This window comes from Podarcis gaigeae (assembly GCF_964106915.1).
Source record: "Podarcis gaigeae genome assembly, chromosome: 5".
Taxonomy (NCBI): Eukaryota; Metazoa; Chordata; class Lepidosauria; order Squamata; family Lacertidae; genus Podarcis; species Podarcis gaigeae.
Genome location: NC_139681.1, coordinates 22,748,784 through 22,820,872, shown reverse-complemented (window position 1 = coordinate 22,820,872; position 72,089 = coordinate 22,748,784). Strand labels below are relative to the sequence as shown.

At 42.6% G+C, this 72,089-nt stretch overlaps 1 long non-coding RNA gene across 4 annotated transcripts; it reads left to right on the top strand.

Annotated features, from left to right (window-relative positions):
• Positions 1-11,951: 11,951 nt before the first annotated feature.
• Positions 11,952-44,544, top strand: LOC310845425. Of its 4 annotated transcripts, XR_014564701.1 has the most exons (6): positions 11,952-12,085; positions 21,127-21,222; positions 24,195-24,326; positions 25,402-25,533; positions 31,100-31,246; positions 44,317-44,544. It is a non-coding gene; the product is annotated as an uncharacterized lncRNA (long non-coding RNA). The 4 variants fall into 4 exon arrangements; XR_014564702.1 differs by lacking the exon at positions 31,100-31,246 and having other exon boundaries at positions 25,399-25,533; XR_014564704.1 differs by lacking the exon at positions 31,100-31,246 and having other exon boundaries at positions 44,317-44,538.
• Positions 44,545-72,089: the final 27,545 nt, after the last annotated feature.

The window sequence follows — 72,089 nt, the reverse complement described above, 5'->3', positions numbered from 1 at the left end:
GGCTTGCCTGAAATGGACAACAGCAGGGATGGGGAACCTGTGACCCTCCATGGGTTATTGGACTGCTAGAATGGTCAATGGTCAAGGATTCTGGGAGTGTCAGTCCAACATGTTCTCCATCCGTGGCCTAGGGTGTTCATCACATCAGTGAGATTATTAATGGGTCACAGCTCCATGTGTTAGACAGCAATCCTATACACACTTAGCTGGGGAGAAGTCCCATTGGTGACAATGAGACTTATGTCTGAGACATGTGTACGGTTAGCCACTGCATTATTGCTGTATGGTTGTCTATCACCTACCACATGCAGAGATCAACTTTAGTTTACAGGTGATTTAGAGGTACTCTAAGCCTATTCAGGTGTGTGAAGCTTTACTTTGGGAGAAGAAAAAGCTGGGGGGTAAACCCTACACATATCCAGAGTGGAGTCCCTAAGACGGTTGGATGGCGCCTCCATCTGGTAACTCCTGCAGTCAAGCTGTTGCGAAATGTATCACTTGCTCTGCTTTCCTTCGGACCACATCAGTCTTGTCATCTGGGCAGACCAGCACCTTTGAACATAATGCCCAAACTTGCCAACTCCTAGGGGCTGTGGTCCCTTTGGCTCCCCCAGGGCCCTCCAAAAGTTGATGGGCATTGCCATTCTAATGGTGTATGTGCACCATCTTGTGATCAATTATGTGGGGCAGGGCTTACCTGCCCCCCCCATATTGTATCCGAGTTGGCACCCCTGCCTGACCCCAGAGAGATGCTGCTAACACAGTGGTTTGACTTGACCCCCAGAGGCACACTCCGTTGTTTCTCAGGACAGACAGATGCCAGCAACAATTCAGGTCTTCCAAGCCTCTCATGTGATGAGAGAGAACAAGGATGAGTATACTGTCTATGCTGCCCATCACCTTCCCTGTCACTCACAGAACTAGGCTTCTTCTGGGTTTGGGCTCCCTGCTTTTCCAGGGTTCTAAATCAAGGGTTGAACCTACATGAGGAGAGCAGGGTTCACATGGCTGAAATTTCCTTAGAAGCATGTGGAAGGTGACACAGACAGCAGTATGCCAAGATGGATCTATCCTCACTCTCCCATAATCTCCTTCAATGCTTGAGGAATTTAGAATGCCTAAAAGGGGATTCTGTATTCCATTAACTGCTACCCCCATTTTGTTTTTATAGCGGTGGTGTTGATGGGCGAGATCTGTTAACACTGACTAGGCAGTTATTGTTCTAATCAATAAATAGTTCATTACCATATTTCTTTGGCAACTTTTTCTTGACCTAAGAGACTCTACAACCAGAGGCATCCGTAGCTTCCAGTCATTTTCATGACACAGAGACTGGAGAAATCAAATATCTCATGTAAATATTGCAATTTTTAAACCCTGCTGCTGGGAAGGAATATATTCTGAGAGTTGTTACTCCACGTAATATCAAATTTGCTGTTTATGCTATACAATGACTATGTAAAAAACCAAAATGAAACAAACTAGCAACTTTATAGAGGGCAAACAATCAGATATCTAATGTTCAGGAATGGAAAACCCATAGGGAATATTAGAATGAAGCACATGAGAGCACCGCTTGTACAACATTGAGTACACAAATCCTATAGTTGAATTATGCCTCCTAGAAATATATGATATGGGCGACTCCTAAGTCCCCCAGTGGACCACAGAGATACAATGGCAGCAGGGGAGGTGATTGCAAACCAGGTGATGCCTTTGCACTCTCGGGAAGATAGCAGCAGTAGAACTTTGATCATGTTAGGATGACATCAGATGGAGAGAGAAAACTCGATATATCTGGGTCTTGGAGTAAGAGGAGCAGCGCTTAGTTGGAATCTTGACTCACTCAAGAGTTGTTCAGCCCTACATCCTGTAGCAAAATATAATTACACCTCTCTATCTATCTATAGAATTTTTATTATAGTGTTTGGGGGGGGGGGTAAGCTGTATGCCTGAGTTCCTTCTAATTCCTGGATCCAACAAGGTTCCGAGTGCTGGAATAGCCAGGGAAGTTTCTTGCTAATGGTCTAATCATGGGTTGTTAAGGTAACAAAGGAAGTGGCTCTGCGCCAGAGAACAAATAGATGGACCGCTCTCCTTCAACTGTCTGGTAGTTAAGACAAATGGCAGAGTTGCGGTGTGTGAGCTGAAATCTGGCAGAAACCAGAGAGAGAGAGAGATGTTTGACTTCTGCTTGAATCCGAGGCAGCTGCTTATGGGAGAAGCAAGACCTTCTTAGAGTGTTAATGCTGTGAGCCCCTCCATCATGGGCTCAGGTTGTATATCTGTGTAAATAAACCGTATATCCTAAAGACATCACAGTCTTTGCTGTCCATCACTCTAAAGAAACTGAAGCCTGGAACCCCTAGAATCTCACACCGCTCAGAGATTTGGGTGGCATGTGAGGCTGTTATAAATTGTTTTGGGATGCTTTATGAGAAGCAATTCCTAAAATAAATAACCATGATGTTCTAAGGCCCTGTTCAGGAATTTGCTAACTGTGCCTGTGAATGGGCTGCAGGACAGTGCTCTACCCTGACCTTCCTTCACTGAGTGGGCATCCTGCACAATCAGGCTTCCTGATCGTAAAGGTAAAGGTAAAGGTACCCCTGACCATTAGGTTCAGTCACGGACGACTCTAGGGTTGTGCGCTCATCTTGCTCTATAGGCTGAGGGAGCCGGCGTTTGTCCGCAGACGGCTTCCGGGTCATGTGACCAGCATGACTAAATCACTTCTGGCGAACCATAGCAGCACATGGAAATGCCATTTACTTTCCCGCCAGAGTGGTACCTATTTATCTACTTGCACTTTGATGTGCTTTTGAACTGCTAGGTGGGCCGGAGCTGGGACCGAACAACGAGAGCTCACCCCGTCGCAGGGATTCAAACTTCCAGCCTTCCGATCGGCAAGCCCCAGGCTCTGTGGTTTAGACCACAGCACCACCAGCATTCTTGAGCATGGGGGTGACTAAATACATCTTGCAAAATGCAAGTCCCTGTTCAGACCTCCCTACTCAATGCTGTAAGACTGGAGATGGAGGAGACTAGGTCGACACATGCTGTTGCTCCTTAGATACAATGAACGAATGCCTGCCAAGGGCATAACTCTACAGATCATGACACACTAGCAGGAGTATGTGAGTCTCTGCCAGGGGTCACTGATCTCATGCCTGCAGAAGCATGCATGGGGCTACATCACTTTGTCTCAGTATCTACAGAGGTTATATTCAAGAAATGGGAACCTATAAATGTTAAGAGTTGAGACATGAGAACAGGCAGCGAAGAGACAATAGCTAAGACTAATAACAACAGCAAAAAGAGAGATAATTAACATTTATCGCCTCAGAATCCTTTCTGCTGTTTTGCCTTGCGTTGCCAGGCACAAACACCCAAACTGGGCTGTAGGATGAAGTTGCTCACTTGATAAATCCTTGGCTTCCACTAAACTTTGTGGGCTGTGATTGGGGGCACAGAGGAGACAAAACCTGCCCCAGAGATTGGGGTCACCAAAGCAGTAGAACAGATTTTTGCCCCCTCCCCTAAAGGCTGCTCATTTTACATACACACGTATACTCACAGTCATAATTATGAGTGGCTTATATATTTTGACTAGCTGCCAGCCAATAATAGATTTTTCTGCTACACAATTATTATTATTATTATTATTTTAAAATGACATCCACAAGCTCTTTTCTGCCCCCATCCCACCCAAGCAGTTTTAATTCAATCACCATTATTCAAACCTCAGCTTGGTAATTAAGCAAATTACTTCAAATGCGGTAATCTGATCTAAAATCTTTTTCTGCTAATCTGCAATGAAGTAAAATTTGATAAAAAACAAAGAGACTGGCAGGTCTCAGAACTCCGCACTGAGTACAGAAATTAACATCTTGGCACCTTTCAATGTAATGATGTTCCCGACTTCTTGAAAAGCCTACATTCATTTCCTCATAATGCAATATTTTTTCTCTGTGTTTCAGCTTAATTACTCCTTTGAAGGATCAAAGGCACATTTTATTAGTTTCATTTGGTGCCTACAATGTGTAAATGCAAAGAAGGATGATAAAACATGCAGCTACGTGAGGATGAAAACTTTAGGGCTTCGTATGATGTTGGCAGAGGCATATTCCAATACCCGCTTTTGTTTCTTGATTTTCAGCAGAGTATGCTACTAAATGGAGTTTTCTTTTGGATAGACATATGTAGGATTCTGCTGCAAGTAACGCCCCCCCCCGGGGGGGGGGTGAGGGCAGGAAGGAGCCATTTGATAACCTGCACTGATTATTGTCTATAATCATAGACTGTTGTTTATTCCAGGCAGAAACAATACCTGGCCTTTGGGTGAACATTTTCTACAACTGCCAAATAGAGGTGGATTTAGGGGAGCAGGACTGTTTTGGTGGCACTAGGTGTGGAGCCTTGGGGGAGCCAGAAGGGAACATCATAAATAGGATTTAGAATGGAATGTGAGAGGCAGAGGTGCCAAATTTTAGCAACACACAGGGTGCTGCTGAAATTTGAGATCCAGACACTAGCTCTCTAGACCTGACAACCTGGACAGGCTGACACAGGGAGGAGTGTGTCCACTGTCCACCACCCTCAATAGCTGGGTTCCAAGTAATTTAAGTGCTGCTTTGAAGGCAGTCTTTAGCAGAAGAAAGGGCTAAGCAGTAAACTCTACACGAATCTGGAGTGGAGTCTGGTTAAATGGTGTCTTGTACACCTCTTTTCAGCAACTCCTGCAGCCAAGCTGGTGCCAAATGTTTTGCTCCACTTTCCTTTGGACCACATCAGTAAGGCCAAGAGATCACATCAGTAAGGCCTTGTCATCTGGGCAGCCCAGGACCTCCAGATACACTGCTCAGGCTTACACCCCTGGGAAGTCACTTTGGAACTGCTAAAGCAGGAAAAACAACACAGGAAGCAGCCACAGCAGGTGCTGTGATTCTCCAGTGGTTTAACTTCACACACACACCCCCGAGGTGTACTCCATTGTCTCTTGAGACAGACGGATGCCAACAAATTCAGAAATTAGCAGCTTATATTTAGCCCAGAAGCAAATAGGTAGCCAATGCAGATTTTAAAACCATTTTTGAGTTATATATATAATAATGTAATAATAATTTATTATTTATATCCTGCCCATCTGGCTGCGTTTCCCTAGCCACTCTGGGCAGCTCCCAATCAAATATTAAAAACAAATACAGTGGTACATCTGGTTATGAACTTAATTTGTTCTGGAGGTCCATTCTTAACCTGAAACCGTTCTTAACCTGAGGTACCACTTTAGCTAATGGGGCCTCCCGCTGCCGCTGCGCAGCACAGCTGCGCAATTTCTGTTCCCATCCTGGGGCAAAGTTCTTAACCCGAGGTACTACTTCCAGGTTAGCAGAGTCTGTAACCTGAGGTGTTTGTAACCCAAGGTGTTTGTAACCCGAGGTACCACTGTACAGCACTAAACATTAAAAAAATTCCCTAAACAGGGCTGCCTTCAGATGTCTTTTAAAAGTAGGATAGTTACTTATTTCCTTGACATCTGATGGGAGGGCATTGACTTACTGCCCCAGTCAACATGCAATATCAACAGTCTATATGCAGCTGCAGTCTGCAATAATTATAGCTTTGGACCCTCCATTTGTAACTCTACATTGCCTTTCTTAAGTGAAATAATCACATAGCCAAATCAGGCTGGCTACATGGAATCATGTTCATTACATCATTACTAGCTGGGTGAAGCTATGGATGAGATTATTCCAGAAAGGAAAAGGGAAAATGGTGCTAAATCAGTAATCAGGGGAAATTGTGGTGCTGCATTTGGGTGGAAAAGAGGAAAGAGTTGTTGTACCTTTATTAGTGGTGTGGAAGAGGGAATTTCAGGAGGTGAACCAGTATGCAAACTGAAATGCAGCTATTCTTCAAAACTTGCCTATGAATTTTGTAATACAGCTGTCTACCAATAAACATGTCAAAAAATATGTACATTAGCAGGAGATTCAAAGAAAAATGTACAGTATTACAGAGATATGCAACACTCACAAGATTCCCTTTGTATCTGTAGCATTTAGAAGCAGCCTGATCTGTTTTGGATGCATTCTGTGTCACTCTAATTAGATTCGCTATTCAGGAACGAATCTGACAATGCTAAATCGAAAAATCTTTTTTTTGCCCCGACTGACAATAATGGTACATTCCTTATATCTGGGATGGTCCTCCTCTTCCATGGAGCACTCAACTTTGAGAGGGATGCACATGGAAAGGTGAGGGAGGAAGAGTACACCCGCCTAGCCAGCCAGATCAAAAATTGGCTATAATTCCCCCCCCCCTTTGCACATAAGTGGAGGAAATATGTAAGCAAATGAGCCCCTCAATAATGAAATTAAACTTCCCAAATTTTATATACGAGCATGGCAGCTTCCAAAGCAATCCTTGAAATTATTGTTTTAACTTGATGAGGTTGATGAGCATTGTCCATTATAAATTCCTAACCACAAAGAACTAGTTTCTTGGGTTCTCTTGGGTGAAGAAATGTCCATTAATCCACTTTTGCTTCACAGTGTAAACATCTTTAGTCATTACATAACAGCTCTTGAAAAACATTCTATGATCCATGTAGGATTGAGATTACACATAAAAGTATGCTCAGTATGCTCAGCTATTTAATTTGCCACTTTACAAAATGTAGGACAAAATATATTAGTGAGTTTATGAGTTAATTTCATCTTTCTTTCAATTCCATACCCAGAAATTAAAATTCTGTAAATTTTCAACCCATAGCTTTAGAGAGGTTGTCCACCCATTCCAAAATGTACTAGCATTGCTGTTATTCCATATCTAGCACATTGCATATTATAAATTTCTTTTATCAATGTGTTCCTTTGATGTATAATGAAGCTTTGAGCATATTCCTCCACCGGAAAAGCTGAATTAATGAATCACAAAATGACATAACCTGGTCTGGAACCCCCCCCCCCTTAATATCTTCAGTAAAACATGCAAAATATCCCACAGTTCTACATTTGCATTAAAATTTATTTTAGGCAATCTGTAAATCAGTGGCAACTATACACGCAATATTGTAAATGGATGTTAACACACACACACACACACACACACACACACATTATTGACATATAACTAGCTAGTACAATGCAATACAGAAAGCATTTGTGCTGCATTTAAGATGCATCTTAATCGTGATGTTACAGTTAGGGAAATCTACTTGATTTGGTGGGAACATGATTACTGAAAGAAAAATTGTTTTACCCCTCACCATCACAAAATTACTGATCATATGTCTGCTGCTCTAGAACAGCGTGCATGAATTGGGGGGTGAATCAGTCTCCTACAAAAGCATTTCTGTTGGCTTTCTGTCTTAATTATTGTTGCTGGCACCGCTCAACCCTGCAGGAAGCAGGATTTAACCCCAGCTGATCAGCCGATGTGGGGTGGGTCCAATCCTCCTTGGTTTGACTGTGTGTGAGAAAATCCTGCAGGGAGCTCCCAAATTGAGCTCAACCAATCAGAAAGCAGGATTTAACTCTGATAGGTGGGAGTGTGTGCGTGTTCAAACCTGCTTGGTGGACTGAGTGCCCATGTTCCTCTGCTCAACCTTGCAATATAAAGGAGGTGCCCAAACAATTTTTAAAAACAACCTCATCAATTGTGCACTGTTTTCCAGCTTTTATACAGCACCGCTGTGAGCCCAATTGCTCAGTTGAGTCACGTTCCTGATCATAGATGAACACAAGAACTACAGCAATTTCTGCTTCTGCGTCCATTTGCAGGGGAATTCCCTGACACAGCTTGTTGCGTGTCGAGGTCCCCAGGTCCACCCCAATAACTCACACATCACACAGAATTTTTGTTTAAGGTTTTTGGCATAATTTTGGCCACAACTTTATTAAAATACAAATTTGTGAGTGGTTGCTTAGGCATTGGTTGCGACTATCTGCCCCCACCATGGGGGACAGACTGACATTCCGCACGATGCGAAAGTCAGAATGGGGGAATACACTTGGGGGTTACGCGGAGCAGGGAACCTGCCCTCACCCCAAATGCAACCAGGAGCTCATTGCTATGGCCCGAGCCCCCTTGACAGAGTGGACAAGCAATAGTTAGCCCCCAATTCCTTTAATGGAATCCCTTGCAGCAGCAGCATTAGAGGGGCAGGCACAGCCAATCCATGCCCCTCAACCAACCAAACCATAAACCAATGCCTAACCGCAACCTTACAAGTTGTGACGATTTGCTACGCAGTAGGCAAAAACCAAATGGCCCCAGCCAATCAGCCAGATGGACAAAATTCCTACCAGGCCCCCGCTCCAAAGCAGACGACCCCATGACAGGCATAGCAAGGTCAAAGCTTCTAGGGAGGGAGGGACGGGCAATCCGCTGCACGGCGAAAAGAGGAAGCCCTAGCCTCGTGCAAGGAGTTTTAGCATTTCTGGATGTCAATCAATAAATGGCAACATTAATTTCTTCCCAACAACAAGGGAAGCCCCAATCGCATCAGTGGCCAACGATCAGTTAGCCCGCCCCCAACTTTGGAGTGTCCTGGTGGCCCCCACCGCAGCACGTGCTCTCCATGAAGGAGAACACGCTTTCTCAGATCACAAATAGATATTTAAAGGGGGTGGAATTCCTCAAGACTCCTTTGATTGTAAGAACATTCACATTTTCCAAACCTCTTCAGTGCCGCAGTTTCCTTCAGCTGCTACAGTGCTGCCATCCTCCTGCACAACCTGGGTTCTTACTCTTTTGATTTCTTTCCAGAATTAGTCAGATTGAAGGGGGTGGGATCCCAACCAAACAGGGATCAAGTGGTGAATGGGATCGCATCACTGTAATGCACAGCTAATCAAATTTGACTGCTTAATTGAGTTCTTTTCACCTCCATGACACTAAGTGAGAGACAGAAAAAATGGCTATGCAAGTAAATATATTTTCAGAGGTATTTTTTTTTTTAGAAAAATGTCAAACTTTTTACCAAACTTTGGTAAAAATGTTTCAAAAAGCAAAACAAAACAATGATTACTTCTTGAGTCAGTTGTACAAGCTAAGAGCTGCTTTTACCTCTTCTAAAAAAGAAAAAGTAAAAGTGAAAGCTTCCTTCCTTTACTCTGGAGATGAAGCTATGAGGAGACTCAGAACAACAAAGGAAAAGTATGTTTAATAAAGATAAGCCAAGTCAAAGAATCTGCAAAGTTGAGTACAGAAAGTAATATCAGCTAATGGAGGCATGTTGAACTGTCCTTTAATAAAACATGGAATCTGTCATTGAGAAAGTCTTGACTTGCGTTGCCCGAGCCTGTCTTTCATTCCATGGAAAATTGATGGATAAGGAGGGAATATTTTAACTATGTATTTCAGATCTTCAAAGACAACGCATGACATAACATTGCATTGTAAAATCCCTGGAACTATAGAATGGATTGCATTTTAGAATTTTCAAAATGAAATTTAATCCGTTTGAAGAGGAGAAAACTTCAGGGCATATGGACTGTGCAGGAACTCACAGAGCATGTGATATCCTATGTTATCTGGGCCATTTGCATGTACATCCATATATCTGTCCATTATTATTATTTGTTAAATTTGTTAGTTGCTTGATTTTGCCCAGGGCAACCCAAAGTGACTTACAAACCAGACAGACAATAAACCACACAGATGCATGAAAACCAAGAGGAAAGAGAAATACATGAAAAAGGCCAAATATAGTTAAAGGCTAAAGGCCTGGTTATGGAGGAAGGTCTTTGCCTGACGCCTAAAGATGTGTAGTGAAGGTGAGCATTCAACAAATGGAGAACCACCATAGAAAAGGCCCATTCTGGTGTTGCCTACAGCTGTGACTGCCTCTTATCCAAGGGCAAAGCAGCATAGGGATTGAATGTTGTATAATGGCCAGAGGGCATTCCTCACCACTTCTACAAAAATCCAGGCTGCTTGAAAGGCCGGATTCCACTAAATAATTGCTCTAGCGGAAGCCAGCTCAATGATTCCCACTTGTGCAATGGGGTTTCCACTTTCTTCTTCCCTCACAGCCCCCCTGTGTCCCCTAAAGCCAGCTGGGGCAGGGAGAACCCCCAAAACAGCTAACAGGGAGAGGGGAGATTGTTCCACCTGGCAAGCAATGGTTACGCTGATGGAATGGTTGTATTAGCTTTATGTTGAATTCCACCCTTTGTTACCATCTGTGACCCAAATACAACAAGCGTCCTAGCTGTGGTTTCTGAGCTGCATTCCTGGGAGTTCCTCTGTGAAATGATCAGCAGTGACAGACAGCTTCCTTAAAATATAGCTTGCTACTAGGGGTGCAGAGTTAGTATTGCAAGAAAGAACTCACCCAGGCAAGCTTGGAAAAAAGATTTTAATACAAACAAACTTGGACAACAGCTTGGTTTATTCCAAATCTGATTCTGAGCCCAATTTCAATCTCTGATGATGTCATAAGGAATGTAACAGGATCTGTTTTGTCCCTGAACACACCCACACCCACATATGAGCTCACAGACAGTCAGAATTATACTAACATTGCTTTGACAGTCATTGGTTCTCTTGACACTTGCCCGTCTTGGCATAAAAGAGCAAGCCGGGAAGGGCTGGCCAGGAGAGTGCAGACAGTCAAGACTGCCTCATTGGGGGAAGTTATAATCTCCTATAATCAATCTAAAAGTGGTGGAGGGGGTACATATCCTCTTTAAGGGGACCTACCTGGATTCTGAGGTTTTAGATAACTACCACCCATTATTGACTCTCTGCACTTGCCCAGCCAATCATCCCTTGAATTGCTCTTTTTTATATAAGCAAATATTTTCCATTATCTTCCACCCTGAGCCTTATGATCTGTGGAGGAGACCCTACTCATGCTCATGCCTATGGCTGTGGTTTGCAATTCAGTGACTAGGGATAGGACCTTATTTTCTGTGGCACCCTGGTTGTAGAACCCTCTTCTGTTCAAAAGACCGTCCTCGTGTTACCAGGCATTCATCATCAGGGGATGATGTTACTGCTCCTTCAGAAAGTGAGCTGAGAATGTTCTGCTTTGTCTTGATTTTTAGTTGTGTGCGTGTACACACACACACACATATACACACACACTAATGTAAGGAATACACACAATTGTGTGTATTCCTTACAATTTGCTGAACTGGGATCTCCTTGGGATGAAGGGTGGTTTAAAAACATAACAGAGGGATAGAACGTATTAGAATATATGCTAATTCACCATGAATACATTGTGCATAGGTATTCTGAAGGCTGCTTATCTCTCATCCATAATGCACACGATTTCCCTCCTGTCTGTAATAGATAAGAATCTGCAGAGCTCCCTTGAGAAATGTCACTTACTGAAACTATTTTTGCTTCCCTTTAAATTCCTTGGAAGTCCCTTCATGAAGAATGAGGCTTTGAGGCTGCAGGAATTTGTTGCTCAGAAGATGAATGGGACTCACCTTCTCTGTATCAGAACCCACTTCTTTGCAGTGAAGCTGTTCCAGTGTCAGAATTGCTGCTGCTGCGAGGAAATCTCATAGAAGAGGTGGGACAGGGAGGAATAAATTGAGCACAAAGAAAGGACATTCACCTTGCGGATACAAAAACTTTGAATGGGTGGCGTTCTGACATCATCAAGTGTTAGGGGAAGAAGTATTCTGAGATGCCTGGTCCTTGACTCTCAGCTTGCAAGTAAGGGCTTCAGCCAACCTGAGATTTATACATGTGCACACAGAAGATCCCATGTCCAATCCTTAATATTTGCAGTTAAAGAAGATCTGATTGCAGGACTGGGGTAGATCTCTGCCTGAAACCTTTGAGAGCTGCTTCCAAAGTAGGCAATATTGAATCAGATGGACCAGTATTTTGACTCAGGGTGAGACAGTTTCATATGCTTGTTTCATTAGCCTTTTGTGACCTCACACACGGGTGGGTAGAGATGTGGTTGCCTAGGTAATATTTGTGTACCTTACTTATGGAGGTTTTCACAGAAAAGGATTGAGCTGTTTGGTCCTCAGAGAATTCTGCTAAGTTACATTTTTCAAGAAGTTAAAGTGTTTTCTATGTTTTGATCAGAAGCATCAAACATATCACCGTAAGTAAGGTTAAGTGTATTAACACAATAGTTGCATGGAAAACTTGCCTTTGTAACTGCATGTGAAGACTCACAAATGTCACTGGATCTGTAGCTTGGGCTAAGATGATGATGATGATGATAATTTTGTACCCTGCCCCATTCCGGGTGGCTTCCAACAGAATATAAGAAAACATGATGATGGTGGTGGTGGTGGTGATGATGATGATGATGATGTTGTTGTTGATGATGATGTTGTTGTTGTTGTCAATACCCTGCTCATCTGATTGGGTTGCCCCAGCCACTCTGGGCAGTTTCCAGCATATATAAAAACATAGTAAAACATTAAACCTTAAAAAGCTTCCCTATACAGGACTGCCTTCAGATCATAGCTGTCGACTTTTCCCTTTTCTTGCAAGGAATCCTATTCAGAATAAGGGGATTTCCCTTTAAAAAGGGAAAACGTTGACAGCTATGTTTCAGATGTCTCCTAAAGGTTATATAATTACTCATCTCCTTGACATCTGATGGGAGGACATTCCACAGCGTGGGCACAGCTACGAAGGCCCTATGCCTGGTTCACTTCTTGCAATGAGGGAACCACCAAATGTTATCTGAAAGGTAACTGCATTCTGATCCATCCACATCTAGGAGGTGTGAATCGCACCAGTTTTGTATGAGAATTTGCTAGGGACAAATCCCTCGATGATCCCTAGTTCCCAAGCAGTCTCCCATCTGACTGGCCCGTACCCCTACCCATGATTGCCTATACTAGCTATGAGAACTAAAGCTCACTATTAGCTGAGAGTCTTCATTGCACCTATCCTTCCATAGGAGGACTGCAAGTGAATCACTAATGGCCTGAGAGGTCACCAACTGTGTTTGTTGTGTGCTTAGCTGGACAGAGAACAGTGTCTTGGGCAATTTATTTGCATTGTATATTTGCAGGCTCTGGGGCACACCCATCAGTAGTTTAATTGGAAATGGACTTGACTCATTGTCTATCTTATGGCAGGCACATGGCTTTATAGAAACGCCTCGGCCAGTAACAATACAAATAAAGTCAAAGGTAATTCTTATCAGTTACCCTGTTCAATAGTTTGTGACTGCCATTAGTTTTTATTACACAGAGAAGTCACTTTGGAAGACTGCCTATATATCTTGTAAATGTGAGGCAGCTCCCTGCCTTGCATGTTGATTTGGTGGCCTTGGTTGCTGTCTATTCTCATTGTTTCTTTCTTTCTTGGTCACTATGGTGTGTTACACAAATCAAGGGCCGGGTGCCTTTTGATTTTGTTTTCCGACTCCCCACTGCTCTGCTGGAAACCAAGGACTAAAATTCTAAATTAAAATTCTAAACCAAGCCTTATGAGGAACAGTTGAAGGAACTGGATATGTTTAGCCTGGAAAGGAGGAGACTGAGAAGAGATATGATAGCCATCTTCAAATATATCAAGGGCTGTCACAGGGAGGAGGGAACAAGCTTGTTTTCTTTTGTTCTGGAGGGTAGGGCTTTGACTTACAATAAAGTAGATTCCGAATGAGCATCGAGAAGAACTTTCTGACAACAAGAGCTGTTTGGCAGTGGAACAGACTCCCTCAGGAGTTGTGGACTCTTCTTTCTTGGAGGTTAGTAAGCAGAGGTTGGGTAGCAATCTGTCATGGATGCTGTAGCTGAGATACCTGCATTGCAGCCGGTTGGACAAGATGACCCTCGGGATCCCTTCCAACTCGACAATTTATGATTCTATGATTCTATGAAATCTCCTGACTGATGAGGAAAGAATGTGTTTTTAAGATCTAAACCTTGATACATGGGGCATTTCCATTCACCAATCCTTTGGATTTGGCATGGGGCAGTGGCTGTCAAACCTTGGCTTTCAGGGAACACCTCTCATATTGACGTTGGCCAAGGAGCTCCTGTGCATCCATCACAGAAATGTGGGTTCTGGGAGATGCTTCAGGGCACATTGCCATACATTGTTGAGTGGGCCTTCCTGGGACCACAGGTGGACTAAAAGTATGCTCTCAACAATTGTACATTGGGGAAGATAAGAATTGGCATGGCAAGCTGGCACGAAGCTTGTCCTCCTTTATTAATTTATTGCAAATTACAAATGACTTCCCCTCAAGAATTGCAAGATGATATAACAACAAAAACATACCGTATTGGCCTGAATATAAGCCTCACCCCCCCCCCTCAATTCTGACCATGAAAGGTTAAAGTGTGGCTTAAATTTGTGACCTTACAAAAATGGGCTTTTACAATATCGCTGCTGCAACAGATATACGGTAAAACGGAACGGGTGTGAGTGCCTGTGGAATTTCAAGGGAGTGGCTTATATTCGGGTATTGTCTTTTCTCTCTCTCCCCCCCCCCCCAAATTTTAAAGGTGCAGCTTATATTTAGGTGCAGCTTATATTCGGGGCAATACGGTATACAGTGGTACCTCGGGTTACATATGCTTCAGGTTACAGATGTTTCAGGTTACAGACTCCACTAACACAGAAATAGTACCTCAGGTTAAGAACTTTGCTTCAGGATGAGAACAGAAATCATGCGGTGGCAGCAGGAGGCCACACTAGCTAAAGTGGTACCTCAGGTTAATAACAGTTTCAGGTTAAGAAGGGACCTCCAGAACGAATTAAGTTCTTAACCCGAGGTACAACTGTATAAAGCGATTTAATTTCTAAAACAAAGTGATTCCTTTTTTAAAAAGTCAAATCCGATACATGCAGAGTGGGATAAAGAAACCTGCAGTTAAAAGGCTTGTTGAAAAAGTAAGGTCATCAATGGGTGTTGCAAAGACAACAGAAACAGCAACTGACTGATATGCGGTAAGTTCCAAAGGCAGGTGTCACAATCTTGACTGTGAAATCTAGAAGACATGTTCTCTGCCTTGCAGGCCTTTTCCCACATGGCCTGGGAGGGTGGGGCCCTGACTGACTCCAGCTACAGAAGCTGAGGCTGCTGAACTGACTCTTGTGTTGGGGTATTGCTTACAGGGGATAGGGTTTTTGGGGAGGTTGTTGCTGTTATTGTAATAATAATAATAATAATAATAATAATAATAATAATAATAATAATAATACTACTACTACTAATAATAATAATAATAATTTATACCCGCCCATCTGGCTGGGTTTCCCCAGCCACTCTGGGTGGCTCCCAACTGAATATTAAAAACATGATACAGCATTAAACATTAAACATATACTTTTTTGTATCTTTAGTTTAGATCCTATTATGATTTATGTGGAAATTGTTCGGTTTGTGTATTTTTTGATGCTTTACTTATTGCATATGACTACTTTCATTAGGCTGTAATTATGTACTTTTTCATGTTGTAAGCCGCCTTCAGCATGGATTGAACTATGGAAAAGCAGCATACATATGTATGCCGCCACATGAAAGGTCAAATTTTTCATGGAAGATACCACTTGGTGAGATAGTATCTGCAAGAGGCCTTATGCTGCAAAGTGCAGGGTTTGGTTGAATGTTTAAGGGGTGAGGCAGTATTTTAGGTATCCTGGTCCCAAGCTGATGACAAAAATGTCCCGATGAGTAGGCAAGGCACAGCATTTTTTCTTACTAATCTTCTCATCCAGAAGCACAAAACATTTCTGAGGAACACCAGGAACCCATAAAATACTAGGACTATTTTCAGTGGCTTTCCTATTGCACTTTCCCTCTTAATTAGTGATCTTCTTGTATGGTTAGGTGGGATTTCTTTCAAAGAAAGAAAGAAAGAAAGAAAGAAAGAAAGAAAGAACCCCATAAGCCATTGCATTAGACTTGGCAATCTCAGTCCACAAGGGAATGAGAGACAAGAGCTTCATAATTCAGTTGACTCACATTTCCTGCCTATAAATGGCTTGGGCAGACGATGGGAAATGGATAAGGACAGGATTGTGGAGGGTGGGGCTTGTCATGGGCCTGTCATTTCTTATCTGCTAAATGTAACATTGTTTAGCTCTGAGTTGATACAGCTGATTCTGGGGAGCATACTGTAATATGTTGTCTGTAATAAGCATGGTTCTGATTCCCCTGGTCACCCAAACTAAATGGTGTTTCTCCTGTAAAAGCACACCTTGTCTTTTAAGCAGGTTGTACATGCCACAATATAAATCAGATTCAAGAATATGTCACTCCAACAAGGTATCCTTGTCTGCACCACTATCACCTCTTTGTAGCATTTTCAGTTCATGAAAACTCTTGCTTGACACACTTCCAAAACCTGTATTCAAAATGAAAAGTTAATGCATTCTTAAAAGGTGGTGCTTCATATTTGGTTTCAGGCAGAACTCTCACTTATGGTGCATCTTTCTGCTTAGTGTCTTCCCTCTCCCCCCTGCAAAAGATGCAGTTATTATCTTCCTTATTCAGTGAAAGATGGGAGGGGGGCTTTGTTTTTAAAGCTGGATTACCTTAAAGCTTCGAGGCATTATGAGGTAGCCATCAATTGTGTTTGCATGTGTCCCTGCTTAAAATATGGCTGCCTTCTAGACCTCATAGCTTCCTGAAAGCCCCTGAGAGGAGAGGACCTCAAAGTGCAGACAGCCCTGGAGGCTGTCTGTGGAGTGCCTTATATCTGGTGACAGAAGTTAAAACCAAATTGAAAGGAATTCCTTTTACCTTTTTTATTTTTTAAAAAATGTGTTGCTCTTAGGCTCCTCCACAGGCAGCCTCCTGGGCTGTCTACACTTTGTGGCCCTCTCAAATGCTTGCGGGAAATGCTGGCAGCCAGGAAGGCTGCAGAATACAGCAGAAGAATTGTTTTAAAAATTCAGACAAGAATGCAGACACACAAAATTTAGTTACATCATAATGTTATGGAGACTTAAGGTAAATGTGAAATCTGTGCACCCCCTGAAATTTCCTCCACAATAGCAATGGTAATTTCATTTTGCCCCTCCTCCCTCATAAATGGTCTAAAAGTGAAACGTATTGGCACAGGCTTAGCTTTGCTCATGAAAATCTAGTAGCTGCATGAGCAATATACTCAGGGCTGCATGTCTGGCACCCAATTCTCCAAGCTTGCTACTTGCCACAAAATCCCATTCCCTAAGAATCCCAGGTGTTTGTGCTTGTTTATTGCTTTTTAAATATTCAGATTTTTGAAGATCTGTGAAGATATCCATGAAAGTGTAGGGACAGCACTTGCTGAATCTCAAATCTCATTTGAATTGATGAATAAAATTTCCTGTGGCCTGAAGGCAGGGCTTCACCGCCTTGTATAAGTCCATGTTCCCTTTCCACATGCCTATCAGCAAAATAGTAAAAATAACAAAATAAGTTGCACAAATTGAGAATAAAGCATTTCCTTGATTTACACAACGTGCATGCATCAAATAATTCACCTTTTGAATTGTTATAGTGCAGAGCACTCACAACTTGGGTATAAGCTATTTCTTGTTTTGGTCATCCCCTGGGCTTTCAAAACTGATGACAACATGCACATGACCTTAAGGGCACTTACTTGGAAGAAAGGTCCAATGAGAGCAGGGTATACAATATCATCTTCATGTTTCTTAAAGACACAATAAAAGAAGCATATCAGAAACCTCTCAAGATACGCATCAGATACTGTCAAATTCTAATAGCTACTGTCTGTGTCAGCTATCAAGTAGTGTCAAATGGTTGAACACTACATAGGAGATATTGTTGAATACTGACTGCTGCTGTCTGTCAGTTATCAGATACTGTCAGATGTTGGCTGCTAAATGTTGGGGACTGTTCAATACTATCTGTTGGCTCCATTATGATTCTTCAGGTTCCTTTCAGTGTTGACTGCTATAGCAAAGTACTGATGTAGAATATATCAATTATCTACCCACTATTCTGACATCCGTAGGACATTTGTGTGTCCCCCCCCCCCCTAATTTTATTTATACTTTTCAGATACATACATTTCATTGATTTTACAGTCATTTTGACATTTTAAAACTTAGACTTCCTTCCCCCTCTTTCTGCGGTTCCTTAAATTAATTTTGAATATCTTCTGCATCTCCAAATTAACTTAACTTACTCATTTATTTATCTTCTTTAAATATATACTCTCATGTAACTGCAGGTTATTACAACAATCCTGCCAGTGTTTTTTGCAATTTGTCTGTAAATATTCAATAAAGCATTTCCATTCTTTTATAAAAAGTTTGTTATCTTGATTTCTTATGCTTCTGGTAAGTTTTGCCATTTCTGCATATTCCATAATTTTTTGTATCCATTCTTCCTTTGCTGGGACGACTTCTTCTTTCCATGTTTGGGCAAGTAACATTCTTGTCTCTGTGGTCGCATAGATGAATAAATTTCTATAGAGTTTTGGGAGTTCTATCCTTATAATTCCCATGAGAAAGGCTTGTTTTCTGTTTTCTGTTTTCGTTTTACAAACGTTATTTTAAGCATCCATAGAACATTTGGATAACATTTCTTATCAAAATTTTCAAGGTAGAATTTTGAAGAAATGTTTGGAGGGGCTTTAGCATTGATGGTTTTTTGTTATGCTACAAGAGGCCTTACTCCACAACAATACAGCTTTCAAGGAGGACAGTGTTTCTTATGTTTGCACCTCTGCACCATTGTAGCATGTGTTATAGAATGTGACTCCATCCCATTGAAAATGCATTGTGTGGCAACAAGCTTTCCACGTGGAGGCCTATACACCCAATTATTTCCGCTCCCTTCCAATAAAGGGTGGGTGGTACGAACTTTCCCATCCTATGGGATATTTGTGTTACTTTGTACTGGCAGAGTACAGGAGATGAGTGCATTGGCTGCTTAAGAGAAATGCTTCCCTACTCTTAATTTGAGATTTGAGAGACAGGGTGTGGGAGGAGTGGGGAATGACTGAGAATCACCTACCCACTCTTCCACTCATGCAAACTTCTCCTGGATCAAAGAGCCTTCTGCCAGCAGATGGACACAGTTGGATACAACCTTTACATTGTGCTACATTTGAGTTTCATTCTTCAATCTGAAATACTCTCCTCTGGGTGTATTCTGGGTGAGTTTCCAGGCATTGTGTAAGATGCTTTCATTCAGAGCTGGGTCAGTTGCTAGGGATGGGAAAGGATAATTAGCATGCTATTTCTCATCCTGAGTCCTATGCTCATCTATCAGGGGAATGGCTGATTTCCTATTTATTGTGTCTCTCTGTATGGCATTGATTCCTTCTCCAGAGGTTCCGCTGACCCTTCTGAGTGTCTTTTCAGTGGCTATGAGGGACTGCAACAGATAGAATCACTGGAAAAATCCCTTTGCATACTTGAATTACTGCATGCAGCCCATTCTATATCCTTTGCATATGAATTTACTGTGCACAGTCCAAGTGTCAGGGACTGTGCTGAGGAGGACTGCACTGAGGAGGAATGGTGGGAGCCACCCCTCCCCCTGCTCCTGCTCCTGGTCCTGAATCCTCCCAGGAGCTGGAGGACAGTATAGATTTGGAACAGTGGTTTGCAGAGGGGCATAGTTCAGGAGGCAGAATCTGGGAAATATTGGATGGGGAACAGCTAGGAGAAGTGACACTGGAAGAGAGAGGGTTAACAGACTCATAGTCACTGGAGAGCATTCCTCCGATCTCCCCAAGGTCACAAAGAGCTCAGAAAATTTCAGAACAGAAAGCACAGAGGGTACAAGCTCAGATTAAAAAATGTAGGAGTGAGTAGATTAATAAGGACGGAGTGGGTGTAAGCTTAATTGGAAGCACTGCCATTCTGGGTGGACACTTTATTTTGTCCTTTGCTGTGTTTATTAAAGAAACTAACTGGTAAGAATTCCTTTCATTTGATCTGCTCATTTATGACCACGGGGGAGGAGCCGATTCCCCAAAGCCTGACACCAAGTAGGTAGGCAAGTAGATTTGTGAACCACATTGGGCAATGTAGACATTCTTAAAATAAATACATTTGTATTTATTTGTGGGATCACAGATTGCATTTGAATGTCCATCCAGATGCACATCTGCACCTCAAAGAACATCTGGATCTAAGTCACCTATTGCCAGCCTCACTTTCTTGGCAGAGTGCTGATACAGAGGAGGCCTGTTACTTCAGCTGCCGACATTTTACCCTGCATGGCATTCTGCAAAGAGGCCAATTCAGTTGCTGCCTCAAGGACATTCCTGCATCCTCTAATCTCTGCTTATTACATACAGTCCAATGGCAGCACACATTAGCCTCCATGTTAAAAACACCCTAACATGATTGAGTTCCTGCAGGCAAGTGCAAGTTGTCACTTTGGATTGTCGGTTCTTTCAGCAACAACTCTTCTGCGGTTTGCTCCGGACGCATGGCAAACTGTTTCAAGGGACAGGAAGTTTACACTTGCCATGGTGTTTTGGCAAGGAGAGACTTGATCTAGTAGCAGGGGAAGGGTACAAAAGAAAAGCGAGATGTACCCTTAAAAATAAAAAATAAAAGCACAGAGTTCTGTTTTCTAATAGACATATGACCTTCCTCAAAGGTAAAATCCATCTACAACTGTCTCCGGAGGACAGAAGCAAAAAATATTCTGAAGCACTTAAGTAGTGAGAATTAGAACTTTGGCAGCCTGCTATTGCAGGTGAGCTAAGTAATTTATGAAGACTATGTCACCCTGTTATTTTAGGCTGAATAATTACTCTGACATTCCAACATCACTTCTTTTTTTTTTAACAGAAAGCAGCCCTTTTAAAATTATATCTGCAGCTCTCCATCAATCTCCAAAAAGCCTAGTGGGATGAGAACCGATTGCTGAATTAAAGCATGTTCCTATTTAAAATGATTTTCATTCAAATGTTTTTGGCACATCATTAAGGATAACCCTTCTCATGGTAGTGCAAGAGAGTTTCCACCCTCTGTGATATTCTATATCAAGTACATTATGATTAGTGCCATATTGAAATCTCTCCTCCAGTTTCTCAAAAGTTTTCTTCCCCTGCGAAAGAGGCTTCATTTTTTCCCCTGCCCATGTCCTTTATAATTTATTTAGGGTTGGGAGAGTTTGAGCTTCCTTTATTGTTGTGAGGTGGTTGCAGAGAAGCCTAAACAGGTCATTTAATTATTTCATATATTTTTTGATAGACTTGAGACCAGAACGATGGAAAAATGTCCCCCAGAGCCCACAACCCCATTAGCAATTCTGTTCTGACTGTGATGTGACATGAGACATCTGCCCAGGTATACGATGCCATCTATGCAGAATTCTGAGGGAAAATTATCTCACATGTGATGAAACAGATTTGTCAGGCTTAGCTGACCACATAGTGATTTCCCCTGAGATTCCTCTCCCAAGAAGATTTAAGGCCCATGAAGGGACCAGTCTGTAAATAATAGAGACCAGTTCTTTGCCTTTGTGATGCAATGGACTCAAATTAATCAGAAATCCATTAGCCTGTGCTTTAAGTAACTTAGCTGCCAATATGTGACAAAGTTGATAGTTGATTGTAGTCAATTTATGACCAAGTGGGAATAATGGTGAGCCAGTTGGGGAAAGGCATTCTTGCCAATTCTTCCAAACCTTAAATGTGTTTGTTTGATAATTTTTGAATGCAATTTCTTTTCTCATTAATTGAGGGGTATGCATTGTTGTTTTTCTTGTTGTTGTGTGTTTTTTAAAAATTATTAAAACATACAGGATGCAACATTTACACAATTACAAAAAAGCAGTAAAAAACTGTGGTTAAAAAAAATACAGGAGATGTGTGGGGGTTTGGGGCAGCACTATTTAGGGCAGGCAATGTATTCACAGGGGCTTATGCAACCAAATAAGGTAAAATGAAGTACATGGTCTGCTGCCGCTTTACACACAGGAAACATTGTGGTATATTAGTGAGCTTTAGCACATCACATGGACTGATTGACGGCAAATGACATTCTTTGTTTTTTGTCATACATCATTTTGTCATACACTGAGAGAAGTGAGGTTATAGGGAACCAGGAAGAGTGCCTTCTCAGTAATCATGCCCACCCTGTGGAACACCCTCCCATCATATGTCAAGGAGATAAGTAACTATGCAGCCTTTAGAAGGCATCTGAAGACAGCCCTGTATAGCAAAGTTTTTAATGATTGATGTTTTATTATGTTTCTGTATATGCTGGAAGCGGTCCAGAGTGGCTGGGGCAACACAGTCAGATGGGTGATGTATTACAACAACAACAACAATCATCTATTTATACCCCGCCCATCTGGCTGGGTTTCCCCAGCCACTCTGGGTGGCTTCCAACAAAATATTAAAATACAGTAGTCCATCAAACATTAAAAGCTTCCCTAAACAGGGCTGCCTTCAGATGTCTTCTAAAAGTCTGGTAGTTGTTGTTCCCTTTGACATCTGGTGGGAGGGCGTTTCACAGGGCAGGTGCCACTACCGAGAAGGCCCTCTGCCTGGTTCCCTGTAGCTTTGCTTCTTGCAGGGAGGGAACTGCCAGAAGACCCTCGGCACCGGACCTCAGTGTCCAGGTAGAACGATGGGGGTGGGGATGCTCCTTTAGGTATTATTATTATTATTATTATTATTATTATTATTATTATTATTTCCACAATGCACAGTAGCTCTGGTGAACATTTCAGATTGACCACTAAGTAAGGAAAGGGAGGAAGGAAAGACAGCTTTCAGCAATTGTGAATAATTGAATACCCTTGGCTTAGTTCTACTCAGAGCAGTTTGTAAAGTTGCAATGCTACGTTTTCCTGGTGACTAAAGAATAAAACCCTGCTTTCACACTCACAATATTCTAAAAGGCTTGAACTGTATTAATTGATTCATCAACAAAGCTAATTGAAAGGCTACATGCATAAATGGCTTTGGGAGCCTGACATAAAGTGGCTCATTAACTTTAGCCATACAGAGTAGCTAATGTTCTAAAAGGAACATCTCTCACTACTGGCCCCAGAGGAACGCTTCCATCCATTTTTAAAACTGGCATACAGTGCATGCCTATGTGGAAATTGTAATGAGATGCTCACGCACAGGGAGAGGGTCTGTGCAAGGATCATGTAGTTCTGAAGCAGAGCTAAGCTGCAGGAAATAAATATGGTCGAGATGTATGTGATGCCACAGTGGTGGCTGGTGCCCATTAGAACTGATAGACAGGTCAACAGTGGCAAACAGGTCAACAGTGAGTGGAGCCAGAGCCAATGGCAGGCAGAGTCAGTTACCGGTAATTCAAGCTTTGTTCTCCTCCTCCTCCCTACAAGGCCAACATTGAAACTACAAGGAGAAAGAAGCTGCCAGGCAGGGCTAGTTGTAAGAAGACAGGCAGGCAAATTGGGGAGGGGGGGTGAATGAAGGCAGGCTGAATGCCCCATTTGTTCCAATGCACTAGGCTCCACTGTGATGCAAATACCACAATGGTTGCCCTCAGGGACTCTACCAAATTCCTGTAAGATAGAAGACCTCATATAAGGAACATGCTTAAGTCTAAAATTTGGCACCCTCCATCTCTCACCTTCCATTCTGCTCAATTCACTATGTCACATTTTTGCACATCTTATATTATCATTTGTGCACACGCTTTCCCCCTAATGTGCATGTTTGCTTTTGGGTGCGAATTCCTTGGTTGGGGTACTGCAACAAAAAAATTCAGAGAGGTGTGATCTTCAAAATATAAGCTGTGTTCATGTGTTGGTTGGGGTGTGTGAGTTAGACTGACTCTGATTAAAATGCAAACTGTATGAGTTTCTCCCTCATCTCTGCCCACCATCTGCTTCATCTTTCACTGGCATCTTCAACATGTGCAGACTCATAATCAGACCTTAGCACTGAGGGGCAAAATTAATGTGTGTGTGTGTGTGTGTGTGTGTGTGTGTGGAGTAACATGGAGGAACATGGCAGTCTGACCCATTCTTTCATTCCTAACCAACCTCACCCTCCCATTGGGTGCAGGTCTTCATGTGGGACTTTGAAACCCTGCACATTATGTTGGATGATGCTCTAGATGTTCTCTTCAGAGCAAAGAGTCCCAACCCAGAGCCAAGGCTAAGCAAAGGCAAGATCATAGTCTCCTTTCCCCTTTCGGTGTTGTTGAATAATGAGAAAATATGCTGCAATGCAGCATTTCTTGTTTGTTACACATAGTGAACCTCTTTGGCATATTTGGAAATATGCTTCAGACATCCCTGGACATTACGGTAAGGTTTTTGCCATTTGCAGGAAAGAAAGTTCCCTCCTGCCTTTATGGAGTGCGACATCAATATTGCATAAGGATCTTTGTGAATGAAGCAGCAACTGGAGAGACGGATGACCCATTCATGAAAGAAATGGAGAAATCAGAACCTTCCCAAGGTATTGTATCAAAATGAAATGAATATTGCAGGAGGCAGTTAAGCACTCCTCTCCCCCTGAAATGCACTACCCACGGTCTTTTTTCTTTTTTTTAGTCAGCCCACAACACATTTAACCCAAGACCTCTCCCTGACCGCTGAAACCTTTTTATAGTGCAAGAGGGAGGGAAAAGGAAAATGCCATCTGTCTCTTTGTGAATGCGCATTGGTATGTCTGAGAGCGTGGGGGGAGAGACTTGCTGGTACAATCTCTCTGCCTGACTATGTGAGATGATGGCAATTTTAACCAAGAGATGAAGATTTGGATTTAGAACAGATTAGAACAGGGGTGGCCAACTCTCAAGAGACTGAAATCTACTTTCAGAATTAAAAACTGGCAGTGATCTACCCCCATTTTGGGGGGGTTCAGCTCAAAGTTGTAGAGCTTGTTTTACGGAGGAGAAAAGCCCCATTTGGGGGGGCAGCTCAAAGTTGTACAGCTTTTTTGGGGGAGGAGAAAGTTTCATGGGGGGGGTAAAGGCAAGGGGCAAAGGGGTAAAATCACTCACAAAAAGATCACTATGGATCAAAACAGCAGCACAGAGAAAGCTCCGTCTTCCCTTCCATAGATCATACAACAATGGAGGGCAGGGTGATGGGGTGGGGCAGGAGTCAGTTTTAGTGACACCAAGGAAAGGGAGCCAGAGATCGACCACGATCTACCAAAACCTCATGGGGATCTACCAGTAGATTGTGATCGACCTGTTGGACATCCCTGGATTAGAACATATATTTGATGCAGTGGTGGGGATTGCCCCATTCACAAGACTGACCCATCTATGCACAACATTGCATGCTCTGAAGTGACAGTCTCTCACCAAAGCCCGAGGCAGGGATCTTTCCAAATGTTTATTACATGAGATTATTTTAAAGTGGGAGAGGGGGAGCTGGTGAACCATCAGTTGTTGCTGGATCCCATAATCCTTAACCATTGGTCATAGTGGTTGGCACACATGGGCACTGTAGTCCAAAGTTTCTGAAGGGTACCAGGCTGGGAAAGACTGATGGGGAAGGCTGATCTTCTGTTTTCAAAGCAGATATTGATGGAGGGAGAGAGAGAGAGGAAGGGATGCAGAATTCCAAAGAAAAACCAAACAACTTAGGAATAACATAATGTCCATTCAATTAAGACTGCAACCCGTTGACATAAATTTTGATCGATTAATCATGTGAGTTTTAGTCGAGTAATGAAATATGCACAAATGTGCATATTGGGTAAACAATATTTCTGAAGTAAGAACCATACATTATTTGCGCCTTAGAGGAGGAAGTCATGTGTATGAGAAAATGGAGGGCACCTCTTTTACAATGGTGCTTGCCACCTTCAGTTTTTAGAAGCATATATATATATATATATATGCAGGTTTTGGTGTCCTCGGGTGTCTTCCCGTGTAAAAGTTGGGGTGTCTAGGCGACGTTTCGACGAGGTCTCACTCGTCATCTTCAGGCTGGTGCTTTCGGCTTCTTGTTACTGGAACAGAGCGGGATCTCAAGGTTTGAGTTCCTATAAATACTGTAGAGGGGGTGTGGTGTCTAGCCTCCAATGTTCTGGGCAGAGAGGAAGTTCCCAGGCTAGTGTGCCTTTTCTTCTTTTGTTCCTTAATTACTTGAGAGATACCTTGAGTGATTTCTTGAGTGATATCCTGAGTACCACTTAGGTGGGTCATTAGGTGTGGATTAGTTGCTAAAGTCTTTGTGTCTTGACCTCTTGAACTTTGTGAAGAGTTTTCCTGAGAAGATGGCTGTATTGCACTTAGTTGTGCTTTGGCTTGGCTTCGTGTATGGGGGCGAGCTGTGGTTTTGTGGCTTGTGTCAGCCAGATCTGTGTAGGGATTGCAGGGGGGTGCAGCATCCGGAGGTGCCACCATGGATTGGCTACTGGATGGTGTCAGTAATTCATCTGTGGAGAGGGTCTGGGTTTGGGTCTGGTGTGGTTGATTGGTGTTGGCGTTCTGTGTGCCTCTGGATCTGGTGTCAGTTTTTGTGGAGAGGGCTAATTTCCAGATGTCTGGCAAGCGGGATGTGTCGTCACGCTTGTTCATGTTGTGAGGGTGTTTCTCTATCTCGATGGCTTCCATGATTATTCTCTTGTGGTGATGTTCCGTGTTAAAGAGCAATTTGGAATCTGCAAAATTAATTTCGTGTCCTGTTTCTTTCATGTGTTGGAAAAGAGAGGAAGTTTTTTCTTCTTTTTTGACGGCATTCTTGTGTTCTGCGATACGTGCATTTATTCGTCTGTTTGTTTGTCCAATGTACGTGGCTGGGCAGACTTTGCAGGGTATTTCATAGATCCCTTGGTTTTCCAACTGGATTTTATCCTTGGGGTTTCCAAATCCAGTTGGAAAACCAAGGGATCTATGAAATACCCTGCAAAGTCTGCCCAGCCACGTACATTGGACAAACAAACAGACGAATAAATGCACGTATCGCAGAACACAAGAATGCCGTCAAAAAAGAAGAAAAAACTTCCTCTCTTTTCCAACACATGAAAGAAACAGGACACGAAATTAATTTTGCAGATTCCAAATTGCTCTTTAACACGGAACATCACCACAAGAGAATAATCATGGAAGCCATCGAGATAGAGAAACACCCTCACAACATGAACAAGCGTGACGACACATCCCGCTTGCCAGACATCTGGAAATTAGCCCTCTCCACAAAAACTGACACCAGATCCAGAGGCACACAGAACGCCAACACCAATCAACCACACCAGACCCAAACCCAGACCCTCTCCACAGATGAATTACTGACACCATCCAGTAGCCAATCCATGGTGGCACCTCCGGATGCTGCACCCCCCTGCAATCCCTACACAGATCTGGCTGACACAAGCCACAAAACCACAGCTCGCCCCCATACACGAAGCCAAGCCAAAGCACAACTAAGTGCAATACAGCCATCTTCTCAGGAAAACTCTTCACAAAGTTCAAGAGGTCAAGACACAAAGACTTTAGCAACTAATCCACACCTAATGACCCACCTAAGTGGTACTCAGGATATCACTCAAGAAATCACTCAAGGTATCTCTCAAGTAATTAAGGAACAAAAGAAGAAAAGGCACACTAGCCTGGGAACTTCCTCTCTGCCCAGAACATTGGAGGCTAGACACCACACCCCCTCTACAGTATTTATAGGAACTCAAACATTGAGATCCCGCTCTGTTCCAGTAACAAGAAGCCGAAAGCACCAGCCTGAAGATGACGAGTGAGACCTCGTCGAAACGTCGCCTAGACACCCCAACTTTTACACGGGAAGACACCCGAGGACACCAAAACCTGCATTCCTGTACCCGTGAAAATCTACGAAAGCATATATATATATATATATATATATATATATATATATATATATCGCTGCTGTCTGAATAACCAGAGCAACATCTTAGTCAATTAAAAATTGTTTTAATGGACGAATCTAAATGGTCGTTCAGTTGAACATTGCAACTCTGATTAGAATATGTATACCTGACATGTTTTAAGAGACTTGCTTCTCACAAGGTAAAATAATGTTGCACCTGTAAATGGCAATAATTAATTATTCCCAATGAGCCATAAAGCAAAATGACATTGTAAGACTTTACTGTGTATTCATAGGATAGTCGTAGGCCATCAATTATGTCAAAATGTACAGGCCACTTTTTCTGCCCAAAGATATGCTCAGAGTGGCTAACAAAATAGGTAAGGTAATAGGCACATGGCCTAAACATTTGGAAAGAGAACCATGTTTAGGTGTTTATTTTGTTCTCGCTGGAGGAAAAATGGGATGTGCAAACAATAAAGAAAGGATTTTGTGGTGAATAAAATGTAAGTTTGTTGTTATAAAACTTTGGTAAAAGTAAAGGGACCCCTGACCACTAGGTGCAGTCGTGAGCAACTCTGGGGTTGCGGAGCTCATCTCACTTTATTGGCCGAGGGAGCCTGCGTACAGCTTCCAGGTCATGTGGCCAGCATGACTAAGCCGCTTCTGGCAAACCAGAGCAGTGCACAGAAACGCTGTTTACCTCCGCGCCGGAGCGCTACCTATTGATCTACTTGCACTTGACGTGCTTTCAAACTGCTAGGTTGGCAGGAGCAGGGACCGAGGAACAGGAGCTCACCCCATCGCGGGGATTCAAACTGCCGACCTTCTGATCGGCAAGTCCTAGGCTCTGTGGTTTAACCCACAGCGCCACCCGCCTCCCCTATAAAACTTTGACTTATACCAAATAATACATTTATCTATACTAGATTTTATATCCTTGGCTTCAATATCTTTGTATCAAATTTTTTCTTTAAAAATGCTATAGTCCTTTATACAGAGTGGCTGCTGCTTCTCTTTGCAAGTGAGTGGAACTCCCTGACCCAGATTTCCCTCCTTCCACTACCAATATGAACTCAAAAGAAAAATTAACCATAAATGAACTTTGCTGTGGATGTAGTTTTTTTTAATCTTCCTGCGTTCTCTTTTCTTTACTATCTTATAGCATACATATACATTTATATGGTTCTGGTCTGCCTAGTGAATGCTAATTTTAGTCCACAGATTGCAAGCTTTTGCTTCCTTCAAGGCATTGCACAGACTTAACTCCAGCTGGATCCTGTTGCCTTTGACGTTTAGTGGAGAGCCTAGAGTAAACATAAAGAAACAACCAAGCTTTGGAACTGTAAGGAAAGTCCAGGTTCTCAGGCCACACATTAGCACTTTGCTCTGGCAGTCTACTCTGCCTTCCATAAGTTGCTGATACACTTCCAAGGTTCACAGATGTGGCACTAGTGTAACCTGGCAATATGAGTTTCGTACAGCAGTGGAGAGTCAGATGTTGTTGGGCTCCAACTCCAACCAGCCTCCACCAACATGGGAGTTGTAGTCCAACAATTTTTGGAGAGCCACACATTCCCCACCACTGGTCTAGTAGAAACCCCCTACAAAGTATAGTACAGCTGTACAATAACATACAGTGTGATAGTCTACTTTTATCCATAGTAAACCACTGACATCAATGAGTATGACTACATTAGAATTTCTACACAGCAGTGCCTTCTCCTTTGGTCTTCCACCAGTAGCACATGTTGGGAACATTGCTGGAGGGGAGAGCGCAGCGCAAGACTAAAGCTGCAGGCAGTGAGAGGCTTGGACAATAGGTACAGCATCTGCCATCTCCTGTTTTGCCCTTGCAAATGGCTTCTTTGTAACAGACAAGCATTGCCTTAATTTCAGAGCATGTAGTTTGGCCCTAACCTCTGTCCATTATCATCAGCTGGGTCAGACCTCAACTATCTCCTTCAGGAGCCTTTGGAACCAAGAGAGGTTTTGTCAGTCTCCTAAAAGCCATGGGAGAATGGCTCTGATATTTATTTGTTTATTCCAGTGATTTTTTTCCTCTGGCTACGCATACCTCTAAACATTTTGTGAATCTAAGTATGGCCTCATTGAGGGGCAGTATTTCAATATGTGTAGGAAAATGAGAGTACCCCTAAACATTTTTGTTTAGAAAAAAACACTGGTTTATTCCATATATATATATACCATATTTATCCTCCCCATTTCATCCTCACAATAACCCTGTGAGCTAGGCTAGGCTAAGAGATGGTGACTAGCCCAAGATGACCAGTGAGCTTCATGGATGAGTGGGGATTCAAACCCTAGTCTCCCAGTTCCTAGTCCAACACTCTAACCATTATGCCATGGTGGCTTTCATTGATATGTAGGATCTGCAACAATATGCTGCTGTCTGGAGTTTATCCTCAGGATTCCATTCCATTCCCTCTCCGTGTTTTTCCATTTTCACTCTTGAGTCAGCATTCTATGCCCACTGAGCATGCTTCATCCACACTGAGCTCTTTTAGTGGTCTTGCCCCCCCCCCCCGGCAAGGGTTCCCCCATTTTTGCCATTCTTCAATAAACTTTGCTGTTTCCCCAAGTCCACTGATGTCTGTTTCTTGGGTATGAGTGGTGCTGTTCTGGCTTCATAAGCAACACCATTCAACCTGATCATCGGAACTAGAGGGAGAAACAGACCTCCCTAGGAAATAAATTCTATAAACATATATTAGTACCAATGTTATGTCCATTTTGTCACACGCACCCCTTGTTGTTCCTTTCCTTCCTCTGCCTCCATGGCTTTAATTTTTGCCCTTTTCCAATATATGTTGTTACCTGTTGTTCATTTCGAGGAGGAAACCCTTTCAACAGACACAGATTTCAAATAATGTTTGCTTGCTTTTCTGGAACACAGTGTGGGAGATTAAAGCCCAATCCCTGCCTTTATTCTGAGCATCCTGGTTGTTATCAGTTTAGGACAGATGTAATGCCATTTTGAGGTTGCTAGTGTCTGTCTGTGTTATACCTTGAATTAAGCTTTCATTCCATTGTCTTTTGAGACGTTAGTAAAAAAAGAAGTCTAATTTTCAGGAATAAGGCTTTTTAATAAATAAATAAATGGTCTGATGAATATACTCTTTGCCCGATAATTTGCTCCTTTAAACACTTTGTAGAAAGTCGAATTTATTTTCTTTTTAATCATCTGCCATTTGTTTACATCCTCTCTATACTGGAAATGGTCCATCTTTGCAGCCATGTGGCTTCTGATCTGAAAACATCACATTGAAATATTGCTTTCTAATGGAAACAAGCAAATCTTTTGATTCCTTTCCAACATATATTTAGTACTGAAAGCTGGTCTCTAGTAGCTAGAGATGTTGTGTTTGCATGAGAGCTCTGTAATTCATTTAATCCTTCCTTTCTTTCAAGATGTCTGCTGCATCCACAATAACATCATCCAGTTCAACATTGGAGCACATTGCACAGAACAGCACTCTCTGATCCCCTTAGCCCCAGCAAGCCTCTGCCATATCTGAGGCTCATAGATCCTCAAGGCCTGCTGTCATGTTTCTTCTGGTAAGGAACTCCATTCGTGGCCTGGAGAAAAATGTCTTCAAAAGCCACAAGCCAGGAGGACTCGCAAGCTCTGACCACACTATACACCGAGGGTGAAACATTTTTTAGACAAAGTAGGTACAGCAACAGGTATGACACTAACCTCTGCGCATTTAGTTAGGGGTTTCCATGCTCACGTTCTCCAGCCTCTCCCATGGTTGCCATGGTGCAGCAAAGATGTAGTTTGGGCCTCTTGAATTTCTGCCTCTCAGAATATTCGCCTTTTTTTCATGGCCAGTTCACAGCAATAATTCATCCAGCCTTCTGCTGTTCTGGTGCTCTTTTTTACCCCATTTGGTAGGGCTTATTTTTCTTCATTACATTATCCCTGCCAATCAGGGACCATGTGGTGATTTTGATGATGCCACAAGGCTGCAAAACAAACCATCATTGGCTACCTTATGGCTCCTTGAAGAGCAAACAAGGCTCGTTGATAGTGAACAATTCTTTCTGGATCATTAACACCACCACTTTCAACAGGTCAACATGCAGGTCACTTTTAGAACCAAACTGAAAAATCAACCAAGGAAGGGGAGCTATTGACCAAAATGCATCACTCTTTTGGCTCGGCCCTTGTCAGAACAGAGCTATGCAGATAAAGATATCTGCATGACTGCTAACTCAGAAAACCAAATATACAACATACAAGTTTACCTGTGAGACAGGTTAAAAAGCGCAGAAAAACAAAATGCCTCTCTTACCTATTTAGAAACCAAAGCGGGCTTGGCAACACATCAAAAGTTCACTCGGTGCTTAAGGGTGTGAAACGAAAGGGTAATAGATAGATGTGTGGTGCATCAAGGGGGTTCTTCTCTCAGCTTAACCCTTGGGGCAATCCTCTGATGAACTGGCAGTCACTTTTCATAACATGCATATGGATGAATGATTAAGATGATAATCCTGACATGAATGTTCATGTTGCAAAGCCTAGTTGCTGAAAACCATTACAGAAAAGGTTCGCCTTGCTTCTTTAGCTAGGGTGTATTTAAATGAGCATTTTGTAGGTGTGCATATGAAGAATGGGGAACCAAAATTTTTCAGAGGAAAACAATCTTCTGAATTATATACCTATTGTATGGAAGTTGACAACTGGACAACAAAAGTGGATTATACATGTCCTAATGGTGACCAAAAGACTGGTATTGATGATTTGGAAGAATAAAGATATGATCCCCTTTAATCAATGGATTGATGACATGACAGCACTCGCAAAATACGAACAGACTGCTTATAGATGCTGGCATTGTTTGGACAAATATATTAAAATTTGGAAAGAGTTTATACAGAATATAGTAAGTTATAAATATATGTCTTATGGCATAATATTGTTTATTTGTTGTTGTTGTTGTTTAGTCGTTTAGTTGTGTCCGACTCTTCATGACCCCATGGACCAGAGCATGCCAGGCACTCCTGTCTTCCACTGCCTCCTGCAATTTGGTCAAACTCATGCTGGTAGCTTCGAGAACACTGTCCAACCATCTCGTCCTCTGTCGTCCCCTTCTCCTTGTGCCCTCCATTTTTCCCAACATCAGGGTCTTTTCCAGGGAGTCTTCTCTTCTCATGAGGTGGCCAAAGTATTGGAGCCTCAGCTTCATGATCTGTCCTTCCAGTGAGCACTCCTGGCTGATTTCCTTACGAATGGCTAGGTTTGATCTTCTTGCAGTCCATGGGACTCTCAAGAGTCTCCTCCAGCACCATAATTCAAAAGCATCAATTCTTCGGCGATCAGCCTTCTTTATGGTCCAGCTCTCACTTCCATACCATCACTACTGGGAAAACCATAGCTTTAACTATACGGACCTTTGTTGGCAAGGTGATGTCTCTGCTTTTTAAGATGCTGTCTAGGTCTGGCTTTTTAAGATGCTGTCGAAGCTACCAACATGAGTTTGACCAAACTGTGGGAGGCAGTGGAAGACAGTAGTGCCTGGCGTGCTCTGGTCCCAGTGGCAGTCCATGATGTGGAGTGAGAGTAGAGAAAGACACAGGGGACTAGATATTACAGAAGGACAGTAGGCAAGTTAATACAGAGCTGTTGCCTAAAATGGCAGCCCCATGTGACGTGCAACATGCAATCACACCCAGATAAACAAGTGCTTGAAAATGTGCGCATCATACCATTACACTCAACAGAGACTCAGGATTGCCTCTGGCACTTACAAGGTGTGACCAGAAAGTTCAGTGAATGGTCACATAAATTGGATAGCAAGAAATATTTGAACATACAATCAGCATAGGTAACCCACAAAATGCTTACAATTGCGTACGGAGATGAAGCTGTAACTTGAAAGACAGTGTATGAGTGATTTATGTGTTTCCGTGAAGGGCGGCAAACCATAGAAGATGACCTTTGGTCTAGCAGACCATTGACGAGCAGAACAGTGGCAAATATAGAATTCATGAGTTATTGATGCAGGATCATCGGAAGAATTGCATATTCCATGTGAAATCACTACTGAGGTTACTGAGTTGTCCCACCCTCCATATTCTCCCGATCTCTAGCCCCACTGGATTTTTTTCTGAAACCTGCACTGAAAGGGCACAGATTTTCCAACATTTCACATGTCCAAGCTGCTGTGATGAGGGAACTGAAAGCTGTATGAAAAAAGAACTTCTCTGGAAGTTTCCAACAATTCTACAAACGTTGTCAGTGGTGCATTGTATCAGAGGGGGCCTACTTTGAAGGCCTGTAAGGTATCTATTTTCAAATATTTCTCGCTGTCTGATTTCTGTGACCATTCACCGTACTTTCCGGTCACACCTTGTAAAAGCTGGCCAGTCATCTTGGACATGTTCCTCACTTTTAAAGAAGGTACAATAGCCACCAGAGAGAGGCAACTCAATGGCAGGATGCACACCTTCACCAGCAGCTCTGTGTGGTGGTTGAGACAGGATTGATAGTGTTGGCAGTGTCCAGGTAAATGGCTGCAGAGTGGGCAGCAGTTTCCTAAGTAGGCCAATGACATCAAGCAGTCCGCTGGTGGTCACTAGATGCTGACTTACACACACACACACACACACACACACACACACCTTTGGTGCCCACCAGTTGCACTCGGTGGCGTTGGTCATTGACTATCACTCTACTTGCTCTCCAGTCACTTCTGCTGGCTTGCTGATCTCCCTGCTTTAGATCTTCCAGAAGTTCCAAGCATTCAGTTATCATCCTTCTGAGGCTGCAGCAGAAGACCAATGTTCCAGTTTGTCAAGGGCTCAGCAAGCCAAGATCTTAGGCGAGCTGAATAATTCAAAAAGAAGCCACAGGATACAATCTATTCCCCAACACAAGTCCACCAGCTTCAATGGATTTAAGATTAGTTCTCCAATGAATAACTTTGAATGCCAAATGCGATAATGAAAAAGAAAAATCTGCTCACAGCAAGTGCATGAAAGAAGGGGAACTGTATTTAACTTCATCTGGAGGAAAATAGTGAGGAAAAGAGGCAAAGGCTATAATAATGGTTGGATCTGATGGGAAAAAAATTATGAAACTCATTTATGCACTTCGGTATTACCACAGTGTCAATTTGTTTCCTTGTGTAAAACTCAGAGCGTAAATTATACATTGTCACCCTCATTGTTGGTGACACAATTGTCCTGCATTCCAGCTGTGTGCTTTAATTGTAAGATTTATTTTGACATGAAAACACTGATCCAGATAAGGGGAGCAGAAAATGTCAAAGCAGAAAATAATGTGATCACACACACACACAAAAATGAGGTTTTCAGAAATATTGGTCACAGTGGGTAGACAGACGTATAGGCAATTCTGCAGTGGCAATATAGAATAGTGATATCTCTGAGGCAGCTTAAAGCAAGCATGAAATGATTCCTTTTTTTGTAAAGAATAATAGCCATAATTTCATCTCTAATGGAACTTACACACAATAAAAAGTTGCTAAAATAGAAGAATGTCACTGGTTAGAGCAGTTAAAGGGTGTGTTATGTAGAATAAGCATTATTTTATTTTTTATTATTTTATTTTTTATCATGTGATCCAAGAAACATTGCCATCACATTCTGCCAGTGATAACATTATGCAAACGGATTGAATTGGCTACCATATTGTTGAGATTTCATCCCCATATGACCAATCCATGAAGGAGAGACAAAGAAATGAGACAAAAGTAATAGCAAACATTCACTGAGTGGCACTGAGAAAAGTTAATAGTTGACACAATTTCTATTTCCACCAGAATTGTGAGTATTTGGTTGTTGTTGTTTTAAACAATGATTGGTGTAACTACAAGATTAATGTTCTTCTGAATAGTGAATATATTTCAGACCCCACAGGGGTATAGGTTTAGTTTTAGGTTTTTCCTCAGACCTTGGGGAGTCAAAACAGTCATAGGTTTGGATCCTACTAACTAGGCTTCTCTAGAGGGAGCAACCTTAGAGTCTTAACAGCAGAGCAAGAGAGGTGATTTTTCACTAATCCTCCCTTCCCTCTACAGCTGCTTTTGCACCCCCAAATCTGTCCTGGAGGGTTGGGGGAAAGGACCAAAGTGATACAAGATTAAAGGAATCTGTCTTTTATAGCCTGAGGAAATGCCAAGGCCTTCACATGGCTTGCTGTCAGATTGGAGCCACCCCAGAGTAGCTTTAGAGTGACTGGGGATGGGCAGGGTAGAAATTCATCATCATCATCATCATCATTATTATGCTTGAAAAGATTAGATTGCTGCTCATCATCTGCCTCAGTTCATCAGGCAGAAGGTAGAAGGACCTATTGAGGGAGCTTAATAACTGGGCAGATTCTTCTGTATATTAGGGGAATTGTATACAGATGTGTACATTAGGAGAAATTCACTGATAAATTTTCATGAGGATGTAAAAAGTAAAATTTTGTGGAAATGTGGAGAACTGAACTTAAGACTGAAAAAAACGAGCAACAGGGAGAAACTAAAATGGACAAATTCTCTCATCCCTACACGTGGGTGCGGACATGAGTTGATAGAGACCAGTAGTCCCTTGTATAGTGAAGTTAAGCACTTCCTCCTTCATGATCAGTAGCAAGATACATATGTATTTTTTCCCCCAGGAAAGAAACTAACCAGTACCTTGGGAACTTCACAGTGTACAAAGTAGCACACTGCCCACCCGACGTTCCTTCTGAGGTGAGGTGGGGAAAATCCCCTCTAGCCAGGTTTAAATAGCTACTGTCACTCAGCAGAGTAATTTGAAAGGATAAAACACCCTGTGATTTACAAACAGACTTATGTTTATAGATATTGTGTTTGCAGTTGGAATATCACTTGTATTACCTTACTGGGAATTGAGAGTGTTAAAAAATAATTATTATAGATTGATATTTAACTTGGCAGGTTTTTGTATTTCATCATCAAGATCATGCTGGGACCTAGATACCTTGCCAGGCTGTGTGTGTGTTTATATATATATAATATATATATATATATATATATATATATATATGCTTTCGTAGATTTTATATATATATATATATATATGACCCACCTAAGTGGTACTCAGGATATCACTCAAGAAATCACTCAAGGTATCTCTCAAGTAATTAAGGAACAAAAGAAGAAAAGGCACACTAGCCTGGGAACTTCCTCTCTGCCCAGAACATTGGAGGCTAGACACCACACCCCCTCTACAGTATTTATAGGAACTCAAACATTGAGATCCCGCTCTGTTCCAGTAACAAGAAGCCGAAAGCACCAGCCTGAAGATGACGAGTGAGACCTCGTCGAAACGTCGCCTAGACACCCCAACTTTTACACGGGAAGACACCCGAGGACACCAAAACCTGCATTCCTGTACCCGTGAAAATCTACGAAAGCATATATATATATATATATATATATAGGCATCGAGATCCTGTTATGCAGCTAATAATCTATCATTTCTGAATCAGACCTCGGGATACAATGGTGGGATGTGTGTTTCACTAGCAGTTAAAGCTATGCTTTCCCCATAGTTTCCTTCCTTCCTTCCTTCCTTCCTTCCTTCCTTCCTTCCTTCCTCCCTTCCTCCCTCCCTTTCTCCTTTTTTCTTTTCATTGAGATTCCATCAGTTACAAAATAAAGAACAGCTAACACAGGATACAGGTTGACATGCTGAGCATATTAATACCGTTTGACTCCTTACAACCATTTCCCTTTTACAGCATCACTAACCTTTGATCTTACCTCCTAAGTAGATTGGACCAATAAAGAACCCTGAGCACCAGGAGACCACCTTTCACCAGCCTGCCCAATGACAAATGTTCTAAAGGCATGTCCGTGTGGGTGCTAGCTGTGTGCCAGGCCCAGATAAGGTCCTTTATTAAGGTACCATCTCCATCCATTGCCAAATAGTACAAGAGAATAGGACCCATCCACTGATAGCCCACACCATCCCATTCAAGTTAAAATGACTTCAGCTTAGGGCTCATCGACATTTCTGCTTGTCCCATGCCTAGAAAGCACAGGTGTGAGTGGTTTTACCTTTACCCTGCTGCTCTCCCCTGGAAAACCATCTCTTTTGTACTTTATTGGAACAAACAACAATCTACAGAACACCCCATTGTCGGGGTACACAGTGACTTGCCACCATTGATCTGCTTGATAAATTATTTCAGAATAGAGATACATTAACTGAGAAATGATTGACTAGACATTTAGAAAGCATGTCAACTGACAAATGTTAGGGCAGGCCAAAGGCATTTGGCCACTCAAAAATAAGATGGATGGTTATTTGTCAGCAATATGAAAATTGCTGAATAGGAAGCAGTTCATAAGAACGTGGTGGAAATGATAATCTGCTATTTATTTATGAAATACAATTATGGGGTGTGTGTGCTAAGAGGATATAAGCTACTTGCACTAGCAGGCAATGGAAGGGTGCATCCAGTTAAAGTTAGGGGAGCACGTTTGTGAGTGCTTCCTATTGGGACATTTCAAAGTTTAACAACGTATATTTCCCGTGATTTGCAAATGCTGCACATATTTTTTGTTTTAAACTCTGCTGGGGGCACTTTTGACTAGAAAGTGAGTCAAGCTCCGTGATTATTTAGAATTTGGGCAGTCAGCCATTTTTCTTTTGTAGTTTCCCCCACACATGGGACTGCAGGACTAAATTGGTCTTCATTTAGTTATTTCCCAACAGCATGGGGCTGGGCAGAAAGAGTTAAACACGGCCCCACAATGGGATTGGAAGCTGTCTGCTTCCCATTCACTGGACTGATTATCTGAAGAGACAGAAGGTGGTGATAACCACATGCATGTATCTTGTATATCCGAGTGTGTGTCAGGATAGCCACAGTTGCTATAAGCATACAGGTGCCAACTGATTGCCAAGAACAAATGCAGCTCCTGGCCCCCCGAAAGGTTAGCCAGCCTTGAGTTAAGAGCTACAGTTACTCAGGCTTATTTGTCACAATGCTTCTTATTTCATCCACTTCTTCCTCCCTGTTCCCCTTGTCAGATTGCTCAGAAAAGTCAAACGTATACAGCAGAAATGATTGATGGAGGCTCATGGGGCACACAGTTTTGCATAGCTGGCTCTGAGGAGGGTCGGCAAGCCAGCTTGACAGCAACCAATCAGAAAGGCTGATTGTAAACAGGAGGGAGAGAACCCTTATTTACCATAAAAGAAGGCAGCAAAGACAGTGGAGACAATGGATTAGAGGGAGGCTAAATTAATAGTACCTGCTCCCCTATTCCATTTACAGTGGTACCTCGGGTTACAAACGCTTCAGGTTACAAACACTTCAGGTTACAGAGTCTGCTAACCCAGAAATACTACCTCAGGTTAAGAACATTGCTTCAGGATGAGAACAGAAATTGTGCTCTGGCGGCAGTGGGAGTCCCCATTAGCTAAAGTGGTACTTCAGGTTAAGAACAGTTTTAGGTTAAGAACGGACCTCCAGAACGAATTAAGTTCTTAACCTGAGGTACCACTGTACTGCCACTCAGTCGCTGTTATCCCCTTCCTAGCTTCAGAAAGTGGGGTGCCATGGGAAAGGCCTCTGGTGATGAGGCACATAAATAGAGCACATGAACATCAATGGATGAAGGCTAAGACATTAGCATTTCTGGAGCAGACCCAGAACTCCTTGCCTTCTACAAGATTCTAGAGCACTGCGGGGCATGCATGTTGAATTGCAAAGGCCTGTTGGCATAATAAAGTCTTCAAGAGACACCTGGAAGCCAAAAGCAAGGATGCTTGCAGAATCTCTGTTTGCAGAGTGTTCTGCAGCATGGGACCAGCAGCACTATTCGCCCAACGTCTGACTGAGGCCTGTTGGGCTTCTATAACTTGGGGATTGATCAGCCTCTGGATGATCTCAGTGATTGGGTCGGGCGGTCCTTAAAGTATCTTGGATCCAAGTTGTTCAGGGCTTTGTATGCCTACACAAGAACTTGGTGCAGTTACTTTTAGAGTGTTTTGCAGCAATTGTCTTGGTAATGTTTGCAGCAAGCCTGTACATCAACATTTCTATTCTCTTTCTAAAAACAGAAGGAAGCAATGAGGCTGAGAGAAGAATAATGGCTCACTTCCCCCACCCTCAACTAGCTTGTGGGAACATAGGAAGTTGCCTTATACCGAGTGAGACCATTGAAGCTTCACTTGACTAGCAGCCGCTCTCCAATATTTCAGATACTCCCAGCTAAACCTTGAGCTGCAAGGGAATGAACCTGGGACCTTCTGCATTCAAAGCAGGTGCTCTGCCAATGCCCTATTGTCCACTGAGCTCCCTTTGTGGCTGAGGAGAGATTTGAACAAGCCACTCTTCCCACAGCAGAGAGCACACCCTCTTTGTCACTCTGCTGCTGTATCAGCTCTTGCTTTGCAAATGAGATCCCTTCACCCAGAAAGTTCTCAAACCAATTCTTGGTTGATCTTGTAGCATCCTTGCCTTCTTTTGTAAAGTTGGCACATTCCTGGAGAAGTAATTAAAGTGCCTGGTTTTTGTGTGCATTTTGATTTACTTATCCAGCACGAGTATTTTCCTGAAATGAGCAAAGCCTTAATGACATTGACAATTGGAATATGCAAGAGATAAGGCAGTTCAGCGAGACATGTGGATGGAAAGCTGTGGCACCCTGGCTTATCTAGGGAAATGCTGAGAAGCAAATCCCTGGGAGGTTGGTGATTTCAATTAGCCCAACCAAAACAGCTCCAATTTATCTTTTCCAAGAGTGGATCTTCCAGAGACTTTGAATTACCAGGTACAAAGCGGGAACATTTCACGAGTGCTTGAGCACAGGCCCGTCAATTTGGGAAACAATCTTATCTTTCCTACTTTGCATACAACAAACCCTACTTCATTAAAGAAATCTTTATTTGGAAAGAATGAGGTTTAAAAGGTGCTTTCCTAGCAGAAATAGTGGGTGGCGAGTAGAATCAGAAACCACCAAAGGTAATGTAACGTTTCAGCCAGTTTGAGCTGATGGATTAACACCATTCATAGGATCAAGGTTTCAGAACGCTTTGCTCTGCTTCCCTTAGTTCTATATGTGTAGCACAACTAATAGGTGGGATCATCTTAATAGATGGTCCTGGTTGTGGGCAGGCTCCTAACCCGGTCCCCCCCACCCTGGCGTGGGTGGAGCCATCACCCTCATGCAGGGTGGCACCATGATCACCCAGGGCTATTGCCCAATCAATTTGAAAGGGTGATCATGGGGGAATGTATAAAAGCAGCAGCACGATGTGTGCCAAGCACCTGCTTCACGCTGCCAAACACCCGCCCACCCTCCCTTTAATTTAAGTGTCCTTTGACCTTGCTTTGGACTTTGGTTGGTTGCCCTTCTTGGGTTGGGGACCGGGTAGGAATTTTTCCATTTGGTGAATTGGCATGGGCCACTTGGTTTTTGCCTACCTCTTAGCAATTGTCACAACTTTGTAAGGTTTGGCGATTAAGTATTGGCTTATTGTTGAGTGGAGGAGGGGACATCAGCCATCGCCTGCCCCTCCATTTCAAGGGTATTCTGTTAAAGGAATCTGGGGCCTGGATCTTGTCCAAAGTCTGCTTGATGGGCTAGGGCCATGCCAGGCCTCTGGGAACACCAGGGGAGATGCAGGCGGGTTCCCCTGAAGCAATTTCCCTTTGGGTGGTTTACCCTTACAGACTTCCTGCAAAGGGGGCAGGAGTCAGAGATAGTCTTTTGCCAATGCCTAAGCCAATACCGCTCTCATTTCCTGTAATCAATAAAGTTGTGGCAAAAAAATTGCCCAATAACCTTAAACAAAAATTCTGTGTCTGTGTGAATTTCTTTATGCCAATGGGGGCTGGCTTGAGGGTTTTGCCACACAACCATTGCTTAGGGTCCTTCTCCCTAGTCTCATTAAAAAAAGAGAGACAACACTTAGCTAGTTGCCATTCTCACCAAATCTTGAGCACTTGCAGACTGTCCACTATTTTTGGGTGCGTTTCAACCACACACCCATAAATTCAGGGTGCAATCCACTAAAGAATGGGAGGTTTTTGTGTAAGAAACGGTCTTCCCCCAAAGTTCAGATTTACTGTGTTAAAGAAAGGGGGGATGCACTGGAAAGTATGGCATAACACTTGCATTGAGGCCACATCATCTAACCTCCCTACAAATAAATCAGAATGAATGCTCACTAAGCTGTCAGCATCATCTAATCTCCCCGCAAACAAGTCAGGAATAATGCACAATAAGTAGTACATCTGAAAGAGCCTCCTGTGATTTCCATATGTTAACTGTACATGGTTTATGTTGTGGCGGAAACATGGAATAATTTGGCTCATAAGAGCAGTATCCTGAAAGAAAACATCCTTATTTTGTGTGTGTGTGTGTGCGCGCGTGCACTAGCTCTTACTAGTCATATTTAATGTGCTTTTTTATTTAACGAAAGGTATCAGTGTATAACCCAAGCTATAAAATATGCTTGTTGACCTAGTGAGCTGTTTCTATTTAGGAATATTTAGCACAAACCACTGGGAGAGCAATCCACCATTTCCCCTTATCAGTCCCTTCAAGCCACTGGCCTAAATAGCGATTACATCAAAAGAATAATTTGGAGAAACCTCTGAAGGCAAGAATTGCTTTGAACCTTATTATACTGTACCAGTAAGATTAATTTGCTCCCATTGATCTCCTCAAAACTGTTGTAATGATGCTAGGCTGACAAGTTAAATACTTTGGGAAAGTGGAAAAAAAATGCTCATTATCTTCCTTGAAGGATGATGATAAAGTAGAAGTGTGAGGAAGCTCGCCCTAGAAGTAATTGAACGGAGCCTGGCCGTTGGTACGTCCAGAAGTCCTTCCTATGAGCATTGGTGATTGAGCCATTTAATTATTCACACTGAGTTAGGAGGAAGAAAAATCTACTAACAATTAATAGGCTGAGGGAAGCCATGGAATCTTCCCCTTTGATTTAGGATACATTGTACTGACCAGGTCATACATGAGATAGAACTTGCACAATTGCCTCTAGCAACACAGAAAGCTAGTGGATTTGTGGACTAGCCAATTCAAATTCCAAGGGGTTGGAGTTGGACAATATGTTCTTGGTGGCCTCCCCTCCCTGAACAGGTCTACCTCTTCCCTATCTTTTCTGGTGCTTATTCATATACAGTGGTACCTCGGGTTACATACGCTTCAGGTTACATACTCCGCTAACCCAGAAATAGTACCTTGGGTTAAGAACTTTGCTTCAGGATGAGAACAGAAATTGTGCCACGGCAGCAGCAGGAGGCCCCATTAGCTAAAGTGGTGCTTCAAGTTAAGAACAGTTTCAGGTTAAGAATGTACCTCCAGAACGAATTAAGTACTTAACCTGAGGTATCACTGTACTTCTTCAATTGGGCCCAAACTGCACCACCTCTCAGAAGAGGACACAGCCTTATATTAGCTCAATTTATCCCAGAATTGTCTAGAAATGCTGGTGAGAGTCAGCCAAATCATGAACTTTGGGGTGTTAAAAAGCCCACCTCAAAGGAGAGGCAATGTTCTAAGGTCCTCTTTCCCCCCAGCTCAGATAAAAACCTGTACCTGGTGAGCGTTCCCATCTCAATAAATCCTGGCTGCCCTCCTTCATCTCCATGCCCCCCCAAACAACAAGTGTTGCACCAATTGATCAAAAACCACTTCAAGCACAATTTCAGTAGTAGAAGAATAAATAGCAGTTCCCTTAAAACGCAGACATCCTGATCTAAGTGCCTTTCTCCCCATTGTGCTTGTATCATTTTGTGGTCCCGTCTCTTTCTCTGCTCTTTTAGATGCAACATCTTATAGAGAAGAAGAAACTCTTCATGTACACCACAACTGTGGCTAGGATACTACTAGCCAAAAGATGGAAAAGTGATGAGGTACCAACCAAGGAGAACGGCAACAAAAAATGATGGAGTATGCTGAAATGGTGAAACTAACTGAGCTATTAAGAGATAAAGACAATAGAGAATTAAAAAAATTAGACTGGGAACCATTTATGTATTATTTACAAAATTATTATAAAGAAATGGACTCATTAGCAGAGTTTGATTAAACACTTACAATGAAAAATAAAATAAAAATTATGAACAAGTGGTTAGAAGGATAAGAATATTAAAAATTCCAATAAGAGAATGAAATATTAAGAATAACAAAATAAGCAGAAGATATAAATGTACAAAAAAACCAAACAATCCAGAATATGAAGTTCGGAGAAGTCATGGGTCGGAGGGGGATTTCGATATTGCTTTTTGTATTATACATGCTTGTGATAATGATGAAAATATAAAATCCAATAAAAATATTTTTTTAAAAAAATAGATGTGGCATCTTATGAAGATTATGCTGCAACCCCGCAGCAGCCATTTCCTGTTATGCCAAATGCCCATGGCAGCTGTTTTGTAATATACCATGTCCCCATGGTGGCCTCTACTTGTGGAGGCCCCCTGTCCAACTTAGTATTACTTGCATGCAGTGGTTGGGGGTATGTGGATTAGTTTAGTCTGCATCAAAATACAAACTGAACCAGAGCAGTCTCTAATAGCCCTCTTCTCTTCACCCCTGTCTTTATTCGTCACTCTTTTCTTCCGTTCCACACCCCTCCACTCGTTTCTGCTTCTTCTCTAGATTCATCAACAGGATGGCCAACAGTTATGTAAGTGGGGGTGGAGGAAAAGCCTCTGAAAACTCTGAAGAAGATGAAATCTTCCATTAAAGCTTAACTCTAAATGCAAAATTCTTCCCCTCTTTTTTTTCCCTGAAAGAAGAAGCCACAAGGCTAAGGAGAGATCTGCTTGAAGAGATGAAAGGACAGAGGGGATTATGTGGGAAATGGATATTTCAGTATAAAACCTTAGCAACTGTCTCCAACCTGATAATGATCAAAATATCATGGAGCAATTTAATTTCTCATTTTCAGATCTAGGAAATGTCCTTCAGCAAGAATGCATTTTCTTCACAGTGTATTAAATATACTAAAAAGGAAAAAAAAAACTTTCAGTAAAAGTCTTGCAGACTTGTATTGTTTTATCCTTTTTATTCCTTGCCTTTTAAAAAAACAACAGCTTTATCTTCTATCTTCTTTGCAAGGGATTCCCACTGGGATAATAGTGTTGTGGCTGTCAGACTCCCCTTTCCTTTATTATTTAGGACAGGCATAAACATAAAAGCACAATAGATACTCTCCTTTCCAGACATTTGGACCAAGGAAGGGATATATCTCATGTCACCTTCAATTAGTGCTGATCTGCAGGGTGGCGGGTCGAGGGGGTGGGGGGCAGTTTTGCAAAAAGAAAAGAAAAAAGAAACTTTTTATTGAAATCCAAAAGGTGGGAGCTTTGGGTAATTTTTTTTCATTGAGAAAGGGATTCGAGGCTGCTTGATTCCTTAGAGTGGTCACTGAATGGTGCAAACATCACCTACATGATCACATGATGCTCTATCACCAAAGCTCAGTTCCTATATGCATGGATCACCAATAAACTTTGCCTGATGGTGGAGCAACATGGGTGCCCAGTCCACTAAAGAGATTCTGTCTCTTGTAGGTTGGGGACTTTGCATGATTACTCAATCACATGGAGGCCATTTTTTTTTTTAATGTAGTTGGACATTTGTGAAAAGTCAGACTCAATGGGCAGGATTCAACTAAGCTGTTGTGTGCATGGAATAAGGGAGCATGTTGCGTGGTGAGTTCCCGACCCCCCCCCCAGGTGGAAATAATGACACATGACACAAATATTAAGGTTAATGGGCTAAAAAAAGGCCACAACTTTATTGGTTACAGGTGAAGAGCGGTATTGCCTTAGGCATTGGTCCTAACCGACTATATCTGACTCCAGCCCGTCTGCTTGAAGTCCAGGAAGGGTTAACCACCAGTAGGGGGAGTGCTGCTGATGCACATCAACTAAGAACTCCCCAGGGGTCACTGCTAGGAGGAATGCCTTGGGCCCTAACCTCTTTAGGCTTCAGACAGGGCCACACACCCCAGAATCCTTTAATGGACTACCCTTCCACATCTGGGGCAGGTGATGGTGCTACCTCTCCTCTTCCTTCTACAGAACAATACCAATGCCTAACTGCCAATACCTTAGGCGGAAGTGGCCTTCTTGGAGAAAAGGATGGAAAAATCCAATTGTACAAGTGGACCAAGTTCTCCACATGCATTCCCCACTTAGCACTACACTGAATTCCACCTCATGTGCTTAGACCATGCACAAATCTCTTGCCAACTCAGGTATGCATGCACTGGGCCTTAAGCCTAGGAGCACCCGGGAAGATGGAGGGATTGTGTTTTGTGGGTCAGGGAGAAGGAAGGAAGGAGTTTGGATTTGATATCCCACTTTATCACTACCCTAAGGAGTCTCAAAGTGGCTAAAAATCTCCTTTCCCTTCCTCCCCCACAACAAACACTCTGTGAGGTGAGTGAGGCTGAGAGACTTCAGAGAAGTGTGACTAGCCCAAGGTCACCCAGCAGCTGCATGTGGAGGAGCAGGGAAGCGAACCCAGTTCACCAGATTTTGAGTCTACTGCTCTTAACCACTACACCCCATTGGCTCTCAGTAGTGGTAGTGGTATCAGGCAGGGGATGATAAACTGGCAGGGCAGAAATTATCTGGTGACTCTTGATTGGAAGCCTGATAGTTAAGCTGATGGAGTCAATCAAAAAGTCCCCAGTCCAAGCAGTATCATCCACACATTCAGTGTATAGCACTTTGACGACATAATCTTTGCATTTGAGCTCTAATTCTGTTCAACACTTATCTTTATGCATCTCCTTGATGAGGAAGCTCACCGAGAGAGGGTTGCATTTCTGTTATGCCCTGGACAACATCATTGAGGGCATGGCAATCTCTGACGTGGCTTGCAAGTGGACTCAGAATTCCCTAGGTTATTTTCCAGCTCTGTTTTTCCAAGCCCAATTAGAAGCCAAAATGGGAGGGCAGGGGCACTCAATCATAAACAGCAACAACATCTTTTTTATTTATACCCCACCCATCTGTCTGTGTTGCCCCACCCATTCTGGGTGGTTTGCAACACATATAAAAACACAATAAAACATCAAACATTAAAAACTTACTGATACAGGGCAGCCTTCAGATGTCTTCTAAAAGTTGTATAGTTATTTATCTGCTTGACATCTGATGGGAGGGTATTCCACAGGGAGGGTGCCATTTCTGATGGGAGGGAGTTGGGGCACAAGAGAGAGGCAGAAAATCTAAGCTAATGAAAAACAGGGAAACAATCTCCTGGTTGGGGTAGAGGAACCACAAACTTTCCAAGCACTTTATCATATTATGCTAACATTTGCCCAGACTCTTATGGTGATAAGAAATCCCCAAACTCTGTAGGAAAGCTCTCCACATTCTTCCAACTCCTTAGTCATTTGTCAAAAGAAAGACACTAAATCTGGATTTAAATAGAAGTGTCCTAAATTGAGATGGATCTGCTGTCTAGGATGGAGCAATGAAGGCCATAGGAACAAAGTGGATAATAAATTATTGACTAAATATGGCGAAAGAAGTACCCATACTATCCACAATCTAGTTTCGTTCTATTGTTTAGAATTATTTATAGTCCCACCTTTCATTGTGGAAAAATAACAAGGTTTACTAAACAAAAACAGTACAATAAAATAACAATAAAACATGAACTGAAATATCCAGAGTTCAGTAAACTTGGTACTAAGGATCAGTGCCCAGGGATACCCACATGAACATAAATGTTTTTACCAGCCAGCAGATCACTGCACAATGTTGGGGACACTGCAGATAAGGCCCTTCATAAAAATGAATGCAGATACTTGATTGGTCACACAGGTGGGTTTATGTAGATGAGGATTCCCCCAAACATCATGGAGATACGTGATGCCAGACTAAGCCACGAGTCAGACTGGATTGTCACAGGACGCTTCCAATGATGGCAATAAGATAATCATAAGTAACAGCACAATGGTGGTGTAGCAAATATGGATAGTCATTGGATAACGCTGCCTTGAGATTTGTTTTACAATCAAGCAGTGTATAAATTCTAGATTTTAAACAAACAAACAAACACTTTGTGATCTATTTTAAAATATTAACTATTGAAGAAAATCTGTCCCAATGGAGGGTGTTAGGATAAATTGTTTGGATGCCTTGAAATTGGCAGGCCATCAATCTTAAACTCTAAAACTTCAATACTTTTACCTGCCCCCTTAAAAGCATTGCCCAAAATGTTACCCACTTTGTTTACAGCAGGATGGGGGGGGTGCCCATGGTGGTGGGCACTCCAAATGGACATCTGATAATGCTGATGCCCCATTCACCAGTTCCTGCCCTTTAAAAAAGGGGGAATAACTATCCATGTCAAAGAGTTGGGTGATTCAGTGTCTGTATGGGATGCCAGAATGGCATGTAATATTATCTGTGTGGTGGAGGGGAGAGATGCTCTTGCTCCACCAGCTAAAGACTACAACCAGCCCAGTATAGATGGCTGAGGCTGACTTTTGTGACCTCTAAATGCAGAAAGGACCAATCAGATTTGAACTACCATGAGCTGACTCTCCATACAGTTGTTCTGCATAGCCTTTTTGATCAGTCCTTAAGAGAACATCTCATATAAAATATACCCTAAAGTGGATGATTAGCAATCTATAGGTTGTATCCAACTCAGAGAAGATTCACTGAAATCAGTGACAACAACTAACGTAAATCAATTGGTTTCACTGGGTTTACTCTGAGTAGGATCTGGATAGCAACGAGCCTTAGCACATATAAAAAAAAGGATGAAGATGAATGCTGAAAAGATATACTTGGGGTTTGTTTACATAATAAAATCAGCCATGACTTGTGCGGCCATTTCCAAAGGTCAAAACTAATCAGTGTCACCCCACGCAAGTTCTTTTTAAATGAAGTTTTAATGGCATTTGCTATTATCATTCCAAATAAATAGCATTTTATTCAAATCTACCTTATTGACAGATAGGTTGTCTCATTCACCTCTGCAGCGGGCAAATGAAGAAATGAAAAACTAAAAAGCAATGAAGGAAAGGGAACTGATATCTGGCTTCGGAAGAAAGGCTCTGCAGGATACAAATAAGTAAAACATGGGGATGAAATGAATTGGAACTGAATCTATTTGCATTGAGGACTGAACACGATGTGCTCAGTGGGAAGGCAAGAAACACTTGACTGAACAATAGAAAAATAAGTTGAATATCCCTAGCAATATTTCTGTATTTTGAAAAAAAATGATTTCTGTTGTTAAGCTCTCACTCATATATTTTCCCTGATGCTGCTAACTCAGATTCCCCTCCCTGCATCCCTCTTAGATGCACTAAAGGCATTCTGGAAAAATGTGTACTTTATTTTGTATATATAATTACATATTTATTAATTTCCATTTATAAATGTAAAAGAATTACAGAAATCAAGAGAACAAAAATATAATCAAGTAACCAGTTACAATATTTTACCTTAATCTGAAATCCATTTAACCTGTGGCTTGCATCCAATTGCATCAATCATATTTATGATGTTTCTGTATCCAGTGGGGGCTTCTACCCGTGAAACGATAGTAGAAGGCCATTTTTTCCATCCCCCTTGCAGCTCCCCAAACCTGCCTCATATGATTGGTGAGCCTTTCAGAACAGCATGAGAGGTTATGTGGGGGCCTTCAAGAGAAGGGTCCCTTTCTGCTGATGGAAGTCTCAGCTAGTTCAGTCAGCACAAAGGGCACCACTGGATACAACCCTGAATTGCCAGTTTAGCATTAGTCCTGATGGGACAAGAGTCTTTAATCTAGCTTTCAAACGAAACTTCAGTGCAGAGCCAACAGAACATTTTGAGGTTCACAAGTATGTGCATTATTAAATTCTGTGTGAGCTAGAAAATGATTCCTTGTTAGGAAAAAACAGTCAGGATTATCAGGGTGCATTACCCTCAGAGGTCATCAGGCTTATTTGATCACCAGCAGATGTTTTGGGTCACTGAATAAATGTACTATCTGGTTCAGCTACCTGGTGTGTTTTGGTCTAGGTAGACACCAAACCTCTAAAAACCAAGCTAGCACCATGCACCATGCAATACACAATGCACCATGCGAGCTTGTTAGCATGGAGATGGGGAACAATATTAAGTCAGTGCAAGCTGGGCAGCACTTTAAATGGGAAGTGCTGGGCATTCATATAAAGTTGTGAACAAACCATGTGGAAAATCATTCCCTTGCAAAAAAAGAAAAAGAAAAGACATATCTGCCTTTGTGTGTTAGCATCCCAATCCAGCCATGTCACTTTTTAATGAGGCAGAAATATCTGCAGGCAATAATACACCAGATTTCACATAGCCCTCTGGGAAAGAAGTTCCCCTGCAATCTACAGCTCTCGCTGTGATGTGACCCAGCCCATCGTCAGAACTGCAGTGCACAGAAGCTGCAAAGAAAGCATTCAAATGGGGTTCAAGTAAGTTGGAAATAATTAGGAGGAGAAGAATTCATCATACAGGTGTAAGCCTTTCCACTAACCTTTGGCCCTTTCTTCCCTCTCCATGTTTTTCTAGAGATCCCTCTAATATGCAGTTGGTGGATTTCCAGTTTGAAAAGAACGCCAGCTGAAAGGAGAATAGCACCTCATTGTAGCAAGAAGCCAATGTGACATGCTTTTCAAATTGGAATAATCCACCTGCATTTCCACCCCTGTTGTGCCCTGTTCTTTTCTGTACCAACTCGCTGGAGAAATTGTTTTCCTTTCACATAGGGGGGAAAATAGTGTGACTGTCCTTTGTCAAGTGGATGTTCTCTTTTGATTATCACTTTTCTCCCCTCTTCCCTATTATCTCCAATGAACGACAGATTGTGTGGGATTGCTATTTTCCTTCCAGTCTACCCCCAAAGTAAATGATTTCTCCTTAAAGATCTGGAAGGGGCTAGACAGAACTGCTTTTGCTGTAGTTTGTAGTCTTGTAGACACGCTTATGCCATTGATGCTAGATCTCCAATCTTCTTGCTAACTTCACTCATTGGCACAATTAACTTCTTGTTTCATTCTCACCACCATTAAAGAAGAATGTGTCCTCACCAACCGGTCTCCAGTGGTCCTAGAGATTATGAAGGAGAGGTGCCTGGGAAATTCTGGAGCTCAATCCTAACAGTGGTGACAGCCAGCTCTTAATTGTTAGTCACGGAGCTGCTACTTGCTCATTTCTGAACTCCCACGTAAATCATTAGCTTTTATAAAAGCTGACACATTCTAGACTGCTGAGAATTACAAATTTCTCAGGCTGTTATTTCACTATGCAGGCAAAACTCTAGACTACTCCAGCTGTACCCAACCAACTTCAGTGTATTCAATCAACTATTCCCCCTGCTGTCATTTTACCTGTGATACACTGCCATATTAGTAAACCCTCTCCAGGTGTCCTACTTCCAAGATAACATATGGCGGGGAAGAGTAAAGATAAGCATTCTACCTCTACCACCACCCCATCCTCACTCTCATCCTCCATAGGGTAAATTATGACAATCAGAAGATCAGGGGTCAGCAAACCTTTTCAGCAGGGGGCCGGCCCACTGTCCCTCAGACCTTGTGGGCGGCCGGACTATATTTTGGAGAGAGAGAAAGAACGAATTCCTATGCCCCACAAATAACTCAGAGATGCATTTGAAATAAAAGCACACATTCTACTCATGTAAAAACACCAGGCAGGCCCCACAAATAACCCAGAGATGCATTTTAAATAAAAGGACTCATTCTAGTCATGTAAAAACAGGCTGATTCCCGGACTGTCCACAGACCGGATTTAGAAGGCGATTGGGCTGGATCTGGCCCCTGGGCCTTAGTTTGCCTATCCATGATCAAGATTAAAGCTAGGGATTTTCTCTGATACCCCTCCCAAGTCAGTTCAGTTCTCTTGCAGAAGCTACTCGAGCTGTTTAGCTCATGCCAAGGCCAATTCCAAATGTGAATTTTAGTGACTTTTTATAGCGGAGCTTTCTGTACTAGACACTCCATTTTTAAATCCACATTTAAAAGGAGATACTTTGAAGCTAACATTTCCTCTAATGGAAAACTGCTTCTTTGGCTGACTACTCCTGCTGTGATATGTCCCATATGACTGAGCTGGTCACTTCACCACACATTATGCCGCATAACACTACAGAGTACGATATCCCATTTTAAAGTAGATTTTCAGAGCTGTTGAAACATGAACAATTTGAGGTCAACTTGTGCCATTTGCATTGTAACCAGAAGGCAGAAATATGCCAGAAAATTGGCTGGTTTTCAGGGCTGGCACCAATCCAGCCAGCAGCCATAATTTCCCCTTTTGTTCCTTTTTCTCTGGTGTGTTATAATTCTGAAACTTCACTTTCAATCATCATTTCTTTGGGCTTGCATTCTATTCCACCAGGAGAACAAAGGCGCCAACAAACTTACTGGTCCTTTTTAAATGAACTTGCAAGCAGGAGCAGACACTGGAACATCAATTGTGTAACTGCTCCAGTCTCTCCTCAGCATTATTTATTGCAAGAGTTAGTCCATCTGCTTGTATGGGATTTTTGTGTTGTGAGGAAAACAACAAAGAGCCCTATGGCCCCTGTGAGTTATTTGCTTGGAAAATGCAAGTGCAAGAGAACAAGAGGGGGAATATAGTGGGAAAGAGACTGGGCTGTGAACCAGGAAGCTTCTGGTTTGCATTTTGCTTCAGCCAAATGCCCACTGGATGTTCTTAGGTAAGCCCTAATCTCCTAGCTGCACATCTGCAATATGATAAAAAAATAACTGATCTACATTGTTGTTGTTGTTGTTGTTGTTGTTGTTGTTGTAAGTAACCCTAATGCTTGTGTAAGCATTATTAATAAGAATTGTTGCCAATGGCTGCTGCAGCATGATCTTATGCATATTGAGAATAGAGCCCACAATCCTCACAGCAAAAACAACCAACTGCAGGAACCAAAACTTTTCGAGCTGTGATATCTCAAATAACAAAACACCATACAAACAGTGAACATAGACCAGGCACCCTCAAACTTGGCCCTCCAGATGTTTTGGGACTACAGTTCCCATCATCCCTGACCACTGGTCCTGTTAGCTAGGGATGATGGGAGTTGTAGTCCCAAATATCTGGAGGCTGAGTTTGGGGATGCCTGACATAGACCATAGGTATTACAATGAAAAAACTGTTTTAAAGTCCGTTTTAAATTCATGTAGCATTTATCAAGTTTGTACAGAGTATCCTAATTCAAACTGGACTTCTGAAGGGATGCTAGCAGGTTATTCACTTGGTGAATAGCAAAGTTTCTTCTCTTGCAAAGTTGTCCTCAAGAGTGCAGACTGGACTTTTTGCCCCTATATCAACTGGTCATTCACCCATTCATCTTTCTTCCACTCCCAGGAAAAAGATGAAGAACACTAACCCATGCATATTTATTCAGAAGTAAATCCCATTTTCTCTGTGGGATTTACCTCCCAAAAATGTGCTTAGAATTACTGCCCCAGGATGTTTATGTCCCACTGAGGGAGAAAGTGGGATTTGCAACCCTATCCTGCCTGTATTTACTATTAAATAAGCTGCAATGGTTTTCAAAGGCCTTGCTTGCAAATAAGAACAGTAAGGATTGTACTTTATAATCCAGTGTACATTTACTTGGAAATAACTTGTTGTTTAACTGTGTGAACATAATAAAGGTGCAGTAATAGGCATAAGCAATGCAGCATATTGTGTAAAGGTTGAGAATTGCTGGTTCTTGTTCTCCAACTGTCAACAACAACAAAAAAGCTCTGTTTAGATTTTAGCTCTTTAATACCGATCAAAGCTCCCAGTTGCTTTGCACCTGGATTTCACCCACATTGTTCCTATCAGCCACATCATTACGGGTCATTTCTTCTCAAAGCAAAATGGTATATTTGAAATTAACGCAATTATCTCTCCTCCCACACAAGTACCGACGACGAGAACAGTCCTTAAAAAAACCCCTTTATTAACATTATTAGCAACCCAAAATTTGCAGTAGCAGGATATTATACCCATCTATGAAGCAAACAAACAATAAATAATAAGAAAAAGAAATGGTGACACACAATGATATAAATCAAGATATCCAAACTTCACAAGCTAGCATGGATGGTGATTGTTGAGCATCCAAGGACTCAGCTATATGGCTGAAAATAAAACATTTTAAGTGCAAAATATGTGACACCAGATGGCAATGGTGAGCCTTATGGAAAATTCAAGATATTTCTTTAAACGTCTTTTTAAAAAAGCATTTTCAAAGTGGTTTTTCTATGTGTCTAGATTCTACCTAAGTCTGAAGCATAGGAGGTAAAATCCCACCAGATGTCATACATATTTGATCCTTCAAGATGACATTTATTAATCTCCATATTGGACTATAGAATATTAGAATTCCAGATTTAAAAAATTATGGGTTGTAACTATGTACGCAAGAAGGCATCCTTTCCCATTCCTGCAGCTGTTGCATGCAGCACTGTTTCTGTTCTGTTGCAGTTCATCAACAGGGTTGATGGTCAGGGATGATGGTAAGGGATGATGCGAGTCGTAGACCAGCAACATCCATACCCTTCAACATATCTCTTTTGAAAACAGAGAGGTGAAGAGAGTGGCAACACGAGAACGGGGCCTTCTCTGCAGTGACTCCCCATCTGTGGAATGCTCTCCCCAGGGAAGTTTACCTGGCACCTTCATTATACACCTTTAGGTGCCAGGCAAAAATATTCCTTTTTAATCAGGCCTTGGGTGGCTCTTTTTTTGGGGGGGGGGTGTTATTGGGTTGTTGTTTTCATTCTGATTATATATTTTGTGGTTAATATGTTGGTCTTTTCTGTGAACTGCCCTGAGACCTTCAGGTATAGGGAGGTATATAAATTCAATAAAGAAGAAGAAGAAGAAGAAGAAGAAGAAGAAGAAGAAGAAGAAGAAGAAGAAGAAGAAGAAGAAGTTGTTTTTAATGGGATGGTAACTTTACGGTTGGGGTCTGACCCTGACCCTTACCAGCCACATGTTCCTATGTATCTGGAAGAACTTTTAAAAAGGATCTCTGTGTGTGTGTAAGCAGATACAGTGGTACCTCAGGTTGAGAACTTAATTCATTCTGGAGGTCCGTTCTTAACCTGAAACTGTTCGTAACCTGAAGCACCACTTTAGCTAATGGGGCTTCCCACTGCCACCACTGCACGATTTCTGTTCTCATCCTGAAGCAAAGTTCTTAACCCGAGGTACTATTTCTGGGTTAGTGGAGTCTGTAACTTGAAGCGTCTGTAACCTGAGGTACCACTGTACAGTAGTACCTCAGTTTTTGAACGTAATCCCTTCCAGAAGTCAGTTCAGGTTCCAAAAATGAAAACTGGAAATGGAAGCCTCAAAACGGAAGCCTCAATATGGAAAACTCAAAACGGAAGCCGCGTTCGACTACAGAGGCATTCGAAAACTAAGGTACCGCTGGATAGAAAAAATGAGAATACCGAAATGTTGGCATGTTACACCATTTTAACCCAGAGGGCAATTTGTGGCTTCCTCCTCTCACTCTAATATGACCCCATTAATTCCATGTCCCAATGCCCCTTTTCTCAGAGTGAGAGAGAGAGAGTTCCAACAGCCAATAAGATTAAATATTAGTATGTGGAAAACAAGACTGAGGGTTGTGAAAGCAAAGCAATAAGCAGTGTTGTGCTGAAAATTTCTCCTGTGCTTCCCAGCATTCTTCCTCCACCAATTTGTGCGAAAAGAAATGGTATTCAAAAAGTATGAAAAAGGAAAGGAAATTTCAGAGATCGCAGAGGTGTGCAGGGTTTTTGTTGCACTTCTCTTACATGTGCAGTGTTTGTGAGAGTCATTTATTTCAGTCAACAAATCATCTCTGCGGTGGTCTGGACTTCTCATGAAAGCCAAAATCAGTGTTCAGACCTATCTCACATGCTTGGTTGCCAGCCTCCCTGGCTTCACTTCTCCTAGTTCAAACAAGCAAAGACCTCATGAGGATGCTCCTCCCGTGGGGCTTTTTCAGTTCAGGAACTGCAATCTGGGAAGCCTGCAATGTTGGAGAAAGCCTTAATGGATACAAAAACGCAGGCCACTCAAGGACACTCTTCACAATGAAAAAAATAAGCGCAAACCCACACCCACCTAAATTCTGAAGAAATTCTAAAGTGCCTTGAGAAAGAGGCAGGAAGATTGAAGTCTCTTTGATGGGGGAAGAAAACGTTCAAGAAATTGGAGGGCAGATTCCGGCACAGCACTAGTAATAAGAGGAAAACTTTGCTGTGCATCAAAACAGTTCACAAGAACTGTCTGAACCAGGAGACGGTCCCCACCTTACAGAAACAAACACCAAATGAACATGGATGGACTCAAACCGATTTATTATGTAATGCAGTGGGGACTAAAATGTGGCCAGATGTTTCTGAGCTCCAAAATCCCATCAGCCCCAGTCAACAAGGTTGATGGTCAGGGATGATGTGAGCTGTAGACTACCAACATCCATACCCTTCAACATTTCTCTTTTGAAAACAAGGACATCCTATTGAATCAGAATCAGAATCAACCCATCTGACTGGGTTGCCCTAGCCACTCTGGGTGGCTCCCAATATATATATAAACATGATTAAACATTAAACTTTTTTTAAAAAAACTTCCCTCTACAGGGCTGCCTTTAGAAGACAAGGTTGTATAGTTACATATTTCCTTGGCTTGAGGGTCACATAACTCCAGACCCTCCAAGTATCCCTATTTTCCAGGGATAGTCCCGGATTTAAAGAAACCACCCTAGTTTCTGATTTGATCCCGGAATGTCATGCTTTTCCATAGGATGTCCCTATTGCCATTGGAGAAATGTTGGAGGGTATAGAGTTATGCAACCCCGGAGCCTAGGAGATAAATAACTATACAGCCTTTAGAAGACATCTGAAGGCAGTCCTGTATGGGGAGGTTTCTAAATGTTTAGCATTTTATTATGGTTTTATATGTGTTGCAAGCTGCCCAGAGTGGCCGGGGCAACCCAGTCAGATGGGCAGGTTATAAATAATAAAATGATGATGGTGATGGTGTAATACAAAGTTCCCATTTTTATCGGAGAAATGTTGGAGGGTATGTAACTATACTTTCCAACATTTTTCCAATGAAAATAGAGGCATCCTAGGGAAAAGCAGGACATTCAGGGATCAAATCAGAAACTGGGACAGATTCTGTAAATCAAAGACTGGAAAATAGGGATAATTGGAGAGTCTGCAACATCTGAAGGGCCACAAGTTACCCACCTGTGATTTAACACATATATCAAAAATAGTACCTAATATTTTTTCCAGTGGTTAAGATGGAAGATTCCTCCCATGAAGAGCTTACATTGCTGGAAAAAAAATTGCATTGAGGTCTTGTGCAAGAAATGCAAATGCTGTTTTCTTCATTTGGTAAACATCACACAGAATCTCCCACTCAAATCTGATCCTGCACTGGTGCATCTGCTCCAGCGATATCACTTGACAGTGAGGAAAATGCATGAGAAGAATCTACTTTAGGTTGAATTGATTTAGATGGTCCACAGTTAGCAAACAAATATTCTTCTTTTTTCTCATTTCTGTCTCAGTTATTTAAAACATGTTTACTGAAGCGTGAACATCTACTTGGTTTTAATTAGCATACAAATCACACCCGTGAGGCATATACCATAAAACGATTCTCCGTATCTTCTCCCCCCCCCCCTTCCTTACAACCTTATCTACAACCAAGCTCAGTGATACTTCTTGCGGGTTTTTCAGCCCGTATTTCCAGCCCAGTCCTTAACACCGGGAATGGTTTAATGTTTATTTCCACATTTATGCCTCCCAGCACACCATCCCTGCATGTTTCAGACCCTCACACATAAAAGTTAATATACAAAGGAAGCAGTACGGTTCCCTTCCCAGTTATGGCTACACATTGCATACGTATTATTATCTGCAAAGGACTTAATTATGTTTCATATTACCATTTCAAAAGGGCAGGTATCACACTAAATCTCTGTTGCACACTGCCTGCATACCCATATTTGCAATTGCCTAAATACCCATTTTAGTGTATACTGCCTTGAATGTCCATTGGCAGAAAGACAGAAATAATAAGTGTGCATTTGTTTATTTGGCAAAGAGTCATGGAGCAGCAGTATAGCATCTGCTTTGCCTACAGAAAGTCCCAGTTCAATCTCCAGGATCTCCAGGTAAGCCTGGGAGAGACTCATTTTTGAAACCCTGGACACTCACTGTCAGCATAGACAGTAATATAGAGCTAACGTATTTTTTGCTCCATAAGACACACTTTTTTCCTCCTAAAAAGTAATGGGAAATGTCTGTTCATCTTATTGAGTGAATGTGTTGTCCCTGGAGCTGAATTGCCCAGGGGCAAAAAGCAGGGATGGTGGTGTTGAAACAAGCCGCTGAGCAGCTGTTCAGCAAGCGATCGAGAGGGGGGATAAGGGACTCTAGCGATAAAGGAGGCTGCCTGGGAGGTGAGCGGTAAAGACAGTGAACTTTGCAAGGAGAAGAGACAGGAAGATTAAAGCAATGAGGAGAGAAATTAGAAGAAAAGGAGGAGCAAAAAACTGCTCCAGCTAAGGAAAAGTCACTAAGGCAAACAAGAGGCAAGGGGGTGTTGAAACAAAGCCACTGAGCAGCTGATCGGCAAGGGATCAGGAGGGAGATAAGGGACTCTAGAGATAAAGGAGGCTGCCTGGGGGGGGGGGTAAGAGCACATGGATCCTCAGGATTTTTGCATTGGGTCACCCCAAATTCACCATCAGATCACATAGCATGTCCATGGCTACAGCCTGCACAAAAAAATCATGCATCCACTGTTTCGTGGGGCCACAATGGCACAAAAACATGATTACAAAGCACGGATCCACATGGATCCTCAGGATTTTTGCATTGGGCTACCCCAAACTCACCATCAAATCACATATCATATCTTTGGTCATAGCATGAACCACAAAAATCATACATCCACTGTTTCATTCAGAATATTTCTTTTTTCTTGTTTTCCTCCTCTAAAAACTAGGTGCGTCTTATGGTCAGGTGCGTCTTATGGGGTGAAAAATACGGTATATGAGGTAGATGGGCCAATGGTCTGACTCTGTATAAGGCAGTTTCTAATGAAACTAGACAAATCAGTGTGTGCTGCCACAAGAACAGGCTTTTTCTGCAGTGGCTGCACACTTGTGGAATGCTCTACCCAGGGAAGCTTACTTGGTGCCATCTTTACATAGCTATAAGCACTAGGCAAAAACATTCCACTTCCCCCAGGGCTTTGGCTGATTAAACAATCTATGCAGTTTTAGACTACAGGGGGAGGGGTTATTGTTTTTCATAGAATTGATTTTAGAATGTATTTCCATTAATTGATTGTGATTTTATGTAAACTGTGCTATTTTTACTGTTGTTAGCCACTCTGAGGCCGGCTTTGGCTGGGAAGGGTGGGATATAAATACATTATTATTATTATTATTATCATCATCATTATTATTATTATTATTGTTGTTGTTGTTAGTGTCCGGAGTTAACCTATTATTGGAATGTTTGGTTCCAATAGCAACTTTTAATGTTCCCCACACTTTCCCAGTCATTGTCTGAAACAAAATGCAGGATTTCAGTCCTCTTTACCACTTAATTCTGAGCAGGCATTTCTGCTTAAAATGATTTATGAACTTTAACAAAAGGCGCTCCAAGTCCCCATGGGTGGGGGGGGGGGAGCAAGAGGAAAGAGCAATATCTCCTGTTCACCCACATGCAGCTTGCATTCCAATCACAGCCAGTCTGACGTGCCCCTTCCCATTGATGTTAATGTGGCGTGCTTAGAATCATAGAATTGTAGAGTTGGAAGGGACCCTAAGGATCATCTAGTCTAACCCCCTGCAATGCAGCTGTCCTATACGGGGATTGAACCTGCAACCTTTGCATTATCAGCACCACACTTACCAACTGAGCTATCCAGGCATGGTGTTCACCTGAATTTCCTACTCCAGTTTTGCACCTTAAATAGGACTAAGATTTAGGACTAAGGCTATTGTTCCTCCTCTCCTATTATCCCAAAGGGTAGAGAATTGTTCTAGTGCTGTATCGCTTGCCCCCAGGTAGAATATTGTTCAGCACCGGCCAATGAATGCTCTGTTTTCAAGGCCTTGGTCTTCTACTCATCAATTAGGGAGGGAAATATCTCTAAAGATATGCAAAGAGAAAGACATTCTCTCCCCTCAAGTGAATATCTCAGTAAGGCACCTGAAAGGAAAGATATGAAAGAAAGAAATGTTAATGCTTTTCATAAAAATTCAGCATTCATGTAGGAAGCAAGTCAATCAGAATTTCCTGTTCCGGCAATCTAAAATATAGTTCTACACACACACACACACACACACAGAGAGAGAGAGAGAGAGAGAGAGAGAGAGAGAGACTCCAGACCCCCCAGATGATCTGGAGGAAGAAATCTTTTGTTCTTGGAGTACAATGAACTCTAATGATATTAAATATTCCACCATATTTTTAAGAATATAAAAGATCACAAAAAGGCGAGATTTGCTAGGGAAAGCATGACAAAGAAGGTGCAATCCTTTTTTCTACCCAAAACACAGCCATTATGTGGACTGTTAATCAAGAATGCTAAAATTAGCTTATTTTGCACAACTTTGGCCAATTTAGATATTTTTATTCCTTTTTTCTTCCTCCCCCTCCTTTTCTTTCAAGTCTTCAACACAAATCCTTAGGCTGCTTTCCTAACAGAACTCAATCAAATTTTATAGAGGAGATCCAGTATCAGCCAAATTTCAGCAGTGCCAATCAAGGCTATGGCACTCTTGCGCTGATGCTTATAATAATTCCTTAACCACCCCACCCATTTCCTGATTGTCTGTGACCTGTGATGTCTATTTAGAGAAATGAAACTTAGACCTAGAAACAAAACCTACTTATTCAGGAGTGTGTCCATGGGCCCAGTCACAAGAAGGACCACCTTCTGAGGACGATCCCATTTCCTGGACATAGCTGGAATAAGGCAGTTGAAAGCAGTGTCCGGGCGGAAATCGCTTAAATGTCATGGAAAACCAACACGTTTGCCAACCCATCATGGAAGTCTAGATTTTGGCTAATTTCCTTAAAAATAACTCAAAAACTTCTTCTTTGTTTTGAATTGGGGGGGGGGGGAGCTCAACAACCAGGCAAAAGTTTTCGAAATATGGCAACCTTACAAATGTTGACCTGCTACATGTCAGCTGTCAGATACTGCCAAGTCTTGTGCTTCTATGTTACCTGTCAGGTCTTCTGAGATGTCAGCTAGTGCCAACATTGTATGCCAAATACTGTTGTTGAATACACACACACACAGAGAGAGAGAGAGAGAGAGAGAGAGAGAGAGAGAGAGAGAGAGAGATTCTATAGTGAATAGGTAAAGGGACCCCTGACCATTAGGTCCAGTCATGACCGACTCTGGGGTTGCGCGCTCATCTCGCTTTATTGGCCGAGGGAGCCGGCGTACAGCTTCCGGGTCATGTGGCCAGCATGACTAAGCCGCTTCTGGAGACCCAGAGCAGTGCACGGAAACACCGTTTACCTTCCCGCCGGAGCGATACCTATTTATCTATTTGCACTTTGACGTGCTTTCGAACTGCTAGGTTGGCAGGAGCAGGGACCGAGCAACGGGAGCTCACCCCGTCACGGGGATTCGAACCGCCGACCTTCTGATTGGCAAGCCCTAGGCTCAGTGGTTTAACCCACAGTGCCACCTGTGTCTCTCAGTGATATAGTGAATACTCACCATCAAAGTCTGCTGAGCAGAACCACAAGTGTGGTTGGGGAGATGTCAGGTAGATTTCATCTCTAATCTCCAGTTGAAATAACTAGGTTTGTGTAACAGTAACTGCAACTTGTGGCTTCCTTTCCCATTACTTAGAGCTTTCTTTGTTTGCTACCCTTGCTTCTGTCTCCTCTGCTGTTGCCCCCCCACAATGTCAGCTTTTTGTTTACAGTGGTGCCTCGGCTTACAGACACTTCAGGTTACAGGCTCCACTAACCCAGAAATAGTACCTCTGGTTAAGAACTTTGCTTCAGGATGAGAACAGAAATCACACGGTGGCAGCACACAGCAGCAGTGGGAGGCCCCATTAACTAAAGTGGTACCTCAGGTTAAGAACAGTTTCAGGTGAAGAACGGACCTCCAGAACGCATTAAGTTCTTAACCCGAGGTACCACTGTATAGGAAAGTGCATTTTACCATTGGTCTCCCCAGTACAGGAAATGGCTTATTCTGGCTAGGGTTGGCTTTCTAAGGTCTTTGACAGAGATCTTTCCTGCCCTTGCTACCTTCAAGCTGCATTTGTATGCCCACTTACCTGTGACTAAGCCCTCTTGAACTCTGTGGGATTTACTTCTGAGCAGAAAAGTAAGGAAAGTGCACTGTGAACCATTTAAGTGGAGCTGTTAGGAATTGAGCCTGGAACTTCTGCATGAAAAGTGGTGTCCCACTGAGCTACAGGGGAAAAGCAGTGTGTGTGCAAGAAAAATCAAAATTCTGTATCAAAATAATGCAGATTTTTTAGTTAGTCATATGGGTTGTAATGCTACTACTTCTGTCCCAATTTCTAACGTTCCATTTACGTTGTAAGTACTGTGCCTGTTGCATTAAGGAACTGTGGCCTTTGAACTGATATACCACCATGTCTCACTAAACATTAAATGATATGAAAGACTGTTTATCATGTGATATTACAGCAGACCCTCCAAGTATCCCTATTTTCCAGGGATAGTCCTGGATTTAAAGAAGCCGTCCCAGTTTCTGATTTGATCCAGAAATGTTCCTCTTTTCCTTAGGACATCCCTATTTTCATTGGAGAAATGTTGGAGGGTATGAACCCCAAGCCAAGGAGAAAAGTAACAAACTATACAACCTTTACAAGACATCTGAAGGCAGCCCTGTATAAGGAGGATTTTTAAAATGTTGAATGTTTTATTATGTTTTTGTATATGTTGGAAGCTGCCCAGAGTGGCTGGGGCAACCTAATAAGATGGGTGGGGTAATAATAATAATAATAATAATAATAATAATAATAATAATAAGGAATAGGACATCCCTATTTTCATCAGAGAAATGTTGGAGGGTATGTCACAGCACAAAACTCCCATGATTTACCAAGTTAACAAGGTTGCAAATTAACACAGAAGTGAGTGATAACTCTCCACTAGATTCTTAGAAATGGCATTTATGTCATGTGAAATATGACATAAAACACAGAAGTTACCAAGTAAGGAAATGTAAGGAAAACAGAATAAAGTGTTCTGAATGCAGCCTATGATGTGACATGGAGGCAATAGCAGCCAATGAGGTGCAGCAAGCTTGCTCACCTGCATTTCAAACATGGAGTACCTGCCAGTGCCTGAGAGAGGGAGGCAACAGGAAGGTCAGCGCAGTGTGGGTGCAGGTTTGGGAACTTTGGCTCCACAGTTATAGCTACACTTCCCAAGCCACCCAACTGCCTCTCTCCTCTCCTTTGTCGTTACCTGCAGCAACTTCTGCACTGGGAAGCCAGATACACAATGCCATCCTCCCTCATCTCATCAGCCTCTACTACATACAGGGTTGCAGTTGGTGGGAGGACTGGACATGACCCATTTTGTGTGTGTGTAAGCTCTACCCGGGACGCGGGTGGCGCTGTGGGTTAAACCACAGAGCCTGGGACTTGCTGATCAGAAGGTCGGCGGTTCAAATTCCTGTGATGGGATGTGCTCCCGTTGCTCCCCTGCTCCTGCCAACCTAGCAGTTCGAAAGCACATCAAAGTGCAAGTAGATAAATAGGTACCGCTCCAGCGGGAAGGTAAATGGCATTTCCGTGCGCTGCTCTGGTTCGCCAGAAGTGGCTTTGTCATGCTGGCCACATGTATGCCAGCTCCCTTGGCCAATAAAGTGAGATGAGCGCCGCAACCCCAGAATCAGTCACAACTAGACCTAATGGTCAGGGGTCCCTTTACCTTTACCTAAGCTCTACCTACTCAGGCAAAGCCACCAACTGGATACAACAAACTAGAGAGAACTATGAAAATATTTTTACACAGGCAGCTTCAGAGATTTTGTTAGAAACTGAAGGAAAGCAAAACGTTTCATTGTGCTACAGATAAGGAAACGTTAATCATCCGATTTCTGGGTACTTTCCAAGAGGGATGACTAAGCAACATGCCTCAGCAATCTGAGCTTGGGGCTTTTTTTACTTTGGGGGTGGATGACTTGACAAAGAAGGAGGGATGGCAGAAGCCTATAAAATCATGAGCGGTGTAGAAAAAGAGAACAGCAATAAATTCTTCTCTTCCGTAATCCTAGAGGTCATTTCAATAAAACTGACTGGCAGTCAGCACTTCTGTTAGAAGAAAAGGCTAATTCGCACAGTTCGTACTTAACATATGAAAGAGATGATTATGGCAGGTACCTTTAATGGATTATAATAATTATTATTACTTAAACACACAATCCAAACAGGGCTAGACAAATTCATGTACTATAAGCCTCACAGTGGCCATTAGCTATAGTGGCTAAGTGGAACCTCCATCTTGAGATTGTCTCTAAATGCTTACCTCTGGTTACCAGCTACTGGGAAGGAAGGAAGCAACATGCCCCTTCATGTCCAATTTTGTGAGATCCCAGACTAAGTGCTGGGCTCAATAGACGGGTAGCCCAATCCAGCATAGGCTGTTTTTGTGCTTCCTGATTTCCTGCACGATGAAGGATAGAAATCTGAATTCTTGTTTTGTTTTGCGGGAAGGAGACGCTGCTCATTGCATACACTTGGCAAATCAATACCAACAAGCTAACCCTATATTCTCTCCACTTCACATAGTAGATGACATGAGAAATTAGCTCTGTGGTGAATGAGCTCCATGCATGATTTGGCTTTGTCAAAATAAATGAGGCTCTAATGTGGGAAGGTTTCAGCTACCATAAAGCAAAACTTGCCAGGGAGTCTTTCAGGTGGGGAAAAGATGTTTCCTCATCCCTTAAATCTGGAGGATATAAGATGAAACTTAACCACTTACTCCAGCTCCAACATATTCCTACCGCTGGTGTCGGAAGCCAAGTACATGTAGCCACAATCTATCTGTAGCTTCTTGAGAAATGCACTTGTTTCATTTGATTTCCCTCAAACCAGCTTCTATCCCATTTGAAAACAGAAGCCGCAGTTAAACTGAGGTGTGTACATTTCAGACAGCCATTGTGCATCATGAGCACATGGAAGCTTCAGTGAAAGTTAGCACAGGGAAACAAATAAGGTATTGGGCACTTGGTGAAGACCAAAGTATTCTAAAATACTCTCCAAAAGTATTAATGAGGCACCTAATCATAAGCCTGCATTTTTATCAAAGCTTATATATTGCAATCAAGGCTTGTATTTAAAAATGAGCTTAAAAAAAGGATTTTCAAATGTTTCATGCCAGGCAGAAAGAACCTTGGCAAGAGGTTTTTCTCCTAAGACAAGGGGGCCCCATTGATTTATAGTAGAAAAACAATTCTCAAAGTCATAAAAAGGGAGAATTACATATGCTGCCCCAAGGCTGAAAAAACACAATTAAGAATGGGTGAATAGTAAAATAATACCAATGTGCCTCCCAGTAAAATGAGCCAGATCTTCTTTCTAAGGTTGAAAGGCCAAGAGCAGTGAAAAAGGCAACTGGCTTGGCTAGAAGAAAAGAGAGCATTTTTGAGAAATTTTCTAAAGCTGTTTCTTTCTTAAACTGAGAGAGTTAAAAAAGGCAATAAATGTTGGGAAGAGCTAATGGGAGAAGCATCTAGCTGGCTGGGAAAGGAGGGGGAAAGGGGGGAGGTGTACACTGAAGAGGCTTCTTTTTAAAAGCTGTTTTTTTTACTGAGTTCCTTCCTTTTTACTTTGAGAAGCTTTATTCTTTTAAAAGGCTACCTATGATAAATGAATGAAATATATTAGCTTAAATATATTGGCTTAAATGTAATTATGCAAAGGATTTAAGGAATGCTAGATTCTTATTTCATATGGTTGTAAGAGTTGTATTTATCCTGAAATTAAGTCAGCCACCAGCCTAGCCCCCCTGCCAGACAGAAGATGCCATCCAAGCACTCTTGATATATGGTTGTCAGGCATTTGTTTAGAAACTTTCAAATGAAGGAAATCTTTCAATATTGATGTGAAACTCAAGATCCTTGACATCTGTTGAACATAAAAATGTAAGATTAAACATTTGTTTTAGAAGGCAATAGGGCAAGGAGGGCAAGAGGTGAGCTGGTAATTAAGATTCCATGTAAGATATATTATTACTTATTTGTCACATATATAGCTCTTTGTCTCCCTTATAAGGGCAAGGAAGTGGGTGTATCTTTTGTGGGTGTATCTTTTGTGATTGGTTCTACCAAACAGCCAATAGGAATTTCAACCAGGCTGATTGGACAGAGGCAGCCACAGGAGGAGCAAAGGGGGCTGGATTAAGGGAATATAAGTGCTGGCCAGGATGGCAAGAGGCAGGCCAGAGCTTGGTAACCATATACCACTGTGCCTCTCATTTATTTGTCTGACAAATAAATTATTATTTTAATTTCTCTATTGCTGCGTTGAATATTTCATTCCAGCTAAGCGTTAACCACAAGCAGGGTGCTACATTTTATGGTGCCGTGACTCGGATAAGTGGTCTGCTGGAACGCAGCCCCTTCGCCCTACTGGGCAGGGTACAAGAGAGAGGACAACTGCTTACCCAGCGCGCACTGGTAAATTTTTCCAGGGGGAACGCAGAAGACTCGTCTGTCTGATACCCTGCTCACTGGCGGCGACGGACCGGGGGGAAACAGGGAACCAACCAAGGGTAAGTGCACAAAGGGATTTTTGGCCCTCCAATTAATTGGGAGGAAGAGAAGTCTTGATCAAACTTCTGCGTCTCAGTAAGGGGAAACTGAGTACGCTAGGTGGTTGGGTACATCAGATGGTGATCTGGTGTAGGGAAAGGGAAGGATTGGGAGGTAGAGTGTGGTGAAGTATCCAGCGCATTGTATGTGTGAGAAAGTACAGAGCAATCTGTAGCTGACCTGAGTGTGGAGTGGGTAGTACTTCGGTTCCCAGTGAGGCGACTCCATCTGGGCAAGGAAACTCACGAAGTGTGTGTGCGAGTGACTGAGTGGATACTTCACAGGGCCATACAATGGGAGTTGGGGGTTCAAAGGGGGAAAATACACCTCTTGAGTGTATGTTAAATAATTTTAAGAAAGCCTTCTCAGGGGCATATGGAGTCAAAATGACGCCAGAGCGCTTGAGAACGTTATGTGAACTAGAATGGCCGAAACAAAATACTGGATGGCCATCTCAGGGAACCTTTGATATAAATTTAGTAAGCAAACTTTGGACTAATATCGCCAAAGAAACTGGAGGGTGCCCAGAACAATTTCCATATATAGATTCCTGGCTGAGCACATTAAATAAAAATCCTCCATGGATAAGGGAATGCAAAGTCAAACGATGCAAATTATTGGCTGTAAAAGCTGAAGCTAGGAAAGGAATCTTGCCAAATAAACTCAAACCCATTTTTGAGGGACCAGAGGAAGAGGTGCTTCCACCTCCACCCTATGCTCCACATCGAAGGGAGCTTAATTCAAACACTCCGCCAGTTGTAACCCCAAGGCAAGAAAGTGGAATGAATAATGGGAGTGGAGTCACAGAGCTTGATTCCTTGATAGATTATGATAAATATCTTCAGGAGGCATTGGAGTCCTATAATAAAGCCCAAGCAGAAGTGGTTATTCCACCTGTGACTCCTAATAGACCTGCATCTACAGTCTCCTTTAGTGGAACAACTGATTGCCCACCCCAAACCCCTGTACATCCAAGTCCTAGAGAATTATTACAGAAGTTACAGGGAGACCTTAATCGGTCAGCAAGCAATACAGCCAGGCGTATAAAGCTGCTAAAAGAACGCCTTGGGACAAATACCATCCCCTATGATTTGAGGCCCCTAGAGCAAAGCGAAGAGAAAGATCACGTAGTAGCCCCTCTTAGAAGAGTATTTGATGCACTTGAGGAGCCTGCGCTGGTTAATGGGCAACCCGGACCACGGCCACCTCGAACTTCGACCCTGCAATATATTCCATTCACAACTACAGATCTGATGAATTGGAAAACACACACCCCATCTTTTGCAGAAAAACCTCAGGCTATGATGGACTTGGTGACTTCAATAGTAAATACTCATAGCCCTACTTGGACAGATTGTCGCCAGCTCCTAAATACTCTTTTCACCACTGAGGAAAGGAGAGACATAATTGAAAAGGCACAGATATATTTGCGTGAGCAGGCCAGAGTGGGAAATATTTTTAATATTGACCGTCATCTCCAAGACAACTTTCCCTTGGAAGATCCTAATTGGGATCCAAACAATGGAATTCACCTGGCCAGACTTACCACCTACCGCCAGACACTTGTGCAAGGTATCCGCAGGGCATGCCAGAAGCCCACTAATATGTCTAAAGTCTCAGAAGTAGAACAGAAACCAAATGAGAGTCCAGGAGACTTTTTAGAGAGGCTGCAAGAAGCCTATCGTATATGGACTCCTTTTGACCCTGAAGCCCCTGAAAACAGCAGAATGATTACTGCTACATTTGTGGCCCAGTGCGCTTCTGATATTCGTAAGAAAATTCAGAAATCAGAAGGATGGGAAGGGATGCTGATGAGCCAAATTATGGCCATTGCACGCCGAGTTTATCGGAATAGGGATGAGGCTGAGAAGCAAGAGAAGAAGAAGTGGCAGAAGGAAAAGATGGTAATGCTAGCCACAGCAGTGAAGCAAGACCACCGCCCCTTAAATGGAGGGAGAGAGCGAGGAAGGAATCCACCACTGGGAAGGAATCAATGTGCAAATTGCAAGAAGGAGGGTCATTGGAAGCGGGAGTGTCCTGAACCCCTGAGGTTGGAAGAAGTACGCCCAGGCCCAGGCCCAGGCCCAGGCTCCGGCCCAAGAAACCAGGGACGGGGACGGGGAATGATCCGAAATGGAAGATATCAGAGACCAGGACAAGGACAGAGTAGAGACAATTTCATTGGACTGGCAGAAGAGGATTTTACTCAAGACTAGGAACGACCGGACTCCATAAAGTTAGGCTTCCAGGAGCCCACGGTCACGATTCAATTAGGGAGCCATTTAATAGACTTTATGATTGATACTGGGGCTGAATACTCAGTACTCCCAGAACTATTGCAGAAAAAGGCATCCAAAAGTGTAGTCATTAAAAGTGCCACTGGACAGTCAGCTAAGAGGTCTTTCCTCCAACCTTTGGAATGCCAGATTGGGGGACATCGTTTAACCCATCAGTTTTTGTATATACCTGAGTGTCCAATACCTCTCTTAGGCAGAGATATGCTGTCCAAATTGCAGGCCCAAATCACCTTCACTCCTCGAGGTCCAGAAATGAAACTGCCATCAAAAGCAGCAGGAATAATTACCCTCTCAGTACCTAAGGAACAATCATGGCGCCTAATGTCAGCCTTGCAAGTCCAACCCACATTGGATACAGAATTAAACAAGCTCCTCCGAACTCTACAGGTGCCACCAGGAGTATGGGCCGAAAATAGCCCACCAGGAATGGCTAAGAATATAGCTCCAATTGTAGTAACCCTAAAACCTATGGCTACCCCTGTATCTGTAAAGCAATATCCCTTACCCCGGCGAGCAGCAGAGGGCATCCAGAAACATTTGGACCGCCTATTAAAATATGGTCTGCTTAAGCCTTGCCAATCAGAATGGAACACACCCCTTTTGCCTGTTCGAAAACCTGGGACAGATGAATACAGGCCAGTGCAGGACTTGAGGCTCGTAAACCAGGCTATCGAGACCTTGCACCCAAATGTACCAAACCCATATACCTTGTTGAGTTTGATCCCACCAGAAGCAACATTTTTTATCATGAATCTACTCACCTTGGCGGTACTGCAACCAGAGAGAGTCTCAGTCGGAAGTTGTATATTATTAATCTATCACAATTAGCAACTTGCATTTCACAGAAATGTGTTCTTTGTGCTAAAAACAATCCCAGGCAGGGACCGATACAACCTCCTGGAATCCAACATGTGGGATATGTCCCCATGGAAAGCCTAATTGTGGACTTCACAGAGCTGGTCCCTTCTAAGGGATTCAAGTATCTCCTTGTGTTTGTAGATACTCTTACCGGATGGGTTGAAGCTTTTCCCACCCGAACTGAAAAGGCACGAGAGGTAACTAAGAGACTCCTCACTGAATTGATCCCAAGGTTTGGATTACCTAGATGCATTGGAAGTGATAATGGGCCAGCGTTCATTGATCAAGTAGTACAAGATGTATGTCGAGTCCTACAAGTAAAATGGAGACTGCATGCAGCATATAGGCCTCAGAGTTCAGGGAAAACTGAAAGAATGAATCGGACTCTGAAAACCCAATTGGCAAAATTAACCCAGGAAACGGGATTGGGATGGGTAGATGTGTTACCCATAACACTGTTTCGTGTTCGGTGTGCACCCACAAAAGACTTAAGTTGTCACCTTTTGAGCTCCTGTATGGGAGACCGCCCTCCTTTGTTCAGGATATTCCAGCTGACCTTAAACAAATAGGAGATCATGTGACACAGGGACAAGTGCAATCTCTCTCCCGTGTTTTTGTTTCTCTTAACAGGTGGGCCCTCGAACGCACGCCGTGCAGCATTGCCGAGCCGATTCATCAGTTCCAGGCTGGCGATAGCGTATGGGTGAAAGAATGGAAACGTGATCCACTTGCACCTAAATGGCGTGGACCTTACACCGTCTTGCTCTCTACTCCAACAGCGGTGAAGGTAGCTGAGGTGACCCCCTGGATTCATCACTCTCGTTTGAAGAAGTCCGAAGGCAGTTGGACGTGCAAAGGTGACCCCTCTAATCCTTTAAAACTAACTCTCTCCAAAAACCCCTGTATCTAGCCCTACCGGGAACGGGCTAGGTCACGGGCAACATTTGACGACCGGCCTGCTGCAGCCACAACCTGGAAGCTGGCTGACCTGCGCACGCCTGAAGCTTGAGGAGCGTCTGAACCAGCGACTGTGAACGGAAAGATTCTCTAATACAATTGATTGACTGCCCCCTTGTGGAACAATTATCAGAGATATTACTCATTGGGGATCCTCGGGATATATGTTTTGGTCTTGGTGGTTCCCCATTTCTGTCACTGGGGGAATTATATTGGGGCTAATAATTATTTGCTATCACAATAAGGTAATCTTTTGTGGAAGGAATGCATATACTAGACATCAACATGATTTTATTATTAATCCTGATCCCTTGGGAAGGGGAAGGGTCCTTGAATCTGACCAAATTGGCTAAATATGGATTCAGCCATGACCACAATATGTGGGTAGGTTTAGCTGAAATGGTAGCCAATGTTGCAAATAGGACCAATTGCCTTGTTTGCTCTCTTGGGCCAGATGATTCAGAGGGAGGTATGCCCTTATTACCGATACCATTAGATGCCATTGGTATGGTAAGCGAAATGCCACACCAAACAGAAATACAGAATTTCCCCGGATGGAACTCAACTAAACCATTACGAGTTATACCTGTACAAGGGGAATTCTGTGTACATAAATCATCAGATGCAGCTGATTCTCCCATGATAGGCTCTTCTCATTGTCACTATACTTGGGATTATATTAAGAATAGTCATACCTGGGCACACGGTACTACCTATCGAACTCGGAATACCTTGCCCTGTGCACCTCCTTTTATTCACGCATGGAAAGTGGTGTGGAACATAACTGTGACAGAAAAAGGCAATCTAACATACTGCACTGTGAACTCTCTACCTCTTTTGGTATTTCGCCTTCTGTACTCCACGTACCAAAAACCTCAGACCCGATGGTTGTGGTGGATATGTGGAGAATGGGCATACAAAAAGCTCCCTTCCAAATGGAGTGGGACTTGTTTCTTGGGTTGGGTATTACCACCAATGTGGATTATGCCCACTAGTTCGGCCAGGCGAACACGAAGGAATGCTGATATTTCTCATATAGCAGGAGGAAGTACCCAAAGTTGGAGCGGTACTGATGATTGGCCGCCAGAGCGCATTATAGCCTATTATGATCCTGCCTCCTGGAATCCTGGTGAGCTCATACAAGGGGCACGGGATCCTATTTATAATCTAAACAGAATAATTCGATTGCAAGCAGTAGTGGAACTTGTAACCAATGCAACGGCCCAGAGTTTGAGACTTATTGCACAACAGTTGGATGAAAGTAGAGCCGCCATTTTGCAGCTGAAAATGGGAATGGATTATGTACTTGCCAGGCAGGGAGGCCTATGTGGAGTCTTGAACTTGACAGGGAATGCCTGTTGCTTTAACATTTCAGATAATGGTGAGGCAATCCGTGTGTTGGCCACAAAGATGGAGAATATAGCACATGTCCCAG